The sequence below is a fragment of the Marmota marmota genome, unplaced genomic scaffold (genome assembly GCF_001458135.2).
Source record: "Marmota marmota marmota unplaced genomic scaffold, marMar, whole genome shotgun sequence".
Taxonomy (NCBI): Eukaryota; Metazoa; Chordata; class Mammalia; order Rodentia; family Sciuridae; genus Marmota; species Marmota marmota.
The window spans coordinates 7,252,582-7,316,847 of NW_025999943.1; the positions used below are offsets into that span (position 1 = coordinate 7,252,582).

The 64,266-nt window shown below is 37.1% G+C and overlaps 1 pseudogene; it reads right to left on the minus strand.

The window, feature by feature from the left end:
* Nucleotides 1-56,654: 56,654 nt before the first annotated feature.
* LOC107153743 lies at nucleotides 56,655-56,970 on the minus strand (annotated as a pseudogene).
* Between the last annotated feature and the right edge of the window lie 7,296 nt (nucleotides 56,971-64,266).

Below are 64,266 nucleotides of genomic sequence, written 5' to 3' on the forward strand. Positions count from 1 at the left end.
TTGCCAGATATATTACCATCTCCATTTTCATGCAACATGTTAGCTTGATATAACACTTGACTCATTAAGAGTTGTCAACCTCAAATTGTATTTTTCGCTTTGAGAATAAGAAAAAGACAGAAAAATCACCTGTTCTGAAGAAACCTTTGGAGCATATGAGAACTGTTGTAATTTGCATTTGAAAAGCACCATTGGTGTTTACAAAATAAATCCTAAATTACAAATAAGTTATTATTTTTTTTTTGAGGTACAAGATTTAATCCTAAAATTAATTCCAAGAAAATCAAGTTTTTACTGAGAGTAATATTTTCTTGATGAAATTAAAATAAGATCATGAAAAGTACCATTATTTTCCCCGTTAAAACATAATGGTAACATACTTCTGTAATATTTTCAAAAACCTTTAAGACTTAGACTAATGAGCTCTAAAGCCAAAATGCCTCTTTTGTAAAGAAACAGGAATCAGAATGAAATTTTAAGGTTAACCGTGTTTATATGCATGAGCGATTATTGTATAAGGATATTAATAATAAATTACAGGGATTTATAAATAAGTTATCTATGGTAAACTAAACCAAGACTTCTAATTTCCTCTTTCACTTTGCATACATTGGACTTTTATTTAACTATAAGCTATTTAGCAATTAACTACAGATGTTTTCTAAATTTTATGAGTCTCCTCTGGAGATACACAAATCCAGATATCTGTTGCAGAAGATACTAATTCTGTAGCCTTTATTTAATAACCAATAATTTGTGAGGAATTTCTTGGTTTGTTGCTAAATATTACTTTAGGAATTTTTGTTTATGACAAGCAGACATATAATAATTACATTCAAATTCTTGAATCGAGTAGTGTGAAAGCCCTTATTTTTACAGATAAAGGCAAACTGTATGTAAATGACACAAGACCTTCAAATAGTTTTCAGAAATCATCAGACCTGAAAAACACCATTTACTCCACGTAATTGAAATTGAACTGCTTGTGTTAACCTCAGCCTCTTTTCCTCGCTTAGTTCTGATCTCAACATGACTAAGAGAGTGCAAAAGTCTGCCTGCCTCTAGCACATCCCGTTAATTCAGGATCTTATAAAAATATTTTAGAGAGAAGGAAAATATAAAGTACCGTAATCATTGAACCCAATGATCTGATACTTATTAGGTCTACTCTGACTTACATTAGTCTTATTGAGCGTAGGGACCAATATTTATCGTTACACTTGGAGTCCTTTATGAGACAGAGGGCTGCCAATTTTGTAGTAAATTGAGTGTGTCAAAGACTTGGATGAGTGCCAGCGTCAAAACAGGCACAGAAAACGTGTTCTTACTGCAGGTGAGAGGAGACTAGACAAACTTGTATTGTTTCTGTCATCTCTATGATAATTAATTTCTGCCATATTATCTGAATTAAAATGTGACAATTATTTATTCCCTGGACTGGTTCCCTGGAAGCGTTCCAATTTTCCTATCCTATTTTTGGAAAAAGGTTGGCTAAAATATGAACAAATCATTAAGAATTGATGCATGGATGGTGTACATATTCATATAAAATATGACGCCTTTAAAACATGATTTTTAAAAAACATTAGTGGAGAGGAAAATGTATATGAAAACCGACCATAACTCTCCCCGGCACAGCTGGAATGCTGCATGATGAAAAGTAAAAAGAGCAAACTATTAGCCGGCCTTTTGGGCCTGCCTTATGGATCTCCATCCCTCACACAAACCCGTGTTGGCTCGTTTGCTGATAGCTGTGATTGACTGTTGGGTCGTATTATCCCCTGCTGTTCCCCCTCCTTCGCTTCTGGGGATATCAACAGCAGGAATCGTCAGTCAGGGCTCAATTGATTATCCTCAAAATTTGCTCCTGCTATTGACCATAATGGGGAAAAAAATTCGTGCCTCTGAATTATTCAGAATGAAAATATACACAGAAGAAATCGATAAGGCACATCTGATATTAAAGACAAATTAAAACAGGCAGTGGAAGGGAGCTTGAGGCAGCTGCTACATACAAAGAAGAAGGCGTTTTGGAGATAAAGGAAAAGTGTTTTTGCTTTTTTTTTTTTTTTAAAAAAAAAGATGTTATAGCTGTCAAAGCTTTTCAAAATTAATAGCTTTATTAATGGAGGCATTAGGGCTTCCTGACCAGCTCGTTCTTGATAACTGTTGGAATTGTACTTGAGATTCCAGCTTCATAATTTCCTTCTAATAGTCCCATGGTCTTTTTTTAACTTAACTGCAACATGCCAGGCTGGAGGGGTAAAATTATAGAAAAGTGCTCAGGTCAAAAGCAAGATACTAACAAAGATCTAGGGCCAGGCATTGGACCTGATAGGGTTTGATAGGAGTTAGAAATTAAACAACTGAGAAAAACAGTGTCTTTCTTGTGATTACATTTGTGAGAAACACACTTACTTTGTACTGTGGACAGAAAGAAGCCAGGCTCCTGTAGACTGTTTGCTGCCAGAGCAGGTGGGAGATGTGTGAGGAATCTCTAGGGTAAAATGACTCCCAATTTAATTTGGATTTCTGAGGAGAGAGGGATCTATTCAGAGTTATTTCAATGGCAGTGGGATGGGCAATTTTTAATTATCTGGAAATCTGATTTTCCTTCCGGAGCTCCATAGAACTCCTACTTCTCTTTTCTTCATTAAATGTGCATTTAGTCCAAATTATTAAGAAAAGAAAAATTGTTTACCTTCTCCATCTCATCCTGTCTGTTAGGTTTTAGCCTCTGTTCACTTCCATAGGAGACAAATTTAACCACTAGCACAAGGAACTTGAGACAAATACTACCCCCCCTCCAGGACCCCACCCAGGATCAGGAACCAGCTTGAAGCATGAGGAGATTTCTTTATTCGGTAAGTGGTAACAATCTCTCTGACTCTTGGTTGAAATGTCACTCAATTAGGATCCTCCCCTGGACTTCTCAGTGCAGACATAATCCTCCTGGGACACCTCTCTTTCCCAACCCTACTTGTGAGGTGAGACCTGGTAACTGGGGGAAATATGCCCTTCCTCTGAAATTAGCAGGGGCCCTTAATGTCACAGGGCAGCACTTGATCTGCCAACGGTGGAACTTTTTCACTTATTTTAGGCTCTCCTCTTAGATTTTCTATCCATGAGAAAAGCCACTACTTCAAAAATTTGTATCTATTAAAGGTACAGAATTAAATGTGTATATCTGTGAGGTACCTTGGTCAGTTCCAGTAGGGGAATGTGCAGCATAATCTGACATTTGTCTCATAGCAGGTAAAAGGAAAGTGTCAGTGAGACTGTGGAGGTGGGTTTTGTCATTGCCTCAGGAACTGTCCTTGGCATGCCTTGTCTCAATTCAAGTTCCCACTGTTGTCAATCATCAGGAGAAGAGGGGATCCTCATCCAGTTCACCTTTGCATTCCCAAGTTCTAGTCTTTCTTGTTTACATGCATTCTAATCACTTTCTTTTTTTTTTTAAGAGAGACAGAGAGAGATAATTTTTTAATATTTATTTTTCAGTTTTCGGTGGACACAACATCTTTATTTTTATGGGGTGCTGAGGATCAAACCCAGCACCTCACGCATGCCAAGCGAGCGCCTTACCACTTGAGCCACATCCCCAGTCCCAATGCTAATCACTTTCAAGCATCTCAAATGCTGTCACTGAAGCTCATTCTCACTCTCTGGAGGAGACAGTTTTGCTCCTTTTCCTTCTTTAAAATTTCAACATTCTTGAACTTTAGCTACATTCACCCTCCACTTCTTCCCCTTTTGGTGGGAAACATGAAGAGTCAGACAGGATTTGCGCATCTACCTGTATCCAACACCTACCCTCCTTGGCTGTGGCCTGTGCCTTCCACGGGGCAGTAGGTTACACCCTTCTTTCCTTCTCAAGGACATTGTTTCAGTCTCTTTCCTGCATCACCAGTTTTTATCTTTCTACCTGATGATTCCCTTTGGCATGTAGACCCGGTGCTGCTTTTCCTAGCTTGAAACAAACATAAAACCAAGCCAAACAAGCAAAAACCTTTCCTGACCTCATTTCCTCCTGCTTCTGTCCATTTTTTTCTTACCTTTTCAAGAAAACTTCTTCCCATGTACTTTTTCTAACTTTTTATTGTGAAACAATTTTAGATTTACAGAAAAATTGCTAAGATTGTGTGGAGAATTCCTGTACGTCCTTCACTTATCTGCTTCTAATGTTAACATTTTACGCAACCATGGTGCAATGATCAAAACCGAGAACTCCCATTTACTCTTGAACTGCAGCGGTTATTCTCTTTCTTGCTTCCAAATAAGGTCACAATGGTCTCCACATCACTAAATCGAAAGGTCAATTTTCTGACCTTCTTTGACCTATCAACAGCATTTTACCTGGCTGACAATTCCCTTACCCTTAGCACAATTTCTTCCCTTGGATTCTGAGTCCTCAATACCACACCCTGCCTTTGCTTCATTTGTAGTCAATGCATCTTCCCAATGCCCTCTGCTGCTTCTTTTTTAACCTTCTGACCTCTTAACATTGGAGTCCCCCAGAGATGAATCCTAGGAGGACCTCTTTTTTCCCTACCTGATTTGACTGGGTGACCAATAAACTTTCATTACTTTAAATACCATCTATACACCGATGACTTCCACCTTTATTGTTATTGTTATAGCACCGAGGATTGAACCCAGGGCTTTGTGCAAGCTGGGTAATGCAGCTCTGCCATTGAGCTAAATTCCCATCTCTTTTAAATTTTTTGGTTTGAGACAGGGTCTCACTAAGTTGCTCAGGCTGACTTCAAACTGGTGATCCTGCCTCAGCCTCTGGACTAGTTGAGATTACAGGTGTGCACCACTATGCCTAGCTGATTTACATATTTTCTAACTCTAGTTTTGATTTGTCCTGCAAACTGTGGACTCAAATGCTCAGTTGTCTACTCTTAGTCTTTATTTGGATATTTAACAGGCAAGTTAAGCATAACATTTCTGTAACTGAGCTTCTGCTCTCTCCTAGCCCCCCAGATTATTCACACTGTATTCCCTGTGTCAATTAATGGCAACTTTGTTCAAGAAGAACAAAGAACTCTTTGGAAAGAGTTCTCTCTCTCTCTCTCTCTCTCTCTCTCTCTCTCTCTCTCTCATGTCTCATATCCAATCTCTCAGAAATATTCTATTGGTGATGCCTTAAAAATATATCTAGAATGTGGTTGCTTTTCATTAAAATCTCTGCCAAGGCTCTAGTTCAAGTCACCATGATGTCTTCTTTAGATTAGAGTCATCTCACTGATCTTGCTCCTCATCTATTCTCTACCTATGGTGATCCTGCTAAAGCACAAAACAAATATGTTAGCACCCTGTTCAGAATAGTTCCCCATCTCACACAGAGTATAAATGAAAGTCCAGGCAATGGCACAAAAAGTTTACATGGTCAGACTGTCCTCTCCATTACTTATCTAACCTCTTTTCTTCCTATGTTCAACATGACCCCCTCCTCTGTTCCAGCCACACTAACCTTCCAGTTGTTCTTGGATATTCCAGTCTACTTCAGCATCAGCCTTAAAACTCTCTGTTTCCCTTTCCTGAAGGGCTCTTTCTTCAACTCTCCTCATAACTGGCTCCTCAGCTCCTTTGCTCAAATGTCACTCCTCAGTGAGGTCTATTTTGATCATACCTAAAATTTCTTTCCTCCTCCCTGAGAGTCCCTATCCTTGTGCTTATTTTTTAAAACTTGTACTCATAACCATCAAAGTACCACATATTTTATTTTGTTTCTTTGTATTAGGATGCAAGTTCCTTAAGATCAGTAATTTTTTTCCACCATTATATCCCCAGTGTCTTCCACATTGCCCACAACATAGTAGATCCTCAAGACATATTTGTTGAATAAATGTATGATCTTCCTATATGTCTATTAATCAGGCAAGGCAAGTGTTATTTGGGAAGGAGAGTAAAACCTTTAGAACTTAGGTAACTTGTCCAGAGCAAAGGAAAGTCTGAAAAAAGAGAGCCCAGTTCTCTTGACTCCAAGTGCTTGCATATTTCTTACATGTGATGTTTAACTCAGGAGAAGCCATCCATCCACAGATCTCGATGAACTTTGTTAAGCAAAGGCCGTAAGAACTGGTCCAGGGGCAGAGGAGCATGTTAAATTCATGGATGGTTGTCTGATTGAATTCTTTGGATCCAAACTGCTTTTCATAAGAGAAGAATTCCACGTAAGTTTCCACTGCAGGGTGACGAGAAGGAACATTAATCTTCCAGAACAGCTGTTTGCTCTTATAAAATACATCAGTCTTTATAATAATGGAAAATCCAAGAGGCAGCTTTGCTGATTAAATTGAAAGTCAATGGGAATCAAGGAATTGTCCATGTTGAATTATTAAGAAACTATTTCTAAATTGAGTCTTTTGGATGAGCAGCAAACGGGACGGCAGCTTGCACAAATGTATGTTTTCCTCACTTCCTTATTAGAAGAAGTTATATGGATGTATGCTAGCACATCAATCAAAGACCCCCAAACAGGTGTGTGAAGTGGCCATCCATCAAATGGGATCTTTGGCCACTCCACAGCAGAGTGACTTGGAACTCTTTCAATGGATAATGCACAGGAAAAGGGAGAGGCTGTGCAGAGCTGTTAGTTGAATCAAAAGAACATGGAAAATATATATTGATGCTGGAACTAAACCAGAAAAATATATTCAGCAGTTTGCTTACTCTGATTTAGACTACCAGTTTGAGAAATAGGAGAAATATTTCAAGTGTGGAAAGGGTCTACATATAAAAAAAAAACCTTTTTGATCCACAGAAATATTACAAAGATGCTATGTAGAGTTCTTCTTTACCTCTTTACCTCTCACTGACATCCCCATTATTATCCTACATTGATATGGTACGTCACTTGTCACAATTAGTGAGATAATAGCAACCCATTATTATTAACTAATGCATACTTTTTTTTTTTTAGTTTTTGCCTAATGTCATTTTCTTTTTCCCCTCCAGGACACCACATTACATTTAGTTGTCATGTCTTCTTGGCTTCCTCTTGGATGGGACAGTGTCTCAGATTTTCCTATTGTTTCTTTTTTTTTTCTATAACCTTGACAGTTTTAAGGATTGCTGTCATGTATTTTGTGGAATGTCCTTTGATTGGGATTTTTAATGACTAGATTGGAATAACATGTTTTTGAAAGAAAGACTGTAGAAGCAGAGTTCTCTCATCATATATCAAAGATAATATGGTCCATATGACTTAACTGTTGATGTTGACCTTAATCATCTGGCTGAGGGGATGTTGTCAGGTTTCTCTTTATGGTAGTCATTCTTTTCTCCCTCTTTCCATACTATGCTCTTCGGAAGGATATTTTTACATGTACCCCCAGTTAAGTAGAAGGGAGTGAAATTCCATCTCCTGTAAAAAAGTGGAATTCTTCTGCATGGGAGATTTGCCTTTTCTCCCTTATTTATTCACTTACTAATTATTTCACTATGGACTTATACAAAATTATTTTATATATTAGGCTATGATCTGATACTGCTGTATTTTTTTTTTAACTCAAATTATTCCTATCTTGGCCCTTGGGAGTTCTTCATTGGCTCCTGTGCCCCTATAATATACCCTCATCATTGTGTTTCTGTTTTTATAAGCATAATATCATGCACATAACACAATTTTGTATGTTATATATATTTATTTATGCATGGACTCTCTGATTATTTATTTAAGCAAAAGATATAGGATGAATCTAATGATGAATCTAACTATCTTGCCATATAGGTCATTCCAAACTCCTCTTCTGGCCTATCTGTAAACTTTTATTTCAAAGATGAGAATTTGTCTTTCATCACTTATCATTTACATTTTAAATTCCATTGTGATTTCAGGGTTTTAAGTCCATATTCTCCTGGGAAGCAACTCGATCAGTTAAGGCATGGTGCTAACACATAGTGTGTTTTGACTTTAGTCTTACAGACTCTAGTCATTTCCAAAATGACTTAGATTAGCAGCTCTTTTGCTTGTCAATCCCTTCAGTTAGGTTGATTCACATGTTTACTCTATGATTCTTTTGTCACATTCTGCACTTCATCCTGGCATCCCACAACCTCCTATATGACTTTTAAAAGTGTTGCATAATTAAAGTCCATTCTTAGTGCTGTAAAGTTCTTTGGGTTTTGAGAAGTGCACAGTGTCATTGATTCATAATTACAGTATCATACAGAATAGTTTTACAGCCCTAATAATTGAACAGCTTCACCTAGTCAATCCTCATTTGTCCCCAACTCCTGGCACCCAGTGGCCACTTCACCATCTCTACACTTTCGTCTTTTCCAGACTGTCATATAACTGTGATCATGTAGCATGTAGCCTTTTCAGTCTGGCTTGTTTTAGTTAGCAATGTCATTTAACTTTGGTCAGATCTTTCTGTGGCTTGATAGCATATTATTTTTATTACTAATGAATAGATATACCACAGCTTGTTTACTTGTTCATCTATTGAAAGACATCTTGGGGCTGGAAATGTGGCTCAGTGGTAGAGTGCTTTCCTAGCATGCATGAGGCCATGGGTTTGAGCTGTCCCCACCCCCAAATAAAATAAAACACACACACACACACACACACACACACACACACCTTGGTTGCTTCCAGTTTTGGGTGGGTGATTGTGAAAAAGTCGATGTAAGTATTTGTGTATGTTTTTTTTTTTTTCTTTTTTGTACTGGGGATTGAACTATTGAACTTAGGGGCACTCAACCACTGAGTCATATCCCCAGCCTTATTTTGTATTTTATTTACAGAAAGGGTCTCACTGAGTTGCTTAGTGCCTCTCTCTTGCTGAGGCTAGCTTTGAACTCATGATCCTCCTGTCTCAGTCACCAGAGCTACTGGGATTACAGGCATGTACCACTGTGCCTGTCTGTGTGTAGGTTTTTATGTAAACATGTTTTCTTTTCTGGTTTATCCTTAAGTAATTTGTATTTTTAAAATTTGTTCTAATTAGTTATATATGACAGTAGAATGATCAGTTAAGGAAACACCAAGTTTGATCGGTGGATTGTTTATTAAGACTATGTTTAATTTTGTAACATATCTGTTAGGTTTTCTTCCAGAGTGGCTGTAGATTTTGTACTCCCACCAACAACGAATGAGAATTCCTGTTGTATCACATCCTAGTTAGCAATTGGTATTGTCAATTTTTGTTTTAGTAATTCCAAAAGGTATGTAGTGGTATCTCATTGTAATTTTAATTCACATTTTCCCAATAATGAATAATGTTGATCATCTTTTCATATTTTTATTTAGAAAGAGCATATTTTTAAGGGTACACATAACCGCATCTGATGTAAACTGGGTTTCTTGTGACAAGAGTTTATTACTATTCAGTCCAAACCTGTAGAAATTGAGAGAATGAAATTTTTTAAAAAATATTTATTTAGCTTTAGATGATCACACAGTATTTTTATTTATTTTTATGTGATGCTGAGGATCGAACCCAGTGCTTCACACGAGGCAAGCACTTGATCACTGAGCTACAGTCCCAGCCCTGAGAGAATGGAATTTTTAATGGATGCTTTCTCCCTTGTAATTTTAAAATAACTGAAATTGTTCTGACATTATTACAAAGTGCATAATGAGGAGATGCCAATGTGCTTACTGACAAAGAGTCTATTCTTTGTATAAATATTTTCAATGAAGTTGTTTTATGTTCCAGATAATATTGATTTTAAAAATTTAGGTAAGGGGCTGCAGTTGTGGCTCGGTGGTAGAGCGCTTGCCTAGCATGTGTGAGACACTGGGTTCTATCCTCAGCTCCACATAAAAAATAAGTAAACAAAATAAAGGTATTGTGTCCCTCTACAACCCAAATTTTTTTTTTAATTAAAAAAGGGGAAGAACTAAAGAATGATACTTCCAAATTATGCCATGTGCATATAAGGATATATCACAGTACTTTTCAATTTTATGTATGACTATAATGCACCAATCAATAATAAATAAATAGAAGGAAAACCAATAGAGTAGAGGAAGCAGGGGGGGGGGTGAGTGGGAGGAAACACAGGAGGAAAAGTGGAAGTAGTGAGGATGGAAATGGATAACTATGTTAAGTGGGTTATGAATATATCAAAATGATTCTCACTATATGTGTAACTATTATGCACTAAAAAGAATTCAGGTAAAGAGTATGACTTTTCAATGAATTCCCCCAGGTGATTGATAGAACTCTGCCTCCCCGCCAACTATCCTTTTTCCTCTGATTGAAGGGCACTGGACAATTGCAAGGGCCACTTCATAGGCTCCCGATGCTTCTGGCTTTAATATTCTGTGCTAGATTCACAGAACTCTTTTACAGATGCTAAGCATTCAATCCTGAAGGCTCCACTTCATCATCAGGTAATTAGTATTTTCATTAACTTGCTTATTGTCAAGGAAAATGAGCCTTGATCATCTAATTTTTCCTCAATGAGTTGAATATTGTAATATATCTATAATTAATGTGCTTTATGCCACAAACGTGTAATGGAGTGGAAATCTGAGGCTGCTCCCAGCAGTCACTGTCAGTAAATGTTTGATGAATAAACAGAGACTTTCTAATGGGAAATGGTGGCGACTTTTATAAGCAGACACAATAAAGACTTTATTAACATACTTAAGAAGCATTCTGGGAAATAGAATTGAATGCATTATTACTGTAGGCTCCTTTTGTGAAAAGTAAATTTTACTGTCCCCATAACAAATGTTTACTTGTTTGATGCAAGTTGTAGTATCAGTATTTTATGGCCTATTCCATAGTTTAATACAATGTAGCTTAAATTAGCTACATATTCCTTACAGATTTGAGATGGGAAAAATAAAAAAAAAATTACCAAAAATTCTGTCTGTTAATCATTTGTATACCTGGTTTACATGGAAAGGAAACAGTATACTTAAGTGCCTCCATCCTCAAATTTAAAAGTATTTATACTAGCTAATAAATAAGGGAAGGAAATATGTGTGCATGTTTAGTTCCGCTTATAAAGTTCAATTTTAAATATTAGGTTAATAATAAAAGTCAGATGCATTAGGTTTTAGAGTTTATGTCTGTTTGCTCTAATGTAGAATCTAGAGGCATGAACATTATTGTGTCAACATATATTTCTTTGCCTGTGGAAACATATAGTGGTATGAAATAAGAATTGCCTGCCTTCATTATTTGTTAAACAGAATCAGGAGGGCAGAAAGCAGGCTGGCCATTGTTCTGTCTTCATACTAAAGAGGAGGCATCAGCAGAGGGAAGATTTTAAATGATATTTCCCATGGTTTTATACCTAGAAAGTGGCTGCACAGGAACTCGGTCTAGATGACCTCACTTTTCTCATTGTGCATTCTGTATCAGATAAATATTTCCAAATGGTCAATACTTCCACCATTGTCACTTGGACAACTTTCACAAAAGCTGTCATAAATACCAGGGGAATGGCAAAATGAATCTTACATGGACATGCAAAAGTCATTCCAAAGTGTTTTAGACAGCTTTTTTTTTTTTCACTGCCATTACTAAAAGACCAGACCAGAACAATTGTAGAGGAGGAAAAATTTATTTGGGGGTTCTTGGTTTCAGAGGTCTCAAACCATAAACAGCTGGCTTCATTCCTCGGGGCTGGAACATCATGGTGGAATTGTGTGGCAGAAGGAGGCAGTTCACAGGATGATTAGGAAGCAGACAGAGATTGCCACTTTCCAAATGCAAATATATACCCCAAAGGCATGCCCCCCAGGCCAACCTCCTCCAGTTACACCCCATCTGCCTTCAGGTACCACTCAGTTAATCCCATCAGGGGATTAATTCACTGATTGGGTTGAGACTCATTTTTCCTCTAAACATTCTTGCCTTGTCTCACATGTAAGCTTTTTGGGGACACCTCACATCCAAGCCCTGACACAAAGTCTGCCCTAAATTGATCCAACCCTGGTCCTAAGCCTTCTGCAATGATGAAAACAAGAGAAAATAAATCTGGAAGAAGAGTAGCATAGGGTAATATTTTAGCCACAATAAATAGGGAGCCAATTTGCACTTTGCATTGTTAAGATTTCTCATTGCTCAAACCCTTCAGTAGCTTCCCATTACTTTCAGTCTAACATTATCTCACAGTGCATCCCCCACCCCACTCTGCCATGTCTTTGTGCATAGCCAGGCAGGCCTTACTTCAGCTCTTCAAATGATATGTTTTCTCTTAGAACAGGATGTTTTGATGCTCTGCTTTCGACCATCCCCTATTTGTACCCTAGAATTGGTTATTGTCGCAGTCCGGCTGCAGCAAAATAACCGGGGGGTGACGAATAACTTGTGTACGTTGATACAGCAGGAGTGGGAGCCGTTTATTGTAGGACAGGAGCAGTATTTATACATTCCACACAGCTTATCTAATTAGCATAAACTAGATACATCAGTCAACCAATCAGGAATCTCCACACTTAATGGCTTGCTTTTGTTACTTCTCAAACCACTCCCTCTGGCATTTTGCCAGGCACCATCCAGACTTGTTTACGAACTCTAACATTCCCCTGGCAAAATGCCAGGTGTTATTTTGACTTGTTTACAGACTCTAACAGGTTATAACATTATTTTCTTGGGAAAGCCTTCTCTGGGACAGTGTCTTTCCTTCTATATGCTTGTAGAACAGCTCTCTGTGTTCTTCTGAAGGCACCCAGTCTCCCATATGGTGATTTGAATGCAAACGGTCTCTTTCCACTGACTGAAAATATCCTGGATCTGGTTATACTTATTTTTGACTATTATATTCTTAGTGGCTAAGACAATGCCTTGCACATAAAAGGCATTCAGAAACATATCTTTTAAATAAATTGAGCTATTTACACATAGAGTATTGAAGTATAATCATAATTCAATATAGTCATTTCAAAAATACTCATCTTACAGGTGAAATATGTAAATTACAGAGGTGGTTATAATCCTTAGTCTATAGCTACAGCATAATGTTCTTGAAAAGGTTCTAACTACATCAGTTATGTGCTAACTTGTGGAGTAAACCACTTTGGAAAAGATGTGAACAGAGGATAATTGAAGAGGGGAAGAATCAGCTTCCTTTTTCACAAGGTCTATGAATAGCTGTGATTCTTTTTCAGAGCAAGGTGGGCCAAGTTAGTTATTCAAAACAAAATTTTTTGAGCTACAGATTTGTAGTCCTGATTGCCTACTGGATCACCTCGCGAACATCTGCACATCCTTGAGCCAAATCAAACACACATGGAATTCATTGTCTGTCTTCTCAAACCTTGTCCTTCTGAGTTCCCAGTCTCTATTCCTTTCACTGTCTCAGTTAATCTCTAATCTATTTTTAAAAATCCTCCTGACTCTCTCCTTAGTTGTTGTCCCCTTCCAGGCTGCTGTGGCTGAGATTTGAACCAAGGTGAGCCAGGATTTTTACTGCAGCTTCCCAGGTGGTCTTTCTGCTAGTGACTCCCACACCAGTTCATCCTCTATTACCACCAGAGGATGAAAAGTGATCATATCCCTCCCCCTACTTAATAAAACATTTTATGTTAATTTTGGTAATTTCTGTGGTGCTGGGGATTGACTAGAGCCTTACACATGCTAGGCAAATGCTTTACCCCTGAACTAACTTCCTAGCCCCTTATTTTCGACACATCAAAATTGCATAAATCTATGTCGGTATAATACTATGCTTTAATATATGCATACAATGTGAAGATATTACTACCTTTAACATATCCATCACCTCCTACAGTTACTTTTTGGATGTGTAGTGAGAATATTTAAGATCTACTCTCTTAGAAGTTTCAAGTATATTATACATTATTATTAACTATAGTTACCACATTGTGCATTAAATCTCTAGAACTTAATTCTTATAATTGATTTTTAAAATTTTAAAAATTTGTTCTTATTAGTTAAACATGATAGTAGAATGTATTTTGACATGTTATGCATATATGGAATATAACTTCTCATTCTTCTGGTTGCACATGATGTAGAATTACATTGGTTGTGAAATCATATATGCACAGCACATAGGATAGTAATTCATTCTACTATCTTTCCTTTTCCCCCTCCCTCCCCTTCATTACCCTTTGTCTAGTCCAAGCTAATTCTATTCTTCCCTCCCCCTCCTGCTCCTTATTGTGGGTTAGCATCTGCATATCAGAGAAAACATTTGGCTCTTGGGTTTTTGGGATTGGCTTATTCCACTTAGCACGATATTCTCCAGTTTCATCCTTTTACCTGCAAATGCCACAATTTCATTCTATTTTATATCTGACTAATATTCCATTGTGTATATATGCCATATTTTCTTTATCCATCATCTGTTGAAGGACACCTAGGTTGGTTTCATAGTTTAGCTACTGTGAATTGAGCTGCTATAAACATTAATGTGGCTATGTCACTGTAGCATACTGATTTTAAGTCCGTTGGGTATATACTGAGGAGTGGGATAATTGGTCAGATGGTAGTTCTATCCTAAGTTTTCTGAGGAATTTCCATAGTTGTTGCACCAATTTCAGTCCCACCTGCAATGTATGAGTGTACCTTTTTCTCTACATCCTCGCCAGCATTTATTGTTACTTGTATTCTTGATAACTGCCATTCTGACTAGAGTGAGATGAAGGTGATGTTTTGTACCCTTTGACCCAAATTCCTCCATTGTTCATCCTACCCCCAAGTCTTTGGCAACCACCTTCCCACTCGTTGTTTTTGCAATGAACTTCTTCAGATTCTACCTGTAAGTGAGATCTTGCAGAATTTCATTCTGTGTCTGGCTTATTTCAGTCAAAATGTCCTTCAGGTTCATTCATGTCACAAATGACAGGATTTCATTCTGTTTTAAGTGCTGAATAATATTCCATCCAAACCTCTGTGTATATATGCTCTCACACACATGCACACATGTGCATACAAACTACACTTTATTTGTTCAACTGTTCAACAAATACTTAGGTTGTTTCCATATCTTAATTATTGTGAATAATGTTTCAATGATCATGGGAGTGCAGATATCTCTTTTGGATACTGATTTCAACTCCTTTGCATATATATGCAAAAGGTGAATTCCTGGATCACATAGTAGTTCTAGTTTTGGTTTCTTTAAGGCCCTCCATGTGGTTTTCCATAATGGCTGGATTGTTTTCAGTTATAGTGTGCAATATTTACAGTGTTTGTTATCTTTTGTTCTTTTGACCAACCATCCTAACAAGTGTGAGATGACAGCTCAATGTTGTCTGCATTTCCCAGATCACTAGCAATGATGAAACCTTTTCACATCCCCGTTGACCACATGTATGCATATCATATGCATGTCTTCTTTGAAAAGTCTCTTTTTAGGTCCTTGGCCCATTTTTGAATAGAGTTATTTGTTTTTGAGTTGTAGAATTTTCTTAAAAATTCTGGATACTAGCCCCCTCCTAGATATACGATTTCCAAATATTTTATCCCACTCCTTAGATCACCCTTCCATTTTGTCAATTCGTTAATTGCTGAACAGAAGCTTTTGAGTTTGATGTAGTCCCTCTTGTTTATTTACTTCCATTGCCTGTGAAACTCCAGTAATTTTGAACTGTTCTTTTTGTTCTTAACATAACATGGCCTTTCAGAAATGATGCCTCCAAACCATCAGAATCAGATCTAGAGAAATTTTAACTTTGCAATGGTACTTATCTATGATAAATAGCTTAAGTTTTGGGTCTTTTGAAATGAAAGTGCTCATGATTTCTGATCACTTTAACTTGATTACAATTTTCTGAATATGGTATAAGTAGTAAAATAATGTTATAGGGTGAGTTGGAAATTCAAATAAAAAAAACTATTTATATTATTTTTCTTTTCTCTTGATGCCCTTATAATAGCAGGACAACATTTTTTAAAGGCCTGGGATATGTAAATGAGATTTTGAGTCAGAGTCTTAATTAGATGTCCTCTCTCTTTACTTATAATGTGGGACAGGTTGCTCTTTTATTTTTTTAATTTAGAAAATATTATTTTATTTTTTAAATTTTTCATTTGTTCTTTTTAGTTATACATTACAGGAGGATTTATTTTGACACATCATATATGCATGGAGTATATGCATGGAGTATTTTCATTCTTGTGGTTGTACAAGATGTGGAGCTACACTGGTGGTGATGTATTCACATATGAATATAGGAAAGTTATGTCCAAGTCATTCTACTGTCTTTCCCATTTCCATTCCCCTCCCTTCCCTCCATTCTCCTGTCTAATTTGGTGAGGTTATTTTTTTCTTAACCTTAGTTTTCTCATTTGTGTAATATATGTAACAACAACTAGTGTAGTTTTGAGGTTTAAGTTGAGGCATAAAGTGGTTTGCAAATGAATCTCTTCGGTTCCATTGATTTTTCTCATTTTTTCTAAATTACAGATCATAATTCACATTATTTTTTAGAAGCTGCAGTCTGGCTTTTGATACATATGATATGGATCAAATGAATTAAATAATGAGAAACTTTGAAGAGAAGTTTATAAACATCACAAACAGTTCAAAGTGAGACCTGCTTTATTTTGCACTTATTTTAATCTCAACCTAGATTTTGCTATCTTATTTCTTCTCCATTACCACCTTTTCAGTCAGTGTAGTCTATCACTTGCATTCATATATTACCAATGTGTCTTATACATTTTTACCTGTTCTACAAAACTTTTCACATCAAGCTTAATCTGTTGAGACACATAGAGTACTTTGAATTGAAACCTTTAAATGTCTGTCCTTGGGGGTGGTTAAATGAATGAGGGATACAACATTATATTTTCATTATGCTTTTTACATATCTTGTAATACATGTTTATATAAATGTTCATAGAAAGCATTTGAGAGGGAATACAGAGAATAAAGAGCTTAACTTTTTAATAACTTGGGTAGTGTTTAACCTGTGCAAGTTTGTTTTTAAAGTTTTAATTCTTTCCTCCAAGTGCTCATATACAAATTATCAGCAACTATCATGTAAATATCAGTTTTCATTGTTATTCAATATTTTCCACCCTTTTCATATCAAAGTCTGTCTCAGAATGTTCACACACACACCATGAGAGTAGGACGTGGTAGAAGGCTCAACTGCTCTGGGTTGGCTGTGTGAAAGTGAAATGAGAGCTGTTGTCTTGTACCTGGCTTACCACGGGACTGCACAGAAGTGTTCATGCCCACTCTTCGTAGAATCTCAGGATATATGAGTTTGGATTCCTGTCAAAGCCTTAAGCCAGATTAATTATGTTCTAATATTAATTGCTTAAACAATGAGTGGCTGATGCCTTTTTCTGAATGTAGGATTGGGAGGCTCCTGTGAAGTTCTGAAGTGACCTCTGTCAGCTGCTGTAGCAAGAGCTGCTAAAATCCTCTAGGCAGGATTGACCTGGAACATTTAGAGAGATCATTTCAATTCCGCCACCTGGCAACCGTGTGGCTTTTGACATATTCGTTAACTTGCCTGTGTCATTGTTTCCTTTAATGCAAAATGAGATAAATGACAAGGTTGCTGGGAGCATTAGAGATCAACTATGGAAAGCACTCAGCACAGTGAACAACACAGTCACTTTCAAAAAATGATGATGTGTTGCTTGCTCTTCTATTTCCTTCTTTCCCCCTTTTTTCCTTTCACAGTAAGTAGGAGCCACAATTAATCTAACAACTCAAAAACTTAATTAAAAAATAAGCATTTAAAATACCTTTGCAATGACAGATATTGACAAAAATTCAAGGAGGACGGTACAACTGCCTATAGATTTTTTACCTTGTACACAGTTGTGGCTAGAAGAGCAAATTGAGAGTTATCACCTGGAATTTCAAGAAGCAAGATAAAAATCAAAAAAGTGGAAAGTATTTTTATATGTTTTCCTGCTTGCCAGAGATGTAGTTTTTTGTCTTCCAGAAGGAGAACTCGATTAGGAAATGCATTGATTTTGTATATTAATTTAATAATAAAATATCTTAATATTAATTACCTTACTTAAGTATCTTTAATTAATATCCTCTTTTTAAAATATCCTACCAAGCTAACAGACAACTTTTTTTTTTGCTTTCATATAGTTATATGCAAAGAGATTACCAAATGTCTCTTCCCCTGAAGTTTATCTCAATGATATACTTCTTCAGGGTTAATAAAACCTTTGGAACCAAATAGGCAAAAGTTCTGCAGAGTATAGTATAATGAACCAGGAGAATATAAGCAGATCAAGCTGTCTATGTAAGTGAAGAAGTCATGATGATTCTCAGATGAGAAAAGACTAGATGTGACTTAGCTCCTTTCTCAAATATTTCCAAATGATTCTCCCAGAATTCCACTATTGTGTTTTTCTATTTTAACTTTTTATTTTTAAACAAATTCAGTGACATCAACAGAATTCTAAGAGTGTGGTACCAAAGACAATCCCAATTTTTATTTTGGTCACTATCCACACTTTTAAAAGTATTTTAAACTTTAAAAAAATATCTGAAATTAAAGTACAGGGAATGCCATTCTTTATTTGCTGGATAAAGAGAGAGGGGAGAACAAAGTAGGCAGAATGGTCCATGTAAAGGCATCTGTGTCTTAAGGCACCCTGACACTTCCCTAATGGACTACACTGCACATAAAATAATTAATCTTGAGGCGAAGGCTTTGCTGAGGTTAGTTCTGAGGTCTCTGGTTTTTAATGGAAATGTTCCATGCCTGAGCTAAAAGAACAACTTCCCTAGCTCAAGCATTAGGGCATCTGTCATACTTAACTCAGAATAGTTCAGGAGTTCAGTAAAATATCAGATAGAGTTCAGCACTTTTATTTCTCAGGGTATTAAAACTATATATAATAAGGAAAAGAAGGGGTTGTGATGAATGACTCAACATTGTGGGTGGAACATCAAAGAGGTCAAACTTAGAATTTCTGAATCTCAGGAAAAATATTCTCTTATAGCTGTTTCTTTTCATAGTTTTTCTTTTTAAATTGTTTTATATGTGCTTCTGAAGATCCAAAAGTAAACTATAAGCAAATGCTTCCGGAAAACACATGAGCTGGCCAGAAGTAGGGTGGCGTCAATACATTTTATGCTTAACTTAATTAAAAAAATGTTAATGTACTCCTTTATTTTTTGGTTCCTGGAGAACATGAAGACAGGTAAAAGAATCTTTGAGGGAGCAACTGATTGTTAAATTGTATGGCTCCTTTTTCTGTGGCTATTTATGGAAAAATACATCTTTGTAAAGAAGGTGGTGGTGGAGAGAGTGGCATTCCAGTGAACAGGGGCCTCACCAGGGAAGTATGGTGGAATGAATTCCTGGGGAAAGCATGCCAAGAGCCTAGGGGTGAGAAATGTACAAATTAAAAGACGATATCCTTGGTTCATTGAGCTGATGAACACACTGTCATCACCCGATAGTAAGTTTAATTCAGTCTATTGATGCACTAAGTCCAGTGTTTAGTTCATCTACTTGGACTTGGGGAATTTTGCTGAATAAGCAGGAGTCTTTGCAGAAGAAACACACGTTGGGATAGAGGTGTTGGATCAATGGCTGATGGCAGTTTAGGTCTTGGATTAGGAGTTGGGGAGAGGAGTGTGAAGAAGATACTTAGCATGGAGTTTATAACATGTGATGGTTACTATGTTATTTTAAATCTACAAACTGGATTTCAAACTCTTCTCTCATTTATAATCTCACGAGATTTCCATGACTGGATTACCATATTAAAGCTTGCAGGGCTGATCTGCCCATAGTTACTTTGCTGATTTGGTGACATCTTTCTTTTCTAGACAAGATGGGGTGATTCTGTTCCATCCTCCCAACCATAAGGGCTAGATAGATGATGAGGCAGGATGGAGTGTCTCTGGGATCACAGTGAAGTTGTTACTCTAGCTTCCTATTAAGCTTCTTTGCCAGCCTGGTCTGGATCCCTGGGGCTGAAGCATTCTTCTTTTCCTTGTGGATGTCAGTCTGCTGTGGATCCTGCTCTCTGTGGTCTGAGATTATCGATTATTATCATGGGAGGGGAGAGTGTTTCTTCTTAGAATCAAATGCACACAGAGAACACCACATGACTCACATATACTTTGATTTGTAGAAATAGCAAGTCCCAAAGTGCAACTATGGGGAAGGTGGGAGGAGGGTGATCAATCCTTTTTCCCAATAATCCGTTGTGTTACTATGGTGCTGTGACTCACTGTATGGCCGGATCCTCTGCCTGGTGGAGATTACATATTAATGTCTTGCGAGAGCTAGAGAGATATGATTGAATGATCAGGGAAGAAACATGAGAGGCTTTGCCTGGACTTAAAAAGCCTGATTCTTTGAAATACTCCGAGTTTTCCAAAGCATCAATTAGCTTAGATAAAAATGCAAATCAAAGAAAAACTTTCTTAATCTTTTAAAATATAAATTCATAACTCAGTTTCCCAGCCCATCTTTTAGGTGCCCCCACCTCCACTTCCCCTTATAAGTGTGATGGTAAGTTTTTAATTTTCAGCCTACCTATTATTTTAGGAGGATAGCTCTTGATAAAAAACACCTATAATTTTAAATTTACATGTATCAAGAGAGCTTTTCAGGAGAAGCTTTCAATATAAGATATACAACTTTTGAAATTTTATTAGCTCAAATACTAAAGTTAAGCAAATATTGGATGAAAATATTGTCTCTAACTCATATAATGATTTTGTGCCCTTAAATAAGTTTATCTCTGAATCTCCCTTACCTGTAAAATTGTGCAATAAGGGAACCATTTATCATAGTATTATTAGGAATAAATAAGATGAGAATTCTAAAATATCTGGCATGCTATTAGGCATCTGAGAACATTTAAACAAATATTGGTTATTTAAAAAATATTTTTTTTTGTAGTTGTAGATGGACAGAATGCCTTTATTTATTTATTTTTTATGTGGTGCTCGACCCACTGCCTCACACATGCTAGGCAAGTGCTCTGCCGCTGAGCTACAGCCCCAGCTCAATACTGGCTATTTTAGTAATCATTATTATCATCTTTATTTTTATTTGCCAGATCTGTTTTATTTTTTCTTTCATTCCAGAATTTTCTGAATTTGGTTCATCAAGGAGTAAATTGAATTGAGTTGAACACACACACACACACACACACACACACACATATCCTCTTGTCCAGTTTTTAATCTGCAGTATCTGCTGTGACTCATGTTGTCTCCTTCCCTAAATTTCTGCCTTACCACTCAGAAATCATTCAAATAAACATGAGGTCCATGGAGCAATTTGTCACATATATACACTGACCTTGTAAGTTGAACAATCTGCTCATCATTTTTCTTGTTTCCTCCGTATTCTTAATTTTTAAAGTTTTTGTTTCTCTAATGAATTTTCCAATTGAGAGTTTGTTTTCCATCATAGTTTTATGGGATCTATAATGAATATTTAATTGCTCACCCTTCTTTCATCTGAATTCTATTAATTACGCTTGTATATGTCTTCCTTTTCCCTTGTGTTTCTGAAGCACTCTTTTAACTTGTAGCTACATTCCATTAAAAACAAAACACACACAAAAAAACAAAAAAATTAAAAAAACAAAAAAACCCCAAAACTTTGGTTTCCTCTTCCTACTTTTTCTCTTCTGTTTTCTTTCTGGGCCCAAAGCAGGGAAAGCCCTTTGCCTCCTTGCTGCACCCTGCTGGGCTATGCTGGGACACCACATCATGACAGAGCAGATTGCCAGGGACTTGTTCTAACACAGCGATATTCCTTGTAATCCCTTCACAGTCTGCAAGCATATCGGGGACATTCTCTGCCTTCCTTGGGCACATAATTACTTCCCCTTGTGTGGCAGAGCTTCCTGTAGGACAATCAGGCTGCAGCCGTGTTTAGAAGCCAGATGATAAAGAATGCCTGCCAGCACCCTCTTTCTATGAGGCTATTATCCTGGAGGAGAGGCTGAACAGCTGAGCAACCGCTTTAAAATGCCAGGTTCAAATTCTGTCTTGGCCATTTGTCCTCACGTAATGTCTGAGTAACGCCTGTGTGACTGTGCATTTAGGGAGGGACATGTTGCTGAGCAGGAACATTGCTGTAGCCCTGTTTCAAATGATCTGGGGCCTCAGGGAAACATCTTCATTCCTCTTGCACCAAGGACATGATAGCTGGTTTCATTTTGTTTTGATTTTTCCTGAAACAATGTTCCATGCTTTCCAGAACTTCATGTTTGGGGAGAAATCCTTTGAATTTCTTCCTGAATTTTCTTCAGTTTAAAAAGGAAGAAAATGTCAGTTTTGCCAATTCCTAAATGAAGCTGGGGGATCCCCTCGATTTTCCTGAAGGTAGCAGGAAGCAGAATCAGGAAAGAATACCATCAGCCCTTGTGAACTGCTGATTTACATTGCTTTGTGGTGCAGCTTTTGATTTTCACATTGAAATAAGTAAGCTATATGAGGTCATATGAGGCACGGCAGGATTTGAACTTAACCTATATGTGACCTTTCTTTCACTTCATGCAGCTTAGATATGTTACTATGAAGATGCAGCCCCCACCTCTTGGGACACTTCCTCTGCCTTGCTGTAGTCCAGTGTTGGTCTTAGAAGGTGTTAGAATCAATAGTCACACAGCAGCTCAATGAAGCATGGAAATGTCCTGAGTCAGGGATTCCACTCCTACTCCGAGTCCTGCCCTTTCTAAAGACCAAAACTACTTTTATTTGCATTTTAGCCTTTATGTTAATTAATGGGAATTAATACGTGTGTAAGAACTTCAGAAATTTCCCAAAGGCTCATTATAAATTTAGTGTAAAGGAGCAGAGGATATATATATATATATATATATATATTTAAAGATAGGGCTTTCATTAAATTTTTAGATTATTAATAAAAACATTTTTACCAGAGCAAGTTTAGAGTGAGTGCTGGGATTAAGATATCAGTTTATATATATATTTTCAATTGACTTCTACAAGAGAACTCATGTGTGTATGTGTGTGTGTGTGTGTAGGTTGGAGGGAGAGGGGTTGGCTGTGAGAAGGACTAAATGCTGCTAGGAAAACACATAATCCTAATTGCCTTTCATTGAGAAAAAGTTTCCCAATTTAATCATTTGTATTATTTAATCATCTAAAGCCTCCTCTGCTATCACAGGATATAGCAGAGAGAAATTGCATTTAGTGTATATAAAAACAGAACAGAGTGTCTGCTCATTTGGGAATTTATATCTGTTTATTCATTTATGATCACCAGCCAGGTAGCCTGATCAATGATAATAGGAAAGCTTTATGAGAAACGTTTCACTCACCGACTCCACAGTTCCCATAGAGAATAAGGGCACAGAAGTAAATCTTAGTGTAAACGTGAAGGCAGCTTAACTCATGCTCTAACTGACTTTAAATACAGCCATATACTCTCTGGGGGTTCTCCCCTGGCTTAACATCACTGCACTTACAGTTGGAAGGGACTTTGGAGGCACCAAACTCCCATTGCACATGTGTTCTTGCTCTGTACTGCAAAAGATTGTACTAGATATGTTTGTGTATCCCAGTAATAGCAGCTCACCTCTTTACTTAGGGAACCCACTTTTTTTTTTCAAATTGGACCACAGAGAAGCAGTAGATACTTGTTAGATCATGTCTTACCTTGAGTGGGAATCTCCCTCCCTCACCTCCTTATGCATCCCAGTCCTGTTGCTCAAAAAGAGTTCTGAAGTAACTATGACAATTATTACGTAGCACTTTCAAAATGTTTGAAGAATGTTTCTTGACTCTCTCAAATAGTCCATCTTCCTGGGAAAACCAGCCGCAGGTCCCTTACCTATTCCTTATCATGTGTTGTGACTTTTAAAATTTTGGACATCTAAGTTGTCTCATCTCTCAATACTGACAATATATTTCCCAACATACTATGGCCAGATGTGAGTACCCTGATTGACATGAAGGTCATGGGAACACAGGGTACTTTGGGACCTATACTCCAACTATTAGTGTTGAAAACTAAGGCTATGAATTCCTTATTGACAGCAATTGGTCTATTAAAGCAGAGTGGTAAATGAGTTTGTAGGGGCTCTCCCTAACCACAACCACACTCTATAAGCATGGTAAGTCAGCACTTTTCCTGCTGTTTGTAGTGAGATGATTCCCTGAACCTTACTAGATTTCTATCTGCCCTTCTCATTTTAAACAGTGTCTTTCTAGCTTCTACTATGATGTCACTCCATCCTCCTGAGGTTATTTAAGTTCTTTTTGTCCTCCAGAACTCCAGCTGACTCTCCTGGTTCTATGCCACAGGTGGACTTAAAAACCATGGTTTCTACTCCTCATGAAATTTACTGTCAAAGGCATTGAATAGGGTGGATTCTTACAGCATCCGTATCAATCCTGTAGTCTACCTTCTTTTCACTCTGATTTTGATTTGACTATTTGTATCACCACAGCCATCATATCTACATGGAAACCACATGCAGTTTGTTATGTCCTTCTTAAATAAATATGTTTAATTGTATTTCTTTTTTTTAAAGACGCCAGTTGAAAACCTTTCAACCATCATGCACTATATTAAGTGCTGAGAAAACAAAAGACCAAAATGGAGAAGCCCCGTGTTCTCATGGAAATTGACATTGTGAAGAACAAAATAAACAAGTAAACTAATTACATTTGAGACTGGTGCTATGTAGGGGTTTTAGTTAGCTTTTGGTGTCTGTGACCAAAATACCTAATAATAACAGTACAGAGGAGGAAATGTTTATTTGGAGCTCACAGTTTTGGAGTTCTCAGTTCATAGATGGTGAACTCCATTGCTCTGGGCCCCAGGTGAGGAAGTATATTACGGGGGAAGAGCCCAGAGGAGACAGGCTGCTCCCTTTATGGTGTGGTCAGGAATCAGAATGAGGGAGTGTGAAGGGGCAGCAAGGAAGATGTGCCCTTTCATTCCTGCATTATCAGGAGCTTGGGGGGGGGACACCTTGTATCCAAACTATAACAGAAGGAAAAAAATCAGGGTGGTGAGACAGGTTATCTCCAGATGGAAGGAAACTAGTCCATGCAGAGCAGCCAAGGAAGGGGTCCTTGAGGAACCACTGAATGACGAAGTCTGGGAGATGAGAGTCGAAGCCATGAAGACAATCCAGGAAGAGCCTTCCAAGCAGAAAGAAGAGTTAAGGCCCTGCAGTCAGAATGGGATTGGTGTGATACATACTAACAAAAGACCAGTGGGGCTGGAGCAGAATGTGCTAAGGCCAACAAAGTCATAGTGGAAGCTTGAAGAATGAAGAATGTGGTCCCATGACCTTCCTGTCAATCAGGGTGCTCACATCTGGACGTAATATGTTGGGAAATATGTTGTCAGCCTGGAAGGTTTTGAGAGATGAGACAACTTATACGTCCAAAATTTTAAAAGTCACAACACATGATAAGTCCAACTGAGCAAGGCTTTCTATGAACACAAGTTAAAAATATGGCCTTTCCATGAAGTACACTGGAAGCCATTGAATAGCAAAGCAACATGGTTTAGTTTGTATGTGTGTGTGTGTGTGTGTGTTTTTTTTTTTTTAGAACTCTTTGCTGTATTAGGAATGGATTGGAGATGGAAGAAAGCAGAAGAGGGAAGACCAGTTATAGAACTTTGGCAAAATCTACATGAGACAATAAAAGGCTTGGATCAGCTGTTGGAAGTACAGATGCTAAGACTTATTTAAAATAGAGTTTGGAAGTATATCCTGCTTAATGATCAGATGTGGGGGGTGAGGGAAAAGGAGGAGAAAGGGTGGTTTTTAATAGCTGGGGAAGGTCCAGGGTTTGAGAAGTGTGGTCATTGTAGTTAAAGAATATGCACATGACTTTAATCCACAGCCAAAGCTCCCCCTTCCCTTTGATTGACTTTACCTTTCTACAAACTTAAAAAGATAAATAATTTGATCTAGAACCTATTCTGCCTTGTGACATCTTTATTTTCTAAAATCCATCTTTTTCTTCCATTTTGACAATATTTGTTTCTTCAGAAGTCTCATGTGTTTTATAGATGAAACCATGATTAAAGATACAAAAACTTTCAACAAACTCACATACAATTCTTTTGGGTTTTGGGGAAGGAAACTTATTTAAATCATATATGTTCTTCAATCATTAACTCATTATCTCTTTTCATGCTTTGGTCTTTAACTGACTCTTAACAATATTTATTCTACTCTTTTCAGTTTAGAATTCATTTTTCTTGATGGGGAAAAAAGAAACAATTGAAACAAGGAATAGCTTGGCTCTTTCTTTGATGTCTGCTAACATCATAACATCTTTGAGTAATAGACATATAGCTTTCCTTTTCACATTCTTCTTAGCCTTTTTTTTTTTTGGTGATCTTGAATATTTATAAAACTATCTTGCTTTCATTAACAAACTTTCTGAATTGAACATTACAGATATGTGCCTAGTTTCTGTACTTTTTATTGATTATAAACTCTTTCTGGCTTACTTGGTACATTAAAAAATCTGAGATCATGAGGGAGATAATTTCATATCTATTTTGGACACTTTGACCTTCAATCTCATTTCCTTCTCACTTAAATTAGCCTCACTTGCGTAGTCAGAATTATATATTTTTAAAGGCTTCCATTCCCTTTAGAATCATATTCTTTTTAAGAATCTATCTTGAGACCTCTTTAGTTTGGGGAATTTGTTTTCATGGGGAAAAGAGGGAAATGGGAAAAGAACATGGAGAATGAAAAGACCATAAACCCTAGGCCTGAAAACTCTGTGGCCAAATTCTAGTCTTGTTGGTATAAATGAGAGGATCCATAAATATCTGTTTCATAAATAACTGAGTGCGTGAATTGTGGCCGCAAGTGAGTCACTTAATCTCACTGAGCCTCAGTTTTCTTATCTGTGAAACAGTAACACAAATATCTACCCCCACAGGACAGTTGTCAGAAGTCAATGAGCTGGAATACATGTGGGAACACTCCTCATGACAGCATCCTTGCACCAGTTCTGGGGACACCTGAGACTTAGGTGCTTTTGTAGGGCTGACTGTCTTGATGGTTGGCTCTCTAAAAAAATTTGAAATTTATTTTATCTATGCATGTACTATAAAATGTCACTCAGGTTGATAAGTTTTGTTGATAATCAGCTTTCATTAAGCATTTTCCCTACCACCCCCAACTTTCCTTCCTTCAGGGGTAACCACTTTTAACATTTGAAACCAATTCTGTTGGTATTTACCATATTTCTAAATAACATGCTCATATGACTGTTTCTTGATTTTTCTAGTTTTAAAGGCATTTGCCTTGTGGAAGATTAGCACCTAGCACTCTTTCCTTTCCTGTCTCCATATACACACATGCCCACTTTTTATGCCCCTCTTTTAAATAAAGTTATTTTAAATTTTTATCACATCTATATTCAGCAAGGGCATCATTTTGATTCTGTGACGTTCGGTGCAAAGCCATGGGATAAACAGTGGTTACCTTACTTTTACCATACAACTTAAAAAAATTATTTCTGGCAAATAGAATTACGTGTTTGTTTCCTTAGTTTTCTGTTTTTCTCACAGATTCACTCCTGACTTATTGATATTTTCATTCACATTACTGAGCCAACAATTCTGTTTCCCTGGAGAATTCTTTCCCAGAACCTCTGGCACAACATCAGCTAGGACTGGCTCCCCTTGACCCTTGCAAACATTTCTTCAACCTCAGGGTTTCCTACACCTCTCTGAGTTAGATCCCCTGCTCCTGATTCTCATTTTTATCTTTCCAATGACTGCTTTGATTCAGTGTAGCCAATGTTCTAACAGTTGCCTGAGAAAACATCTGAGAGATGAATTTTTAGAGACAGTCCATGTTTAAAACTGCTTTTCTTCGTGATGGCATGGCTGTATCTTACAAGATGGAAAACAATTTTCTTTTGGAGAGAAAACAAAACAAAACAAGAACACCTGGTCACATACAAAGGATCAAGAATAAAAGAGTTTCTGGTTTCTCAATGGCAACACTGGAAGCCAGGAGACAAGGACTTGATTTTCTGTAGTTTGAGTTTGTGTTTAGGAGCAATGAAGATTAAAGCTATATATTTAATGCACTATTTTTACCTGAAGTCCTCTCTTTGTCTTTTCATATGGGGGAAAGAGGTGCTTCCCTGATGAAAGGGACCAGTGTCAGAGGAAGGGGATGGTGTGGGTTTCCACATGGTTCTCACTAAGCTTGTCCACACAATGCACCTCAAATAACTCAAGCCTGAGTCCTGGGACACAGGGGTTGTAATCAGTAGTGTGAAAACTTGTAAAATGGTGACACATGAGACCCAAGTCATAGGAAGCATTGTCTGACTGGAACTTTGGCTGAAAGAGAACATGGCCCCCTAGGAAAGACATGAATTCTTTCAGAATCCAGCCTCAACAACCACAGCCTTGAAGGCACTGGCGGCAGTATAGGCACCTTTGGGTGACAGAACTCTTCATCATGGGACCCCTGGTGACCTCGTAGAACCAGGGCTATAAATACCATGGTGATCTGCAACTATAAATTGCAGGGACACGTTGGCAATCAGGAGGAGGATTTCTTGGAATGCAAATAAAAGCCTCCTTTGGGAATTTCCAGAGATATTTCAAAGGAATTTGAAGAGACTGGGAGCTTTTAAGGAATTAGTGTGATGAGAGCCACATATATTCTATTTTGTCTCTGTTGTTATAATTCTTCAGTCATATCCATTCTTCATGGGCTTGACCCTTCTGAGCCTGTGAGTCTGCTAGCTGATCTGCATTGATATTCCAGGTAATTCCTATGAAATGTTTTGCTCCAAAGGGATGAATTTTTAATGGTAGAAATTTAGACCCAGCAAGGGGTGCCTTAGCTAGAGTATCATTTTCTTGTGCTCCTTACACTTCTCTTGAACTGGGGTTCCATCTCTGCTTGCTATATACTTTCATAATCTCTCTTTGGAGCCCCCATATTGAGGTCTCTGAATTATTTTTTGACTTCTACAGTGGTACACACCAGTTGAAGTAGGATTTTATAGACACACTTTTAAGGTATATAGACTCACTCCCTTCACAGTCTCTAAAGAGGTACAAAGACACTCAGACCGGATTGACTTCACATTTTAGTTGTTTAACAAATGTTATGAGCCAGAGTTTGTATCTCAAATGTATATTTATATAGTTGAGCACTGTAGAATGTGTCTTTGGGGTCCTATTGTAAACAAGCTGTCAAGTCTAACTGGGTTATCTTGGGGGAAAAAAAACAACCCTTGTTGCACATGCCTTTTACAAAACCTTGTAAGAAACCTTCACTAATCAAATCGATTGGATGATTTTAAAAATAAGGAGTGTGGTGCAGAAACCCAAAGCTCAGGTCTTAGTTTGTTTAACATTGGAAAAACTATTTCAAATTAAAATCAGTCAATTCACAAATTTCCTCAAATTTTTACAACTGTTAGTACCTCCTCTCCTCCCCTTCCTTCCTTCTTTTCTCTCTCCTCCCTTCTTTTCTTCTTTCTTCTTTCCAAATTACAATGATTTTTGGTCATTGTCTGCTATTAAGGTAAATAACAGATCTTTGCTTAAAGTTAATATCCCCACTTTTTCATCTGCCTGCTTGTATTAGAGGTAAGCAGTCTTGCTCCAAATATCCCAAATTTGAATGATGAAATCTAAAGTAATGTTTATATTGAAGATAAAACACTAGAATTACTAGAACAAAATTTGTATTGAGTAGAGTTAATTTTAAGGCTTTTTTGTGAAGATTATGAGTGAAATAGAGGATTGGTCTCAGTGATATTGGAGTTTGGAGGAATCGAGGCCATAGACAACAAGGGTCTCTAGGAAGGCTTCTTGGAGGGAGTTTGGACTAGGTGGGCCTTTGAGAATAAAAGAATGTCCATGGATGGACTCAAGTGTAGAGGACATTCAGGAAGCTAGAACCAACAGGAGAGAATCTGAGCAAGTCTGAGAAACAATGACCAAAGCCATGTAAAGCACAAGTATTTAAGAAATTCAATGAGGACCTCCCAAGGCAACCCCCAGAAGACACTGTAAGAAAGGAAACGAATTGACATCTTCAAAGCCAGCCACTGTTGTAGGCACTGAGAGTGTAAGGGAAGGATTTGGTGAAAGAAATAATGAGAGGCCTTTGAACAGAGGGCAGAGACTAATCTAAGGTATACAGGAAAAGTTAAGGTTTATAAGCATTTTGAGGAAAATCACCAATATGCATGAGAAAGCAGCATTTTTCAGTATTGCCTGAGGAGTTAATAAAAGCTTAAGGGGGAGAAATTGCTGTAGCATTGACTTCCTGTCATTAATTCAACGGTATTTATGGAGCTCCCCCCGCTCTGGGTATAGTACCGTGCCAGCATGGTCAGGGATTCCAAGCTGCTAGAACAGATTCTAAGAAAGGCATGGGGCTTCCTCCTAGTATGTGTTGCATGATAGCACAAGCCTGTGTGGAACAGCGTGGGCTCAGGGTGCAAAGGGCTTGGGACCTCTCATGAGGTGGCAGGAAGCTCCTGCTGCCCTCGGGTCCTCATTATGGCCATTGGCTATATTTGAACTACAGATTTGCAGAAGTGCCAACTATTCATAGACAGTAGAAAGCAGAGTTTACCGTAAGAGCCTGACAAATATAGATTCGAGATATCATTATGCTTCCAGTTTCTCTTCAGCCCACAAAAGCTTTGTTGGCCCTTACTTCTTCTCCTTTTTCTTGGTCTTCTTCCTGAGACAACAGATCAGTTGGCTGAACTAGAGCAGAGCCTGGGTCTGTCTTCAAACACAGATGATAGAGCATAAAGTAAGAAATCAACTCTGTCATTTTAGGCCCAGTTTCTTGTATTCATTTCTTTATTTTCTGACTTTTTCAAAGACCAAACATTTCTTATCCATCCCTTGTTCCCTCCTAATCTGAGCATCCCAGATCATTTGGACTTACATTTATTTTCATGCATGATTTACAAGCCTTTTCTTTGGGAATTTTGAAGCTAGGTCGTTCACTAATAGAGAATCTTGAAGTCATGTCAGGAAGAGGTATACCTTCATTTAATGGTGCAATAAACCAGTTATGGGACCTCAGGACTTTTAAAAAAGACTGCTGTAGGCAATTGTTTGAATGTCATCCAAATTCCAATCATGTCTTTTTTAGTCTTTAATAATTACAGAACTGGCACATTTTCTTTCTTTCTTTTTCTTTTTTCTTTTTTTTGGTGAATATTATAGTGATAGACTCACCCAGAAGCAGAGCAAAAGATTCTTAAAATGCTATCCACATTTTGGTTCTTTATATGCATACATGATAAAATAGTTCAAACTATCAAAAATTTCAGCTGTAACCTGAAAAAATACCCGAGTGATCCTGTGCCTCCATTTGCAAAAAAGTTAAAATATATTTCAGATATATGTTTTCAAGGGGAATATGACTGAATTTGAATTACCTGGGAATGCAGAGACACAGCATTGTGGGTTTTTAAGGGTACAATCCATGTCAATATACAATCTCTAGTGTAGTGCTGAATTGCTTGTCTAAAAAGAGAAAGCCATTGTGAAATTATGGCTTGGGACTTCAAAACATTTTATCCCCTATGGATCTATTTTCTGTTGCCTCAATATTGCCCTCCGCTTTGTTACAAAATATTCTATTTTGTTTTCCTCATAGACCCTTTTGCCTGTGGATATTTTAAAACATTGTGCTAATATAATCTTTCTGTGGTTTGCACTTTTTTCATTTCAACTCTGAATTTTAGGACCAGTTTTTCAGTCTTTAATTAAGTAAATCTATTTTTTTATCCATTTATGTAATGCCAAAGGATTTAACTTGAAGTTCTTATTTCTTAATAATGCATTGTGAAACTACAAGATGAATTCACATGGAGTGAGAGTATCTCTATCAGAAAATAAAATATAAGTTGGATGTGGTGGTTCAAGCCTGTAATCCCAGTGACTTGGGATGCTGAGGCAGGAGGATCACAGGTTCAAGGCCAGCCTCACCACCTAAGTGAGGCCCTAAGCAACTTACGGAGATCCTGACTCAAAGTAAGAAGGATAAAGGCTTTGGTTATAACTTAGAGGTAAAATGCCTCTGGGTTCAATATCCAGCACCAAAACAAACAAACAAACAAACAAAAAAACAAGAAAGAAAGAAAATTAAAACATATGAGTCATAAATTTTGCATTTATGAGAATGCATTTGATGAGAAATATTATTTGTTAATGTAATGTAGACATATGGGTTTGTGTTAGTCAGCTTTTCATAGCTGTGACAAAAATACCCAACAAGAGCAACTTAATGGAGATAAAGTTTATTTTGGCTCATGGTTTGGGTTCAGTCAATGGCAGCTGACTCCATTGCTCTGGGTATGAGTGGGACAGAATACCATGGCAGAAGTGTATGGCAGAGGAGCACTGATCCTCCACTCATGGCAGTCAGGAAGCAGAGAGGTCGGAGGGGAGTGGTGAGGAAGGAGCCAGGGGGACAAGACACAATCCCCAAAGGCATGGCCCTAGAGACCTACCTCCTCCAGCCATGCCCCACCCGCCTATAATTACCATTCAGTCAGTCCTTTCAAACTAAGATGGATGGATTAGGTCCTAGTTCTTATAATCTAATCATTTCACCTTTGAATATTTCTGCATCAATACAGGAGCTTTTAGGAGACATAATAACTATGCCCCAAGAAATATTATTGGAATGTGAGAACTGGGTACAAATCCAAGAAGATAATATGACATCTAAACCTACTTCTTATTGATAGGCACTAATATTTCTGAGGAAAAATTATTTGGATAACAATTGCTCCAATTTATCTCATGCCAGGGAGTGAAAGAGATCTGGGGATACTCTAGTAAATAAGAAAAATCTCTGGCTGGAAGAGCTTCACATCTAGTGGGGAATAAGACATCACAATGCTGTGGGATAAATCCATAATGGGTAAGTACAGGAGAGTACATGGCAGTAGAGAGCATTCATTCACAGGGTTTAGGAAACAACTCCTAGATTGTGCTATACATAATTCTAAAATGATCTCCAATGAATAATGGTGTAGAGTGCCCTCCCTTGAGTGTGGGTAGGACCTGTAACTTGTTTCTATCTATAACATATTGAAAAGGGAATGTGATATCACTTCTGTGGTTGTATTACATTATATAGCAAAGCCGTGGAATTTTTACACGTATAATTAAGGCTTCTTAATGGTTTACTTTGGTTAACCAAATGACAGATTGTCTTGGGTGGGTCTGACCTAATCAGGTGAGATTTTTGAAACACACTAGAAATCAGAGAGCTTTGACTCCTGGCTTCAATGAAGTAAGTGGCCATGTTGTGAAATGGTCTGTGAAGAGGCCACATGGCAATGGATTGGGATAACTCTCAAAAACAGACTTTCTTGGCTGATATCCAGCAAGAAAGTAGAAACCTCAGTCCTAAATCCACAGGAAATTAAGTTTTGCTAACCAAGTGAACTTGAGCCCTGGAAAAAAATTTGACACCAGTCAATATCCAGATTGCAACCTTGAGAGACACTGACCAGAGGACCCAGCTGGGCTGTGCTCAGACTGCTGACCTAAGAACACTGTGGGCATTCAAAAGGTCCAATATTTTCGCTGATATGTGGAAGTTAAAGCACAATAAAGGGGGGGAGGGTTTGAAGAGAAGCTCAGTAAATTAGATGAAGGCGAATGAAAGGAAGAGGGGATAGGAATAGGAAAGACAGTAGAATAAGCATAATTTTCCTGTGTACACCTGTGAAAATACCTAAGTGAACCCACTATCATGCCCACCCACAAGAATGGGGTCCTAATTAGAATACGATATGTTCCATGCTTGTATTTTATCAAAAAGAATTCTATTGTCGTGTTTAAATGAGAAGAACCAATATAAAAGAAAGAAAGCTGTGAGCATAAGTGTACATTTCAGACAACTACACTTGTGGGCATTCATATACAGCAAGAGGCAGCGGACAGAGCTCAGCTGTAAACAACAGCATTTAGATAGGGAGGGGAAGGAGTGTGCCAGGTAGAGTAGCTAAAATCACAGGACTTGTAGGCAGAGTAACTTTGCTTCTGCTTTAGTCCATGACTCTGAGCTTCCTTTTCCCTGATCTGTGAAACAAACGTGTTCATCATCACCACCATCATCATTCTCTTCCTCCTCTTCTCACCTTCACCATCATCTACCACCACGTCACCGTCTTTCCCTCTTAGGGCTGTTGTGAAGATATATGAATTAAGATGTTGAATGATTTTAACTAGGAGAGTGGCATGAACATAAACAGGATTCAAACTTAGCTTGCCTGACACTGACTCCCCATTATTTTCTGGAATACTCTTCTAAATTATAATTTATGTCATTCTTCTCCATTGTTAAAAACTCAGGCTTAGCAATCTGATGGGTCTGGATTTAAATTCCAGCTTTGCTTTGAGCAAGGCAAAGTTGTAGCACCCAGCTTCTCATATCTATAAGATATAAAATAACAATAATAACAATATTCATCTTAGGGAACTATGAGGATTAAATGAGAAATGTGTATGAGATATGAACATATTTAAGAGTTTCTTAAATTACTGAATAAATATTATTTGCAGTCTAAATGCATCATGTATATGACACAGATAAACAGTGATAGCACAGGGTGTGGTGGCTATAATTCCAGTGACTTGGGAGTCTGAGGCAGGAGGATCACAAATTCAAAGCCAGCCTCAGCAATTTAGGGAGGTCCTGTCTCAAAATAAAAAAAAAAAATAAAAATAAAAAAGGGGGTTGGGCGTGTAGCTCAATAGTGAAGTACCCCTGGCTCCCATCCATGGTACCAAAAAACAAAACAAAATAAAAAACAAAAACAAAAACAAAACCTCCTCAAACAAAATACAACAAAAACAAAACAAAAAACAGTTATAGCTATGCTTGTATAAAAATCTTCCCTGCATTTTGAATAGATCGATTATTGAGGGAAATAATAAAATCTCTGTTAAACTTATTGAAATTAAGACTTTTTAGTTGATCTAGGATGCTTTGAATCAGATAAATACTGAACATTGTTTGATATATTAGATGTTCTTCCAACCGTTGTGTGTCTTTATTTTAAAAACCCTCCTCTGTAATTACTTCTTGTGTTTATGAATGTAGCTGAGCAGATTGATTTACCTCCCTTAGGTCCTTCCTCGCGACTGCGTAATTATTTGCTCTTTGATTTTCAAGTACTGAGTCATTGCTTTCTATTTTAAAGCTCCTGTTTTCAGAAGGGTCGCCATGCCTAGCGTGCAGGTACTGGTAACGTTCAGTTTGCTGGAAGCCAGCCTTTTCACTTCCGGAGCCTTAGTGCCACTGTAATTTTCTAAACGTGGCTATTGCAACGGCTAGTCTAGAACAAGCCGAAAATGGAGAATGCTGGAGTTGGGATGAAGAATGGGAGAGATTCACTTTATTTCCTCATTGTGTAAATGCAGTCTTTCCTGTGGCTGCTCTGCTTGTTTTATTGACATTTCTCCTTGCTCTTTCTTTCTGTTTCATTGGGCAGAGACCACGTTTATTGTTGTCTTGCAAATTATCCTTCCACTTGGCATTTGCTGTTGCTAATTGCCTACTAACTTCCTTCACATTGGAATAATGAGTGGCAATTTTGTATCTGTTTCCACATCGATATTACTGTTTCTTATCGTTATTACACTGCATCTATTTCTCTCTCATACTCTATTTGACTTATAGGTATATAATGCCTTTTTTTTTACATGCAGGAAACAGAAGACATACATATTCATGATTATTCCATCTTTTCAAAAGCAAGGCAAAATAAGTACTCATGTGTTTTGTGTGGAGATTTAGATTAGGGAACTAAATTACAGTTACTAATATTTCCAGTGATGCTTGAAAACTGCACAGTTGTACAAATATTTCAGGGACTCTCGATGGCTTCTGTTAGTGCAGGAATCTGAAGCCTGTGTTCACTTGAGGAGAATGGCTGAGATTTCTGAGTGCTGGTGGTAAACCAATGTTTTAGTTGGGACCCCTTATTCGTCATCCACTGGCACATTTCAGTCTCTCAATAGCTGTGCCCATTCACAGATAGCACCTCCTTTCCTTTGATTATTTGGACCATAAGGATCCATGAGACAAAAAGCAATAGAGGGCAGTATTCTTCTGCTATAGGAAGATTGCATAAAACACGGCAAAGTTATTATATTATGGCTCATCTGAATAGGCATTGCTACCTATAGGCACCTGACTTTAGACGGAAGATTCCACAGGCATCCTCCAGAGGGTGGCTTCTTGTTACTGTCACCACTATTGATGACACTGTGAGTTTAAGGTCTTAACCCTCCTTTTTCCTTGAGCTGAAATTATCTTTCACTTCTCTTAACTCCAGTCTCATCCCTGCTCAATACATCTTTTACATTGCTACCAGAATTCTCTATTTTAAACAGAAGTTGGACTATATCACCTCCGTGTTTAAAAGCCTTCGCTATCTCCTGGCTATAAATAGGTGATGAGGATTAAGAGCACAAGCTATGGAGAAGAGGGACGCACTCCACATAGGATACTCTGTCTGAGCCTTGGTTTCCTCTGTGATGGTCAGTGTAATCATACTTCTGCCATGAGGGTTGGATATGACATGTGACGTGCTCCAGAGAGTCCTTTGTACAACACGGGCTTTCAAGACATGCTAACTATTAGCTGTTTTTAAAAATAGGTATGATTGCTTTAAAGTCAGTTTTCCTTTCAGAAAAAGGAAAACCATCACGAGAGACAATTCCTGTAATTTGGACTCTTCCTTCCATCCATCAAAACTTATTGTAATTCAATTGTAAAGCAACTGTAATTCAATGCTCTGTTTTTTTTTTTTATGGTGCCAGGTTATTTTATATTCAGGTGATCATGACTATTAGAAGAATATTCCATTTTTAGAATCTGATTTTAGGGGGTTGACAGAAATGTCAACATAACATGGCCAAAAAAGAAATACATAAACAATCAGATCAAAGAGACTCAGCCAGAAGAGAATCATATTCAGAGCAAGAGAGAAAAAAATGTTCAGAGGAAAATTAAAGAGGCTGACAACAAATTAAATATAGTCAGCAAGAACATTTTTATTGGTGTGAGATGCTTTGTGGGTTCTGATTCTTCTTCTTCTTTTTTTTAAACGTGCTCATATGAATATCTTGCCTTTTCTGGCCTGCTGCCTGGGATGCACCTCAGCCTCCTCCCATTCTGCTTTTTCCCTTTCTTTACATCTTTTCTCTCTTCACATCTGCTCACAGGGACTTCCTGACCACTCATCCTAAGGAGTTGCCTCCAATTAACACCTCTCCTTACTGGTGCACTCTGCTTTATTTTCCTACATAGCATTTTTGACTACTATGACATATTTGAGCATCATTCATCTTCTCCCCTAAATGCAGAGCTTCTGTGTGACTCAGTTACATGTCTGGTTCCTAGAATAGAGTCTGAGACTCTAGCAAATATTCAGTAAGTGAGTAAATGGATAATAAATTTAAAGTCCAAAACCCCAAGAAGAAATCTTTTAAAGACAGTCTCCACCTTTGTTGATTGTCAAATAAACTGTTTTCTCATAGATTAAGATTTCTTTAAAAATTCCTTGGTAAGGGAACAAATTAAATATAGTCAGCAAATGGGTGCCCATTTTTTTTTTCCTGCAGATAATGTAATTTGCTTAGTGCAGTTATTGGCATGCAGTAAGTGTTTGTTAAGTAGTAATTATTATTACTGTAGGTATGATAGCTTAAAAATAAAACTCTATTAAAAAATGAAGTCTGCATTATAACAGTAGAAGTATACTGCTCTCAAAGATGTCTCTGCTTATCATCTCTTATCAGATTTGAATGAGCATGCTCCAGTTGTTAATAGTGTGAAAAACAGGTGGAGGCTGAATCGCTGGAGCCTGTTGCTAACCATTGAATATAGGATTTCAGTTATGCAAGATGAAATGTGGAGACACATGGTACCTATAGATGATAATACTGTACAGTGCACTTAAAAATCTGTTAAGAAGGTAGATCTCATGTCAAATATTCTTACCACTGTAAAGATGTTTTTAAAAAGCTGCATGAAGTGATACCAGCAGAACCTCAGAGCCACCACTCTTAAGGATTCTTGCTCTGAAATTTGTGCAGTTCCATATGACAGAGTTTTCAAAGTTCTGCCCTATGTTTCATCATCATCCATGTCAGATTATTCACAGCTTTGCTCAGAGAAGCGAAGAAAGAGGAGCTGAGAGTCAGGAGATCTGGGACCTGATTTAGTTCCAGCACTTTGTGCTCCTTGTTAAATATGGCATAGTTTTCTGTTAACTCAATTTCCCATCTATAATTCCCTATAGGACTTCCATGGAATGTTATGAGGTAAAAATATGATGACATGAAAATATATGGACAAATGTAAGCACAAAACTCTTTAAAAGTCACATTTACCGCATTTCTCACAGGGTATTGTTTTTTTTTTTTTTTTTTCCTCCCAACACCAATAGGGGGGAAAAAGAGAGGGGAAAAAAAAAGACCAGTAGTTATTTAAAAATGCAGTTCTAACTATGTTAAAGACACTGAAGAATAGAACGTTATCTTCAATATTGGCTTCAACAGCATAAATTTCAAACTGCCACTTTATATTTACATTATAAATATGCATAATAAATTATAAAATAAATGGAAACAAGAGAAAAAAACAAAAGAGACTCTATGAATGTATACATATTCATTTTGGTGTATGTTAGCTAAAAAACCATCACAAACCCACTCACGTTTATAAGAGACATAATCTTTTCTTTTTCCATTTCCCTTCTTTTCTCAATTTCTCTACAGATTTTCTAAACTTTGCAGAGGCTGTTTTTTGCATATTAAATTGAAATCATTTTCAAATGGAAGCACAAAAACCACTTTGTTCGATGAGGGATAAAGTATATCACTTACTGCATTATTATTTTTGCAAAAAGCTATTATGTAAATAGACAGGTTTATCTGAGCTTAAACAGTGTGAGTGAAGAAAGTAAAGAAAGGGAATTTATACGCATCTACCAAAGTCTCCCCCACAGCAGCCTCGCTTTAACAGACAGTTGCATACCCTCACTTAAAGGGCAAAGAAGAAACCATATGTCTATTTTAGTGACTCCATTCTGAGATGGTGCACTCATTTCTTTTATTATATTTTCAAATAAATACATATGGGACCTGTCAGATGTCAACAGTGGCTCAGAAAAGAGTACGAATTAGTCACACTGGCACACTGGGCTCAGGAACAATGAACGGTGCTCTGGAAGACCCTTGAACACAAGCCTATTTGCCTCTTAATCCAAATGAATAATTAATGATAATTATCATGCTGCAGTTATTATCTGTGATAATAATATATCCGTAAGGTGAATAAATTCAATCTGCTACTATGCAGAAATGGCAACTCATAATATTCTTAAGAAATACAGATATAATTATCAGTATTAATGGTCAAGGGAAAAAAAGAGATTTTTATATAAGGAATTACAGCAAAAGATCTAAAGCAAGGTGGAAATGAATCCTCATGATAATGATTTTTTTTTTCGCAGCCATCACTGCCGTGGGTTGGCTTCAGTGACGTGAGGATTCCTACTCTTGTGGGTAGGATCCATTTAAGTAAAAGCTTTACCATGCACCGGGCACTGCAATCAGCCCAGAACATTTCCATTATTGCCCTTTAGAAAATGATTCTGGTTAAGTTTAAGATCCTGTAAAGGGCATGTGAAATGTGTTAGGACAGGTGGGTAGTTGGACCTCCAAGTAGTTAATGTGACACTTAAAAGAAAAAAATTAAGCAAAAGACAGACAAAATAATATATGAAAGTCTGGGTTCTCTGGTTGGTGGTGGGGCAGTGCTGATTCATGATGACTGTGGGTGGTGGTGGTTCTTTTTAAAATGCCCTAATGGCTTAGAGTCAAGGAGCAAAAGGGAGTGACCCTGTGGCACATGACCTAATCCTTCCTTCCAGTTCCCTTCACTCAGAAGTCAAGCTGCTCACCTCCACCATTGTGTGTGTGTGTGTGTGTGTGTGCATGCATGTAGGGTGTACGCCTAATCACACACATATACCCTACCAGTAAGAGTCGGCTCTATTGAGATATATTTCACACAAAGTAAAAATTACCTACTTTTGATTAATAATTAAGTTCAAAAAATTTATAGTCATGTAGCTTTCATCACAATTTAGACACAGAATATTTCATTTACCCATAAAGGTTTTTTTCATGCCTCCAAGTAGTCCATTCCTCCTCTTTCTCAGTCTCTCATAAACACCTGTTTTCTGTCCCTATTATTTTGCCTTTTGCAAAATGCTATGTCACATGAAAGAATCCTATGTGACTTTTCTGTGCCTGACTTCTTTCATTTGGCATGTTGACTTAAAAATCCATCCATATGGTTGCATATATTAATTGTTTGTTTTCATTTCCTGAGTAATATTCCATTGTTTGGTTTTATCACAGTCTGTCTGTCCAGTCACTAATGCATGAACATTTGGATTATTTCCAGTTTTTAACAATTATAAATAAGTCTCCTATAAAAATCTGCCTAAAGGTCTTTGGACATTTTTTTTTCATTTCTTGTGGGCAAAATACCTGGAAATGGAAATGATTAGTCAAGTGGAAAATGTAAGTTTAACTTTATAAGACTACCAAACTACTTTTGGAAGAGACTGAAACATTTCACATTTCAGCAGCAGTGATTGGGAGTTCTAGTTTCTCTGTATCTTTGTCAATACTTGGTGTTGTTAGTTAAAAATGTCCGTAATTTTGGTCAGGATACAGTGGTATTTTACTATGGCTCTTTTTTTGGGGAGGAGGGTACCAGGGATTGAGCTCAGGGGCTCAACCACTGAGCCATGCTCCCAGCCCTATTTTGTATTTTATTTATAGACAGAGTCTCAATGAGCTGCTTAGTGCCTCACTTTTGCTGAAGCTGGCTTTGAACTCATGATCTTCCTGCCTCCACCTTCAGAGCTGCTGAGATTATAGGCATGCACCACCACCCCTGACTTTCCCTGTGTCTTTAATTTGACTAGTGATGGTGAGCATATTTTCATGTATTTATTTACCATTCGTAAATCTTGTTTTGTAAGTTGCTAAAGTCTTTTTTCCCCCCTCAAAAAACATGGGAAGTATAATTTCTTCTTATTGAGTTGTAAGGATTTTTTATTTTGGATGGAAGACTTTTGTCAGATACACATTTTTTAAAAGATTTTTCCTAGTTTGGGGTTTATATTACCATTTTGTAAGCATTCTGGGGCACTCAACCACTGAGCCACATTCCCAGCCCTATTTTGTATTTTATTTAGGATAGGATCTCACTGAGTTGCCTAATATCTCACTTTTGCTGAGTCCTGCTTTGAACTTGAAATCCTCCTGCTTCAGCCTCCTGAGCCACTGGGATTAAAGACATGTGCCATGGTGCATGGCCAATAATTTTTACTTTTTAAATCCCATATGAATTTAGTAAGCAATGGAAAATGGAAGAATCATATAAATTAAGAACACATCCTTCTTTCCAAAGAACTGCTGATATTTATTGAATAGTAAACCGCATACAAAATGCTAGGCTAAACTTATAAAAGCATACAATAACCCACTTAAGAAAAAATAGAAGCAATAGTAATTCAGTAGCTAGTATAATTTAATTAAATGACATCCTATACTGTGTTGTTTTGTCTCGATAGACACAGCAATGAATAAATATTTTTTACCTAGGAAAATGGTTAATTACTCATTTTGATTGTGAAAATAGTTTCTCATTGATGTTATAAATTTACTTGAATTTTAGTATTTATAAGCTTCATATTATTGAGATACATAAGCAGAAAACATATCAGTTACTTGGTGTGTTTACTATATTAGCATTGAAAAAAAGTAAACTTTTACTTGACATTATGAGAATAAATCTTAAATATTAAGAGGAATGTAAGATACTTAACATAGAGAATGTTTAACAGCCAGATATTTTGAGGGAGGCATTGGGAATTGAACCTAGGGGTGCTTTACCACTGAACTATATCCCCAGTCATTTTTATTTCTTAAGACAGGATCTCATTAAGTTGCTGAGGTTCTCACTAAATTGCTGAGGCTGCCCTCAATATTGTAATCCTCCTGCCTCCACCTCCCAAGTCACTAGGATTCCAGGTGTGCTTCATTGAGCCCTCCCAGCACATTTGCGTTTTGGGAAACATTTTTCAAGAGTAACTTTTTGTTATGGTTTGAATATGAGGTGTCCCCGCAAAGCTGCTGGGTTAATGCAGAAATATTCATAGGTGACATGATTGGATTACAAGACCTGTTATCTAATCAGTCTATCCTAGTTTGAATGGGCTGACTGTAGTCATGTAGGACACTGCTGAAGGAGGTGGGTCACCAGGGGCATGCCCTAGAAGGGTATATCTTGCCTGAAGCCCCTTCCTGCTACCTCTTTTCCCTCTCTCTGTTTCCTTGCTGGCGTCAACGGAGCAATTTTCCTTTGCCTGGCCAGGATGATCTGTCTCACCTTAGACGCAGAGCAACAGAGTGGGCTCACCATGGCTTAAACCTCTGGAACAGTGAGCCATTATAAATTTTTCTCCTCTAAGTTTTTCTTGTTGTATATTTTGGTCACAATGATGAAAATTAACACACATTTAATAAGGAATCACTACAAAACCTCAATCTTTATCCAAGTTCTCATATTTTCATGTAAATTATATGCAGGTATTAGTATGTCAAAATTCACCCCACTATTATGTATAACTATAATGCACTAATAAAAACATTAAAAAACATAAAAAATTGCAAAAGATATTAAGTATATTTCCTGATTAGTTAAGCAAATGGAAAAAGATTACCAAGCCCATTGTTTGTAATAGTGTTTAAAATTTTATTTTGCTCTCATCTTATGGTGTTTATATTTGGAGCTCTTAAAATATGTTTTTTTTTTTTGTTTCTTTTTTTGTTTTGTTTTTTGATGGTGGGCATTGAACCCAGGACCTTATGCATGCTAGGCAAGTGCTCTATCACTGAGTTATATCTCCTGCCCTTGCATATGATTTTACTGTAGTTCTAAATGTAATCTGGTTTCCATCTTCCAGGAACAAAAGTTTATCTTTGTAGAATCAGATATTTTTTTTTTCTAAAGAAGCCTATTTTCACATTCTAATCTTGTTAAAAAATGTTAAGTTTAAAGAATTCCAGAACATCAAAAATTAATTTGCTTTCACTTTGAAAAGGAAAGGGAAAAAATATAGCCTCTTTTGGAAAAATTTTGATGAACTATATAAATCCTGTTTTTTACCTCTTATGAGGAAAAAATAATCTCCTTGTAGAAATGTTTGTTAGATGTTGGGGAGGGAATTGCAAGAGAAAAGGAGAACATCTCTTTGAGGTCCTTTGACCTTGGCGATGGGAAAAACAAAAGGTTTAAAAATTCTAAAGGAAAGGCTCTGTCATGACTTAAAATTATTTTACTTTTTTTTTCAGTTATGTTTTGTTGGTGCTATTTATGAAATTGCTCCACTTCACTGGTTATAGTAGCTCAGGTGGGATGGGTAGAGTGAGATAAATCATTGGAACCGGAACGCCTTGGCTTTGCCTGGTTTTCTTAGACAAGTATGCATTTTCCTAGTTTAGTACAAACTTTAAGTTCTTACCAGATCTAACAAATTAAAAGTTCATCTAAAAATTACTAAGACTATCATTTTGATATTGTGTTGTTTTTCAATTGAAGAGCCTCTGAAACAAGACAAAGACATGGTATGAGGTATCTGATGTTTCAATATCAGCTCTACAGGAAAAGAATTTGGTTTCCTTCCAAATTGTTTGAATAGTTGACAGATCAATACCGAATCACAGATAATAAAGAACTGACCAAACTAGAGAAATTTAGAGAAACCATCTTTCCCATTCCTTTCCTACAGACATGATAAACTATTTTAAAGACCTTCAAAAGTTAATCCTTAGTCTAATTCATTGTTGGAATCAATTATTCAATAGTACTCTAAGACAGAAGATGTTTCCTTAGGTCTGAATCACCCCTTCTTAATAAGGTCATGAAAAGGGGGGATGCTATTAATGTGATGGACAGACTTGGTAGGTAGGCAGAATTTTCTTCCTTTGTTTCTTTTACTTTCCCTCCCTCCTTTTCTCCCTCCCTCCCTTTCTTCTTTCCATGTAATCTTTCTGTAGTCCAAAAACACAATACAGGAACAACAATAGCAAAAAGTCTGGAGTTCCAGACACCAGTGAGAGGCACTTAGAATGGTGGGATGAAACCAGCCCCACAGATAGCAACATCAGATCAGAGTTGTAGACTGAATGGGCAGTGCACGTGTATGGAGAAGCAGGGTCTAATTGTGATGAAGAGATCTGGGATTGTGAATGCCTTTGATAGCTGTAAGGGAGATAAACTTACTGGGTGCCATGTGTTATTGACTGTTCCAATCATTTCTCTGTACTTTTTGATACTTCCCACATTATGATTTCTGTGATTACTAAGTAAATTATAACTTATGTCCCAGACATAGGCCTGTGTAGAATATTTCCACTAATTGGATCTACTTGCAATATTAGGATGCAGTGATATTAGTGACATTTCTCTAATTTGTCTGGAAAGAGATATGTTACCTTTTAAATAGAAATGCTTTATCAGTCTGAGGAGTCTGGAAAATTTGTGATATTATAGTTACTAGTCATACATTGGTGTTTTCATAAATATATTGCTTCATTGCTCAATACTAAATGTGCTGCCTGATATTTATAGAAATAGATACCATTGTGATCTTGAGTATGCAAAGTTTTATGGTGGAGGTAATAGATTTACCCTGAGCACTTATGTTCTGTTTCTTGAGAGAGTGCATATAAACCTCCAAATAGACCAAATAAACCTCCAAAATGTCTGGCCAAAGTTACTGGAACAGGTGTAGATGTGGAACAAACTAAACGTATTATAATGAAATTTAGAAATTTTTATAATTTTTAATTAAAATTTTTATTAGAAGACTTTGTGATTTGCATTTTCTTTGAAATTATGAAGATTCCCAACTTTACTACCTGAGAAGGTCCATTAAAAGTATATACATACATCACACTTATAATTATATTATTGCCATCTATACTGTTAGCAGGAAATGTATTTTATTGCAATAATACTTATTCAAAGGACCATGCCATGTTTTGTGTGTAACAGGCTAGAGCACGATGACCTAGTTTTGATTTTCACCATAGTTGTCTTGAGTCAAAGCTGTGTGAAAAGTGAATTTATATTTAGCTCTGGTTTCTTTCTTGAATCCCTTCCTTTCATCTACCCAGCCCTAGAGTTCCTCAGTTACTTAGTGTTCTCCAGATGTGTTCTGGTTACTTAGAGTCTTCCACTAAAACCTCACCACTTGGACCTTTCCTCATTCCCAGGGTTGTGTACTCTAGATCTTTCCCCCTTCTCCATCCAAATGAGGCTGCTCTGATTCCCATGCTCAGTGTTATTAGATGGTGGGAGCTAATAAGTTTTATAAAAATGTGAGCCATCATATTTTTCACCTGCAATGATTAATATTTTGAGTTTCAGATACTCTTGCTGGGTTGGTGGGAGAGAGCTTATAGGGTAAGAAAGTGATTTGCACTTATGTATGTTGAGTCTGTACATCCAAGTACTTGCTTTTACATGTTTGGCTAGCTGAGAAGTATGATGGGCAGTAAAGTCAGAAAAGCTGTATCCATTGCATATGGCACTTCTTTCCTCAAAATGGAGGTTTTCAAAAAAAAACATTTTCAAGGTAACATTCATTGACATGGTGATCTTTAATACCATGATAAAAAGAATTCAGAGAAAGCCTGGAAATAGAAAATGAAGGCAACAGACTGGAGAGGGTCAATGTTCTTGTTTCCTCATCAGCCAGTCCAGTGGGCTCCATCCACTTGGTTGGCCCCTGAAGCTGTTTTCCCCAATATTAGAACCTGGACTTGGATCTAGACTAATAGCCCAACCAATTGACTGTATCCTACATTTTGGTGGGAATATCCTGTACTTCTAGAACATTCACTTCTGGCATACATCAGCTCACGGGAAAATTCATTGACTTGGAAGGCTTAATTTACAATACACACATAAGTATGAAAGACAGATATGAGAGGCTTCAGAAGCACTAAGAAGTACTACCTGAGGAGGTTCAGGAGATGACACCTGGGTTAGATTTGAAGGATGAGGAAGAATTTGTAAGGTAGAAAATAGTCTGGGTAGACAGAAAGAGGGAAATCCAAGGGTGGGGGAATTTTTCCAAGTTGTGAAATGCTGTGAATTCATTCATCTGCATTGGCAGGTGAAAACTTTGCACATGAGTCTTATCTAATGCCATAATTCTCCTCAAATAACCACAGTAGTCCAGTTCTCTTCCTTTATACCTAGGACAACTCAGGCCTTCACCAATAGCTTGCTTATTTTGCTTATTAGTATATCCACAATATCTCTTTACATTTTCATAAAATATTTCTTATAAAATGTGTTAACAGCTCAATATAACACAGCAAAATTAAAATAAATATGTATTGTATTATAAAATAAACTAAACAGAAAACATTTATATTGATATAATATGAAACCATCTCCTCTAAAGAAAGATGTTACCATAGAGTCAAGCTTTCGAAATGCCTTAGGTACATTTGCCCTTGAGTATGGTACTTTAATCTCTATTTTATATTTTAAAGCATTGCTCCTGAAATTGTTAGCCGTATCCCTTTTTCCATGTTGTTATTCATTGGAGATTTGAATATAGAAATCCAAGGGTACATTTGGCTCAGAAAATTAGATTGGAATTCCACACAATGGCCCATGACACTCCACTCAGCAAATTATGATAGGCTGGCAAATATGAATTCAAGTTATAGCAGAGAAATGTCTGCAGAGATCTGCAGTCTTGTTTGATGATTCTGAATATTACATTTCCCTTTATAAAAAAAAATAACCATTCAATGCCTTGAAAATTCAAACTCCTGGTTTGTAAAGATTTAACGTTCTATGACTCTCTGAATTTGTACTAGGAATAACTGGAGTTTTCCATTTCTTGTCTCAGGCTACAGTCTCCACCCTTCACTTCATCAAACTCATGATGTATGTATCATTGCGGCTGACATTGTCTGCTGGTAACCCTCTTCCACTTCTTCATTGTGATCCTATCCATTCCAGGACATCCTTCCCTACAATTTGCCCCACAAAATCCTCTCATTTCTCTTTGTCCATATTTTTCCATTCATTTCCCTTTCTTTCTCGTGGTTTTATAGACCCCGAACTCCTCTGCTTTCTCATCATCCACTAATTAGCATGTCTCCATGGTAACAGACAGTTGCAGAGCAGGAATCATTCTCTGTACTGGCTACTGCTGAGCAACCTCTGGGCCTAGCAAGGAGGGGCCTTGACCCGATTAAGATAGGATGACTTTTCTCTTCTTAGCAGGAGAGGATCCATACATTTCAGAGAAGGCCCTAATTCCTAGGGGGAAAGAGTAAGTCAATTGGTTGAAAAGGAGTATGTACTTGGACTCAGGCATGCAAAATCAAAGTATGCAATAAACGAAGAAAATATTAAAGAAGATATAGGAAAATATCTATGCTGATTATCTACTCCTGGTTTGTAAAGATTAGCAGTGTTTTGATCTGGAAGATGTTGTGAAGCAACTGGTAGCAAATATTTGGTAAAATTTACCTTTTCATTTTATATATACAATTCAGTCAGTGTGCCTCATGGGTCATAATCTATGACAGAGCAAAACCCTACATCTAGCTTTATGGGATTTATTTAATATTATTTTTATATTTTATATTTACTGTTTTCAGCTAGATCTCAACCCACAATCAATCATATACTTACTAAACATCCATAATGGCACTATTACAGGAGTTTATTGTTTCTTTTTTTTTTTTTGGTACGTTGTTAGATATTTTACAGTTCTATAAAGGCACATTTCCTGTGTAGTTTTCTATACTTAAGAGACTAGGAAAGATGTTATTTGTTACATTTGATTAAGCACATATTATGTTTTAGGGTCTATATTAGGTGTTTTGTGTTACCTCAGAACCTCATGATGGCTTTTCGAGGTAACATATTATTATTCCAAATTTGTGTGTAAACAACCTGAGATTCACAGAGGCAAAGTCATGTCTCAAGGATAAAAGGCTAGTAAGAACCTAGCACTGGACTTCTGGATACCTGGAACTAAATCTATACACATAAACACCGCCTGAACGTGACTATAGATAGATGTTTGAAGATTAGAAAGGCATGTAGAGGAAAACATGTAGACTTCTGTTGTCATAGAAGAATCTTGATCAATGAGAATAGTAGGTAGAAGTTGAAGGTCTCCTGAGCTGGAAGCTATAGTAGCTCAGAGGATGAAGACCTAAAGCAGCAGGCGATTTCCAAGGAATGAAATGTCTGAGCAACACGGTGAACCTATAAGAATAGGAATTTAAGCCTATAAAGCATTATATAAGCCTGTGTGTAAACTGAATGGGAAAATTTTCCCTCAGGCCTATAAATCCTGGACAGCACTGCTGTGAGAACTCACTCTTGAGGGTGAGCAGGTACTGACAACTTGGCTTGCTCAAAGAAGGCTAACTTTTCATCCTCTTTCCTTTGACATTTATGATGAAAAACATCAATTTCTTCAACATTTGAACAATATGTTATCAATCTGTATACTGCATTCCATAAATTGAAGGTATGAAATTTGATGATTCCAAGATGAAATCATTTTTGTTAGATGCAGACAAAATTAGAGCCAGGAAATAATGAAGGAGAGCTCCTGCCTTCCAGTCTAAGTACTGTATCAATAAATCACACAATAAATTCCTTCATGTTCTACATTCACCTTACATCTGCAGGCCTTGTACATATGCATGTATTTCTGTAACAAAATTTATTTTAACATCCTTTAAGACTGCAGCAATTCAGATAAGATGCTCTCCACAGAGTGATGGTCACCAATGAGCTGATGCTAACTCCTACTGTAGGTCTCCAAGATCAATGAACTTTGTATCTAAGCTGTTTACATGAATTTCTCATGTTTTGCCACACACACACATACACACACACACACACACACACGACCTTCCCATAGCTTCAATTTCTTTGAATAGGTACAATTTACTGTGGCACACAGACTCCCATTGCTATGCTATTCCCCCATAAACTTAATTTTTTGAAAACTCTATTATTTATTTTGACACAGGTTGACTTACATGTCAAAGTTCACTTAAGCCATTAATTGCATGTTTGTCATTCAACATATACCTGACATTGAAGGAGGGAAAATAGTACATCTATTGCATGATTTTTATATGCCAATTACTGTGCCAAGTGCTTTTTGTATGTTATTGGTGGTGACATGACAACACATCTCTCAGCTCCACCTCAGCAGAGGGCACAATTGTCTGGCCACTACTGTTGTGCTCTGAAGTCCATCATCAGGTTTGTATAGAGGGCATGCTTCTAATGAAGTTCAGAGCATGGCAGGGATGCTAACGCAGTTCTGTTTGTGGGAGTTGAGAATTCTCTGACAAGCGACTTAAACTTGAATAGTCCTCATTGTCCTTGTCTGGTTTTCTTAGACCTACAATCAAGACACTTCTACGCAACCCATCTTTTTTCCCTTTGTCCTTCACAGGGGCCAGGAGTCATTGCCACCTGACGGCTCTTCCATCCACCTTCTGCTCCTCATATTCTATCTCCCAGGTGTTTCCCCTAGAGAACTCTCTGGATGCCGGCTTCTGGAGGTGCTAAATCAACATGTTAATCTAATTTAGCCTTGCCAATCTCATGATCTATTTATGATGATAGGAAATGGAGTCTCTGGTAGTTTAGAGTACTCACTTGGGTCACGCAGCTAACTAGTGGCAGGTTTCAAGCTCCTCTCTATCTACTCTCATCACCTACTGACTCTTCCCATTGCACCACACAGCCTGGGATGCTTTTATTGTACTCTCCACTATTTTATGACTACTCTGCCTGTTGATAAGTTATATAGTGAAAACTGGAAAAGGCAAAAATCATTCTAAATCTCCTTGAGAAAAACTGGGAAGAAGGCAAGTAGATAATGTAAAATGTTCTCCCCTTTTTTCAGACTAACTTATAGATTAAGCTTTTTCATTTGTGTCACTGAAAGGGAGCTGCCTAGCACATGAATATGTCTTTTCTTTTTTCCTAACACCCCCCTCCCCTTTTTTTAAAGTTAAATCAGAGCTTCCAGGGCTGTATCTATTTTTCGGGGATAGCATGTAAAGTTTTACATTCTCTGGGGTGAGTGAGGTCTAGGGCCCAATGAAGAGATCACAATGAAACACGAGTGTTATGTTTTCAAGTGCTAGACTGATTACTGTCTGAAAGTTGGCATTATTTAAAAGGCAGCTCTTCTCATTTGGATCAGGCAGTGGTGTGAATTTTCCAAAGGCTGGAAGGGCTTCTTCCTAGCATGCATAAAAGCCAAGTGCAGAGTGGGGCTGCAGGCTGCTTGTGTTACAATGGAAGCCAGCAGCAAAAGCCATGGCAGCCAGCTCCAGGGAGGCCCCAGCATCTGTAACTGATTCCTAATGAATCGAGAACCTGGTAGGGAAGTAAAAGAAACAAAGAGACTTATTTTTTTTTTCATCCTTCTCCTCTTTCATTCTGGGCAAAGAAAAAAAGTTCAATTTTCTACAATTCACTCCACAACCTGGTGAGGGTTCAAGAGGACAGGGAGCCTGAGGACCTACACCTGAGTGGCTTCTTGAAAGCTACTGTGTCTAAGATCTTTAATGCCAGGAGAGCATTGACATGTTTTCCTCTTTACTTTGCAGGGCTTATTTATGTGATTAGGCAACTTTATCATTCTCAGAGCAGGGCCACTGGTGTGATGGGTGCTACAAGGTGATGTGTAGACCCCAGCTGCCGATCCATTCTCTTTGTTTCTCTGGTTAAGGGCTCACAGGTCAGTTTCTGACTTATTTCCCCAGGATGAGTCTACCACAGGATTCTTAGCTCATTGATGGAGGCTTCCCCTGTTGGTCTTATTATCTCTCAACATGGTGGTATCCCACTTCCCTCTCCAGCTTCACTCCCATGCCTGACTCAGGTCATGCATTTGACAAAACAAAGTGCTTTCCATTCTGTAACTTCTATGGTCCTTCCTGCCACATGCCTTTGGCCCCGCTGATACCATGCTCTTGTCCCTCATGGTTTCCTTATTCTTTGCCTGTGTAGCAAATATCTAAATCCATTAAAGACCCAGTTCAGATGAAACTGCCTCTGTGGAGCCTTCCCAGAACCCATCAAACTCAATGCCTTTGTAATGTTATGAGCTGAATTTAATTCTGAAGATAGAGATTCAAATTCAACAATTTTTTTTCTGAGCAATTACCAAGTGTCTAACATTGGAATGATCATTTTTATGTAAAGCATTATTTAATTTTTATTTGACAAAAAAACTAGAGGAGATGATTCCTTTGGATTGAATTGGACTATTACTGCATTCTGAAATTACTGAGCTAGTGATCCTTGAGAAGAGAGGATGACCATAGAGATAAGGGTTGTTATCGTTTAGATATGAGGTGTTACCAACAGCTCATATATGAGACAACATAAGGAAGTTTACAGGCAAAATGAGTGGGTTATGAGAGGTTAAACCAAATCAGTGCATTAATCCACTAACAAGGATTAACTGGGTGGCAACTGGTGTGGTGTGGCTGGAGGAGATGGGTCATTGGGAATTGTGCCTTTGGGGTATATATTTTGTTCTTGGTGAGTGAAGCTCCCTCTCCATGCTTCCTGGTTTCATGTCCCGAGCTGCTTCCCTACACCACACTTTTCTGCCATGATGTTCTGCCTCACCTCGGGCCCAGAGCAACAGAGTTAGTCATGTCATCTATGGATTGACACCTCTAAAACTGTAAGCTCCCAAATAAACTTTTCATCCTCTAATTGTTCTTGTCAGGTCTTTTGGTGACAGCAATAAAAAAGCTGACTAAAACAAGGGGCATTTTTAAATTGCTGCTTATGAAAAAAAATATACTTGTTGTTTAAAGTCTCTGATTCCTTAGAACTTTTAGGAAAGGATCCACTGATCCTCTGCCACTCTGGACACATAGTCCATCTCGAAGGTCTCTTTGGAAGGTATATCATTTGATTACAGGTGTTGTGAGCTCTAGAGTCCTCTGGGGTCAGCAGGGTACAGATGCTACCTGCTTTCATTCTGTGTGGCCTTCTCAGTGGCAGTCACTCCTTTTTTTAAAGTAGAAGGTAAGAGCCAGCACAACTATGAAACACAAGATGAACCACTATTCAATGCTATAGGAATTTTGATCCACTTCTTACACTCTGCTCCAAGCAATGATGAGTAGTAGGTGGTCAGCTCTATAAAATAATCATTAATCTGCAAAATAGCTTTTGGTTTTCACTAATACAGCTGTCAAAAAAGTATCTTTTGAAACTGACAACTCTCCTTTTACTGGAAACCATAGACTATAGGCCAAATCCATCCTGCTGCTTGTTTTTCTAAATGAAGTTTATTGGAATACAACCATGTCAATGGTTTACATCTCATCCGTGACTGCTTTCAGTTTATAACAGCAGAGTTGAGTACTTGTAAGAGCAACCCTGTGGCCCACCACAACTAAAATATTCACTTTCTGGTCCTTCCCAGGAGTGTGCCAACTCTTGACACTTTCTGGTCCTTCCCAGGAGTGTGCCAACTCTTGACTCTTGACTCCAGAGTTCTGCCAGAAACCATAAATGCAAATGCATCAGTATTTATTTACTTCTTTTCAAAAGTCTGATTTTGAGAATGTATTTCTCTCAGATCTTAGTACCAGGAAAATTCTTCTCCCTCCTGAGCCACTGGTGAATTTGTCATCCTGTGGGCACTGTGAATCTTAAAATCGCTTGTGCTTCCCCTTTGGTATGAATACCAGGATAGCCCGAGCCAGCACTCTGTAGGGAGGTTATGGTGTAGAATAAGCAATATAGTTTTATCAGAGATAAGTCATAGATTACTAATAAGTCATATTGATGAGTCATAGGCTATGGACTAATAGACATAAATCAATAAATAGAAAATAATAAAAATAAAAGTTAATGTTAAGATACTTAAATATGTTTTAAGCTTTAAGATAGAAATAACAATACAGTAGAATAAATATATAGCCTTTATAATACTTAGATATAAGACTTAAAGATGTTAATTATAAGGTATAGATAATAACAGTTATAAGTATGTGTGTGTGTATGGGCCCATAGGTTAACTATAGTCATAGGCAAATGTTGAGATGATATAGGTTAAGTTATATGATAGAAATAATTAAGACACAATCATATTAACAGAAAAATTGTTGTAGGCCAACATAAATAAGCATGGCTACAGTGAGTCCATTGCTATTCCTGTAGGCAAGAGCCATTTCTGGGAAATCAATGTCTGAGCTGTCTTCCCTCAAAGAGGTGTTTTCTGTACTTTGTACCCAGGTAATGGCTGACTAAAACCCAAGCTGTACACCCACCTTAGGGGGTCTTTAGTTCTGCTTAGGGGCTCTTAAGTTCCACTAACTGCTGTTTTAGCATCTGTGATTGGCTAGCTTGCATGCTAGGGACTTCCCAAGGCTTGCAGTTTTCATTCTTAAATTCCCAACACACAGGCCAGGAAATGGCTGTTCTCCCACAGAGCTTCAGTCTCTTCTGGTGGGTGACAGTCCCTGGCCAGGTAAACAAAGCTCTCTTTGATTTGAATTTGGACTTAGAGTGTTTTCTGAAATGGCTCCTCATAACAGGTAGAACCAATCTTTATCCAATTTTAGTTTCAGTTTTTCTTATTCTTTAATTCTCTACACTCTGATTTTCTAATTAATAATTTTAGTATTATGACCTTGAAGTACATACTTTTTGGGAAAATGTTATGTATAAATAAATACTTCAGTAGCATGTACTTTCTGCAATTCTGTAGTTGATTTTCTAGAATTAGCTGCTTATTTGACTGCTTCTAAGTCCTAGTGTAAAACCTCCTTGGGAGGGCTGGGGGTGAAGCTCAGTGGTAATGTGTATATTTAACATGTGCAAAAAACCTGGATTTTTTTTTTTTGTACCAGGAATTGAACTTAGGGGTGCTTAATCACTGAGCCGTATTCCTAGAACTTTTTTTTTTTTAATTTTTTTGAGACAAGGCCCTTTCTAAATTGCTGAGGCTGGCTCTGACCATGCAATCCTGCTGCCTCAGCCTCTGAGCTGCTGGGATTATAGGGATGCACCACTGTCTCTAGCCAAGGCCCTGGGTTTGATCCCCAGAAACAGCACACGACCCAACACCTTCTTTGGGAATATTGACTGTATCACAAACTGCATAGAACATAAGAGAAGTGCAGATATTTTCATTTTTTTTAGTTTTGTCATAGTAAAAAATTTAAATGCTTATTTTGAAGTTCAGCAAATTCTCAACAAAATTAATTGGTAGCAGTAGTATAAATAATAGTCTCTGCAAGGTATCTAAAGTTGATTCCTTGGTTGGAAAATTTAGTTTTCATGCTTTTATTAATAAAATAATAACTGCCACTATGTATTAAATGTCTAACATTTCTTCATCACTTTATGTACATTGTTGAATTTATTCCTTATAAAACATTGCATGGTAGGTCTTGATCTTTCCATTTCATAAGTGTGTGGCAATAAGACTCAGAGAGATGACATACTTTGCTTGGGGGAGTGTACAGAGTTCAAGCCAGCAATGTCTGCAGGAGTCAGCCAAGTCATGTCAGTGAGTGGAGCAGGTGGGTGTAAAGCAAAGTGGAGTCACGGGACCAGTGAGTATGTGCTTTATCTACAGGGGCAACTGCACTCAGCCTGGGCCAACCTCTGTCAGACTCAAATGTCAGCTTGCTGTTGCTTGAGTTTCCAATGTTTCAGAAACCAGAAATCCAGACCTGCAGTGAAATGCTTTAATTTTACAGACTCTGCTCAGGAATAATGAAACATGCTGTGGGTTAGGTTTGGCACCTGAGCCATTGTTTTTCAAACTTCTGTGTTCTCTATTTTATTCCATTGGTCTATAATACACCATCATTATATTGTCTCAATTATCATAGCTTTATAATAATCACCAATATCTGAGAGAGCAAGATGCCTCATCTTTTTCCTCCTTGGGGTTAGGTTGGTTATTCTTGGTGTGTTGCATATCCAAATGTGTACCTATTTTTTTACTGTTAGAATCAACTTCTCAAGTTATACACACTGTTTTAGTCAGCTTTTTGTCACTTGTGACTAGAAAACCTGACAAGAACAACTTAGAGGAGAAAAAGTTTATTTGGGCTCATGTTTTCAAGGGGTCAGTCCATGGTTGGCTGACTCTACAGCTCTGGGCTTGAGGTGAGGCAGAACATCGTGGTGGAACGATATGATGGAAGAATGCTGCTTAGGGCATGACAATAAGGAAGGGAGGTGGGTATTGAGCTCTATTCACTTAGGGACAAAATATAAATCCCAAAGGCATGTCTTCAATGACCTACTTCCTCCAATCACACCCTACCTGAATACAGCTAACACACAGTTAATTCAGATCAGTGGATTAATCCACTGATGAGGTTATAGCTCTCATAATCTTGTCGTTTCACCTCTGAAAATGCTTGCATTGTCTCACATGTGAGCTTTTTTGGAACACCTCATATCTAAACCACAATAACACACACAAACTGTTGGGAGATTGAAATTGAATTGCATCTATAGGTACTTTGGAGAACAATTGACATGTGTATAATATTGATTCTTCAAACTCTAGCATGGATTATGCTACAAGCATTTAAATTTTTAGATTTATTTCAATGTTATTTTATAGTTTTCTCCTTAGAGATTTATTTCTAGGTATTTGATATGTTTTGGTATTATTGTAAATACTACTATAAAAATTTTATTCCTTGTATCTCTAATATCTATAAATTTAATTGATCATCGTATATTACCCTTTACCTAAGAATTTTGGTAAGTTCATTTTCCCAAAAATTTTATTATGGAAAATATCAAACATGTGGAAGTAGAATTTTATAATAAACCTTCATGTGCCTATTACCAAGATTCAACAATGGTAATACTTTTTTTGAATTTTCTAAATTCACATTTAATCCTAATAATTTTTTTTGAATTTTTCATATATACTATCACATTATCTGTCATTATAAATGATGAAAGTTTTGTTTTTTATTTTTAAAAGTGGTTTATTTACTCATGTACTCTCCATGTTACTTGGGATATTCAAAGAAATGTTGAAAAGAAATAATAACAGCATTCTTACCATATATATGTGTAAGCTTGACCAAACCTTTTAGAATGACGCTAAGGAAGGCCAATCCTTATGAATATCATAAAAATCAATGTCTTAACTAAGCCAAAATATGTTTATAGAAAATATTGATATAACTTGAGCAATGCAAGTCAGAGCTATAATAAATTCTAAAAAAGATTTTTAAAAAACCACTAAAAATTGTCAATAGGTAGTTATAGTGCTCACCTATGGTACTTGGCATTTAAACTTATTTCTCACTATTTATGTTATGAGTACTGCTCTTATTTAAAAGTCTCATTCAAAGGATAAACCATAACTACCTAAAATTTGTATATTGGTTTATTTTTCAATTTGTGAAAATGTCTTTAGCTTGTTTATGTGGGGAACAAATTTCAACTCTGATGACAATCTGCTCTTCAATGAACTTTAGATTTTTCAACTGCATGCGGACAATGGAAAATGCAAAAGAATTTCTAACTGTGGGAATTAAATGCTTAAACATGGCATTTTGTTAGATTTTATTTTATTTAAGATTCTAAGAAGTTCACAGTCATCAGCAATTCCACAGTAATTTCAGGTGCAATTGGGAATTTGGCATTCTCAGTGGAGCTGTTAGTTTAGCAAACCTTGTGGATGAAATAAGTACATTTAATAGCACATGTGAAGCGATTGTTCTAAAATTGATTCTGATGGCTTCATTTTCCATAACTGAACTGGTTCACTCAACATGGCTGTTATTGTTCCTGATGTTAGGGCATATTCTCTTTTTATAATAAATTTATGACTGTCAGAAGATATCAACTTGATGTACATGGCATCACAGCCTTCACAACCTCCATAGGATTTTTTTCTCTTCATCTAGTATGTTCTTATGAAATTCCACATCACTGCCTCCAGGAACTTCAATGGTTTCTTAACATTCACTGCCACTGGGTCCCTGTGCTCTGCCATAGTCCTACTCTGTTTATTGCTGTGTGTGTGTGTGTGTGTGTGCGCACATGCGTGCATATACATATATCCTCCTATATTACTTCCCTGTATTTGGAATGGAATTAACACATCAGTGTGTGAGCACTGTGTCATCCATACCAGAAGTTAGACTGTGGTCACTATAGCAGCAAAGTAGAGGGCAGATGGGAGGTGAGCAAGAATGGAGACAAGGCAGTTGCACATGGACCCTGAGACCCAGGCTGGCACTGTGGAACTAGAAAAGGGAAGTACAACCTTCCAAGTCAGCAAGCTAAGCTATAGTCCGCTTCCAGACTCAGAATTTTGGGAACCAGAGTAGAGTGTGTTAGAAAAAGCTGCATGAGAATCAGGAGGGGAAGTTTCCATCAAACTAAAGATGTTACTGGAAGCTACTGTGTGGGATTAAGGTCTTTTCCCCAAAGAAGTAGAGGTTCCAAGAGGCCTGGATTGGAACCTTCACAATTAGCATTATTTAGCTGTGTGGTGACAGGATGGAAGGGAAACACTGGGTCTGGTTACAACACAATTGACCACTCTCATGAAGAAAGGACTAGCATTGTGTCATGAGATGGTTTACAGAAACAAAATGGCAATGAACCCTAAGAAAAAAAAGTGGCAAGATGAGGCTAGTGAGAAAGAAAATGTGCTAAATCTAGAGTCAAAAGAAAAAAAGAGAATGTTTCTCTTAGTCCGCATTCTTCCAGAAGCTGAAAGGAGGTATGGATGCATGGCATGGCCCCATGAGAGTTATCCAGAGTTTCACTCACCCACAAGGCTTGGAAATCCCAAAATGGAGAAGTACAACAATGGCAGCAATGACAGCAATGTATGGTGACACTTGTACCCTCTCTTCAAAAATAAGTAACATGTAGGACTCTTCCATCATGTCTGACTTCAAACTTAATGTATTATTTAACAAGTAGCTGGATAGTTACACCTCCTTTTAATTTAAGCAAACCTTGAACAAACCAGGAGTCACAATCTTTTGATATCTATGTATGAGGAAGTTTTCATTCATTCATTCTCTTCAGTCATTCAGAAAATATCTATTAAGAGCTAGTTAAATGCCAGGAAGTGGTCCAGGTCCTGGAAGAACACTCACCCATATCATCAAATTTAATTTGTAGCAATGAGAATAGTAAAATAGGAAACAGAAAAAGAATGTGTTCCAGGAGGTGGTAAAGAAGAAGAACCAGGAAGGACCAAGTCATTTAATCACTAGTTTTCTGACTCTTCCCCTCAACAAACTCAGTTATAAATTGTAATATATGACACACATGTACATATCAGTTTACATGTGACTGCTAGGGGTTGGAAGATAAAAAAAAATTTAAAAAGAGTTCCATCCTTTAAATAACAGTTTTTTTTTTAAATTTTTTATTGTTGGCTGTTCAAAACATTACATAATTCTTGATATATCATATTTCACACTTTGATTCAAGTGGGTTATGAGCTCCCATTTTTACCCCAAATACAGATTGCAGAATCACATCAGTTACACATCCATTGATTTACATATTGCCATACTAGTGTCTGTTGTGTTCTGCTGCCTTTCCTATCCTCTACTATCCCCCCTCCCCTCCCCTCCCCTCCCCTCGCCTCTTCTCTCTCTGCCCCCTCTACTGACATTCATTTGTCCTCCTTGTATTATTTTTCCCATTCCCCTCACTTCCTCTTGTATCTACTTTTGTATAACTCTGAGGGTCTCCTTCCATTTCCATGCAATTTCCATGCAATTTAAATAACAGTTTTGATGCAAAGCAGACAAAATAATTATGAACATGATGGTAGGATCATGATTTTGACATTGCTAAATGCAGAGAACTTTGGAATAGGTGGTAGATGCAGTTCCTTGCACAGGAAGAGGAGAAAAAGCTTTCTAAGGAGTTGGTACTGGAGAGAGTGGGAATTGCCCAGTGTTGCTGGTGGGGATGATGTTTAGGCTTGGAGAAGAGAATGTGCCCCATCCTGCCTGTGTGCCATGGTTTTACCAGCACTTCATTGTATCTTCAAGCATTCCTGGCATTCTGTTCTTTTGGTTCTTTCTGGGCATGAAGATTTTGCTTCAATCTTCTTTGTCTAAAAGAAGGTGGAACAGTGATGAACTTTGGGTGAGGAGTTTGCAGAGACAGGGAAGAAGCAAGTGAGAGCCTTCTGGAGTGTTGGGATCTTCTAAATGTCGACATGGGTGTTGGTTACAAGATGCAGATGGGTAAAACTCTATTCAGCTGTATGTTCATTAGTGCACTTTCTACATTTTACTATATGCATGCCAGACCTCAATGAAGCAAGAAAAAAGGAAGAAGTCTTCCAGCCCAAGCAGATCTCACCCATGTCAGGGCTATGAGATTTATTGTATGGTAGAGTTTAGCTCTTAGCAACATATATGTGATGTTTCTGTTTTGTTTTTTTCTTTGTTCATTTCCTGTATGGAAATTGTTTTAGAAACCAGATTATAAATGCCACTTAATACCTTGATTTTGTCTTAGGCTCATATTTTGTCCTCTGAAAGGAAATATCTACTGCCTTCAACTATGAATATCTGAATCCACACACAGAATGCAATTAGTTTTAAATTTTAGAGGCTTATTTTGCATAAAACCTGTGGAGCGTGTTTTTGTTTCTAAGTGCCTTGTGGAAGAGGATAATTCTACTATATCTCTTTATAGCATCTGGAAGATTGCACTGGATACACAATCTGAGTCCTCTGTAAATATTGCTAAGAGGGCATGAGTATGGAAAAATCCAAAAAAAGCTTAGTTCTATTTTGAATTATGAGTTTCTTAGAACAGAGAGGAGAAGAACCTAAATAGTTCACTTAAGGGATCTTATTTCTTCCCTATCTCTTAAACAGATTAAAAGAGAAGAAATAAAACAATCTTGAAGGTTGATTGAGAGATAAAACACCCACAGAACAAATTTGACTTATTCAAGTTTTATGAATCTCCAAATAGCAGGTTTAAGTAGATTTGCTGGAGCTTAGATATACGTGCCTGCCAAGCAAGATAACTTTTAAAGAAAAGAGTCCTTTGCATTTTCTCAGGTCAAAAAATTGAGTTTGCAGCTTAGCTTTTTCCTCTTAGAAAATATCAGATGAAAAAAGGAAAAAATGCCACTCATTTCTTGAATGTGGCCAACTCGTTGACAGATCTAAACTCAGAAAAAGCAACTCTCAGGTCAGCAGCCAAACCTCTGTAAAAACTAAGCCTGGATTCTTCGCAAGTTACTAATATGTAGTAATATTTGATAGCCAAGGCAAAACTCACTAAGAATTATCAAAACCCTTCTGGGTTTCTTCTTTCTCTTGGTGACCATAATACCAAATTCTTTCTCCTCCCACCAGCACTACCATTGACACTGCACTGCCTCCTATGATGCAAGACCCTCACTACAGGTCCCCATGTCCCTAAGTAATGCTCAGTCAAAAATGTTTATCTTTAGTCCTTTTCCTTGGGATTGAACCTCATCATCCAGTGCTCATTTGTTGATCTCAGAACTAAACTGTGCAAAGGTGTTTATTGATGTAATTTTGATAATGTGATGTGCTATCTATTATACTACACTGCCTCTTTTCTCTTTTGTTAATAAAATGTACATAATAATATCTTGTTATACGGCACAGAAAAACAGATAATCATGAATAAGACAATGGAAGGTATTTATAATCTCTTGACCTAAAAACCACTATTAACCTACACATGCACGGGCACGCACACATTCAAACATATTCTCTACCATTCTTTCTCACAAACATACACATCTGTACTGCATGTTTATTTCTTGCATTTTTCACTTAAATAATATTAATTAAAGTTCTTCATGTCAGTAAATATATTCCCATAACATTTTTATTTGTGCCTGGAAAGTATACCACTTTATAAATAAACAATCATTTATTTACATAGTCTCTTACTATTGGGTATGTGCATGGTTGCTCATTTTTCTCTATTAAATTAATAGGGAATCAAAGTACATATCTGTTTTTCATCAATAATTTTCTTAGAAAACTTCTTAGAGCTAGAATCTCTAAGATAAAGATATGCATCAAAAGGAACGTTTGTCCATTATAAAATCTCTAATAATATATAATGAAAATGCATTCCTCTTCCATCTGAGACTCCCAATTCTCACTGTAGACAGTCACTGTTGTATGTCTCTCTTGTTACTCTCTGGAAATAGTCCCTATGTACATAAAATGGCCTTTCCTTTTTATACAAGTGAATGTATATACACTATTCTAAATCTTTACTTTGTAAAATTAAAAATCTGCATCTTGGAGCTTCTTCCAATTGAGAACACATAGATCCAACAGACGTTTTTCATGGTCATAAGCACAGTATGTATGCGTAAAATTTGATATAATTGGTTAGATGGAACTAGGATGTTTTCTTTCCTTCACTGAGACAAACACAGCAAAAGCAGCACAAATGGCTTTTGTACTAAATGAGTGTTGAGGAATTCTTAGAATTTAGGATTTTAAAGCTTTTGATACATATTATCAAACTGTTCTTCCTTGAGGAAAACATTAATATTGGCATGGTAAAAAACATGCCCCTCCTGTTTTTCCTCCTTTTAAAAAAAATATTTATTTTTTAGTTGTAATTGGACACAATACCTTTATTTTATTTATTTATTTTTATGTGGTGCTGAGGACCGATCCCAGGGCCTAGTCATGCGAGGTGAGCACTTGACCACTGAGCCACAATCCCAGCCCTCTTCCTCCTTTCCTAAACAAGAAATTTTTTGAGGCAATATTTAAGTCTGACTGTAAATTTGGCATTTTTCCAACCTCTGGAGAGAAAGATGGGTAAAGGCAGAAGCTCCTTAGTATCTTCCTGTCCCACTGCTGATGAAGGCAACTCCTGAGCCCTCATCTACATGTCAGCGCTGTGCTGTTTGTGACTGTGCTCCCCAGAGATGTATTGACCTTAGCTCCTTCATGAAAGGGCACCAGAAAGCAGGAAAAAGGAAATCTCTTTCAAATCTTGTGGTCTGTTTTTTGTCCACCATAGCACCTGCACGTCTTATTTATTTATTAATTTTTTGTGCCAGGGATTGAAGATTGAACCTAGGGGTGCTTAACCACTGAGCAACTGAGCCACATCCTCAGCCATCTCTATATATAAATAAGAAAAAAGAAAATGTGACATTTTCATATTTACTTAAAGAATAAGAAAAACATGCCAGGGATCCTGGTGCATGCCTTTAATCCCAGCGATTTGGGAGACTGAAGCAGGAGGATTGCAAGTTCAAAGCCAGCCTCACCTATTTAGTGAGGTCCTGGGTAACTTAGCAAGATACTATCTCAAAGAAATATATATAAATATATATGTTATGAAAAATTGTATTCTATATGTATAATAAGAATTGTGATGCATTCCACTGTCATGTGTTTAAAAAAAGCAATTAAATTTTAAAAAAGACAGAAAAAAGTTATAATTATACATATATTATTTATATTATATATTATATATAAATATACATATTATCCATTGTTTATATATTTTATTTAATATATATTACTTATGTGTTTTATTTAATAAAGTAAAAATATATAAATTATAATTATATATTATTTATAAATATATATATTATTTATTTATTTATATTATATATAAATATAAATATATATATATATATATATATATATATATATATATATATTTCCGATGAAAATAGAGGGGAGATCATCGGAGTAGAGGAAATGAATTGAGGGCGAGTAAGGAGGGAGGGGAAAAGGGAGAAACTGTGGAATAAACATGATCAAATTATTCTAGGTGCTGGGTGCCTATATGAACACGCCACAGTGAATTTCACCTTTATGCATGTCTATTAAACATCAATCAAAAGTGCAATAAATAAATGAAAGGAGGACAGTCGAAAAAGGGTTAAAGGGGAAGAGAGAGGGGGAGGGAAAGAAGAGGCACTGGGGACTGAAGTGGAGCAAACTGTATTCCATGTGTGCACAATTAGGTCAAAATTTAACCCCAATATCATTTTATCTATGATGTACTAATAAAAACATCAAAAATAGAATTTTTGTTACAATCAGTAAAAAGCATGATCTATAATTGGCTTATTGATCTCAAGTGATTTTACTTTAATTTTATGCTTTCCATAATGATCAGCCATCCAATTTTGAAAGAAATACAGTGATTTAAGAACATCTAAACTAGCTACACAATTAATAGGAATTTATTTTGCTGATTTAATCATATTTAGCATCAGAGTATTATTCAAGAACATCTGAAAAAACTATATTAAATTTTTACAATGCTCACTAAAAATGTGGTGAAACAGTGTGGGATGCCTGTGCAGTGTATATTAAAATAAGGCACGGTGTGGCGCTTTTGGTAATCTCAGCGAGTCTGGAGGCTGAGACCAAGTTTAAGGCCAGCCACATCAATATAACAAGAACCTATCTCAAAATTAAAAATAAAAAGGCCTGGGAATGTAGGTCCATGGTAGAGCACCCCTGAGTTCAATTCCCAATACTGGAAAAATTAATTAATTAATTAAAAAAATACAACTTTACTGACCCTTGGCACTGCTGCCATGCTGGTCTGGAAGGCTTTGTGCTGTGGGGGACATCTGTGTACTGTAGAAAATTCAATAGCATTCATGGTCTCTGCTCACTGGGTACCAGTGGCTCCCTTCCTTTCCTGGTTGTGACAGTCAAAAGCCTCTCTATTTAAATATTGCTAGAAACTTCCTAGGAGGCCATTCAGACCAGCTTAGAAGTATTTCTTCAAACAGAAGAAACAAATACACTCAGAACCAAATTGTAAGAAACACAAAGGTGGCAGGTGCAGACAGACAAAGGACATGAGCAGACAACAAAAAAGCAAATATTGTCTTTCAAAGAACAGGCCATTAAGATTGGGAGAATCGGAACATTCTTTTCAAGATTTGTGGGATGAATGAAGGGACAAGGCCAGCTCATCATGTTATGAACAAATGATGTAAGATAAAAATCAGTGTTGAAGTTGAAAATAATCTTAATTTCAGCTATATTACTGTCACAATGCTATTGATATCAACACATCATTTTAAATATATGTGAGACATTTAACATTTCACATTTGAAAAGAGTTCATTATTAAATTTATTTATTAGACATGCTTAACAATATTATTTCCATGGCATTTAAGAAAGAAAAAAAAAAAAAAA